We start from the raw sequence: 60,948 nt of genomic DNA, 5'->3' as shown, positions 1-60,948 counted from the left end.
GAACATGAGCCAAGGATTGATTTCACAGGTCCGAAGGTCACTTGGCCGGGATCACACAGGTTGTTCTTTAAATTTTTTAAAAATTTTTATTATTTTTAATTTAATTTAATTTTTTAAAAAAATATTTATTTATTTATTTATTTATTTATTTATTTATTTATTTATTCATTTATTTATTTATGAGAGACACACAGAGAGAGAGGCAGAAACACAGGCAGAGGGAGAAGCAGGCTCCCTGTGGGGATCCCGATGTGGGGCTCGATCCTGGGACTCCAGGATCATGCTCTGGGCTGAAGGCAGATGCTCTACCCCTGAGCCACCCAGGTGTCCCCGCACAAGTTGTTAAACTGCTGAACTGTCACTCAAGGCTCCAAATCTGTGCTCTGTCCAGAGTACCCTGCTTCCTTCATGGTACTTGAGGCTCTAGCCTGCCGCTCCCGAGTCCAGCTTCAGACAGAGTGATAGGAAATGGATCAAAGGATGGAAATAGAGAAGAAGGGCTGACCTGAGGGAACTGAAAGTATTTGCTGCCAAGGGAAAAGCAGAAGAAAAAAAAAAGTCATGGGGCCCCGAGGTATAGCCTCAAAGCAAACGCTTTCTGGGGAAGGTGGGATGCCATGGCCTCTCCCCTCCATGGGGTCATAAGAAGGATCACAGCGGCCTGGTCTTCATGGAGGGTAGCATTGAAGGGTGGGCTGGGGAGGACAGCGAAGATGAGCTTGGTTGCTGTCTCAGTGAGACAAGGCAAGGGAAGGAAGAGAGAACTATTATGGAAAAGTAGAAAAAGAGGAAAGGAGGGGATATAGAAGCACAGATAGGAAAGGAGCCAAAGCAAATCTATATAAAGACATTTCAGTTTGCATGTGGTTAAATCTAGCTATCAACTTGCTGAGCATCCCCCAGTCTTAGATCTTTCTGGTGTCCCCCGCTGCTTTGACACTTCACCCACTTGTTCAGGGCTCCACTTCTCAGCCCACATGTCCCCAACCCCCTCCTCCCACCTTCACGGTGCTCGCTGGAATGGGATAGTCTGGGATAGGGCTGTTTGGCCCCCCTGCCCATTGGCAGCCTTCTCCTTGTTGCCGGTAGGATGGGGAGACCTGGGGCATTTCTTGGTCGTCTGTCCCTTGAACCAGGCAGCCTGCCCGGGGCCGAGCAATGGACAGGATTTCGAAGCTGGTTTTGTGAGTCACTGTGAACTCAGCACCCGCCCACTTGAGGCCCAGTTTGAGTACTGAGCTCGTGCGAGCTGTAGGACCAGGTCCAGGTACTGGGGCTTTCTCCGTGGTCTTGTTCGCTCTCAGCCGTTGAGAACAGCCTTGAGTTGAGGAAATTGTGGCCGGACAAAGAGCGAGGCAGTTCTGCTCCCCGTCGCCTGGCTGGCGGCTGCTAAGCCTGTGCACCTGCAGCGCGTCTGGCGGGAGAGGAGCGCCCGGTCCTCTGGGGATGTTGGGGCAGGCTCTCGCCCTCACCCTCCTCCTGCTCCTCCAGGGGCATCGGGGCCAAGGTAAGGGGCCCCGGCCCAGCATGGGGGGGTGGCAAGGACTTGGGCCATGGAGATCAGAAGCCGGAGCCCCTGGATTGGGCTGCTTACTGGTGGGCTGGCACTGGGCCACTGGGGCCTCGACGGCTGGGGGGGGCAGGTCAGACAGCGGGTTGGAGGCCCCCCGAGGGCATCTGGCTGAGCGTCCGCCACCCGGGCAGCTGGGGCCCGGGCACTGCTTTCCACCGGCTCCGGGGGCCCTGTGGGCGCTGGGGAGACGCCGGCCCCTCTGCTGGCTGTAGGAAGGACGAAGGGAACAGCCTCAACTTGGTACCGCGACCAGAAGAGAGAAGTGGCCCCTGGGCTCGGGTTTCTCTAAGGAAGTTGGTGGTTCTGGAATCGGAGATTGACAGATGGTCGCTGAGGCAGGGAGACAGCGAGGACGAGGCGAGGGTGATGCCGACTGTCCGCATAGCCCCGTCTCTCCTCCATCAGCGACCTCCAGGAGCCCAGAGGCTACAAGAACCTGAAAATTATTAGGGAAATGCTGGCTTGGAGCAGGAGGCGGGGAAGGGGGAATAGGGAGACAATGGCAGGAAGCTCCAGAGCACATGGAAAACTCCGCAGGGACCAGCTCAGCTGGGGGCTGCTCCCCCTTCCTCCAGCCCCGGTGTCGAGGGGGCTCTGAGATGGGAGGCTGCACTCTAGGTCGGCGGCGAGGGGTGAGTGGAGGGCACCCTCAGTGCAAGGGGAGGAAAGGGGGGCACAGGGTGGGGTGTGTCCAGGGCCCGGTACAAACCCGAGGTAGACCCACCGTGGGCAGTCCTGTGTCCTCCAAGACAATCTAGGCTCCAGAGCACTGAGGGGGACCGGCATTTGTAACAAAAGCATTTTTTAAAAAAAATATCTTATTTACTCATGAGAGACACAGACAGAGAGGCAGAGACACAGGCAGAGGGAGAAGCAGGCTCCGTGCAGGGAGCCCGACGTGGGACTCGATCCCAGGTCCCTAGGATCACGGGCTGGGCTGAAGGTGCTGCTAAACTGCCGAGCCACCCAGGCTGCCCAACAAAAGCATTTTTTTTTTAAGGCTTTATTTATTGGGGCAGCCTGGGTGGCTCGGCGGTTTAGCACCTGCCTTTGGCCCAGGGTGTGATCCTGGAGTCCCAGGATCGAGTCCCACGTCGGGCTCCCTGCATGGAACCTGCTTCTCCCTCTGCCTGTGTCTCTGCCTCTCTCTCTGTGTGTCTCTCATGAATAAATAAATAAGTAATATATATTTTTTTTAAATAAAGATTTTATTTATTCATTCATGAGACACAGAGAGAGAGGCAGAGACATGCAGAGGGAGGAGCAGGCTCCCTATGGGGAGCCTGGTGTAGGACTCGATCCCAGGACCCCGTGATCACGACCTGAGCTGAAGGCAGATGCTCAACCACTGAGCCACCCAGGTGCTCCTAATTTTTAAACATTGATTGATTGATTTATAGTAGGCTCCACATGCAACAAGGAGCCCAACATGGGGCTTGAACTTGTGACTCTAAGATTAAGAACTGAGCTAGGAGTCAGATGCTTAACCAACTGAGCCATCCAGGCAACCCTAAATTTTTATTTTTATTTTTCTTTTTTAAAATTTTTAACCCTAAATTTTTAAAATAAAAAGTTTAAAATAATAATTTCAGAGTTCCAGAGAAGTTGCAAGTATAGCACAAAAGAATTCTTATATTTTCTTTGCCTGGATTCATCAGTTGTTAACATTTTATCACATTTGCTTTATTTCTCTTTGTCCTCATATAGGTGTGTGGGTATAAATGTATAAGAAGTATGTTAGCTAACAAAATTTAAATTAAAAAACATAGAAAAAAAGTATAATAATATTAATTTTTGCCGAACCATTTGAGAGTGAGTTGCGGACATCGTGTCCCTTTACTCTTAAATTTTAAAGCCTGAATCTTCTAAGAACATGGGCTTTCCCATATAATAAAATATCATATCAGCACAATTATCAAATTTAGTAAATTTAACATTGATACAATTAGGGCACCTGGGTGGTTCAGTTGGTTAAACATCTGCCTTCGGCTCAGGTCATGATCCCAGGGTCCTGGGTTCGAGTTCTGCATCAGGCTCCCTGCTCTGGGGGGAGCCTGCTTCTCCTCTCTCTCTATCTGCCACTCCCTCTATGTGTGCTCTCTCTCTCTCTGTCAAATAAATAAATAAAATCTTAAAAAAATAACATTGATACGATTAAATACACGGTCTGTATTTAAATATTACCGATTGTCCCAGTAATGTGCTCTATGGCACTCCCCTCCCCAATGCAGAATCTGATCAGGATCATGTATTACTTTCAGTTGTTATGCCTTTTTTTGTTATGTCTTTTATTTTCCTATTAGAAAAAAATTTTTTTAAAGTAGGCTTTCCCATCCACCGTGGAGCTTGAACTCACAACCTCAAAATCAAGAGTCACATGCTCTACTGACCGACCCAGCCAGCCATCCTTTTTGTTGTTATTATGTTTTTTAAAACTACTTCCCAGCCTTTCTTTATCTTTTATGACTTTGACATTTTTTGGAGTACAAGTCAGTTGTTTTGTGGAAGGCTTTTCAATCTGGGTTTGTGTAAGGTTTCCTCGTGTGAGCTGGGCTATGCTTTTTGGGATGCTGTATCTATTTCAGGGCATCCCATCAGGGCATATGACAGCAGTGAAATCTTGTTTTTTTAAACTTGGCTTACTGAAGAATTTAATATACATAATGTATTTGTAAGAAGCTCCTATCACTCTAGAGCTTTGCAGAGCCTTTTCAAAAGGCTTCTGCATGTTGCGTAAAAGCCACACATTTCACAGTGGTCTATGTGATCTGGCCTCCCTGAGCCCTCCTCCCCTTCCTCTCTCCTTTCTTGCATGTCCTGAGTTCAGCATCTCTGACCTGCTGCTCCCGGAGAGCACTGCACTCTATGGTTTGCACCCAGTTTTCTCTACCTGGAATGCCACCTCCCTGCTGGCCACCTGGCCTGCTCCCTCAGCCCCTCATGATTCTGCTCAAATACCACCTTCTTGGTGATGACTTCCACTAAAAATGTCAACCTCGTTATCCTGTAATGCCTTATCCCCCTTCGCTTATTTTTCTCTGTAGTCCTCATCTCCATTGTACATGCTCTATTGTTTCCACCTTTGATTTCTTTTCTGTCTCCCAGGCTCCTCTTTACCTCACTAGAATGTAAGCTCCTCAAGACCAGGGCTTTTGTCTGTTTTGTTCATTGCTGTATCTTCAGCCTCTGGAACAGTATCTTGCACAATTAAAATTCACTAAATACTTATTGAATGAATGGAAGGGTGGATACTTTAATCCATAGAAGAAAGTGAGAGTTTGTCTAATGGCGAGTTTCATTGGTGAGAGAAGCTTGTTCTAGATTTTATTTATTTATTTATTTATTTATTTATTTATTTATTTATATTGTATTTATTTATTCATGAGAGACACAGAGAGAGATAGAGGCAGAGACAGGCAGAGGGAGAAGCAGGCTCCATGCAGGGAGCCTGACGTGGGACTCGATCCTGGGTCTCCAGGATCACACTCTGAGCTGAAGGCGGTGCTAAACCACCGAGCCACCTGGACTGCCCTATTTATTTATTTATTTATTTATTTATTTATTTATTTTTTATTTTTATTATTTATTTTTATTTATTTATGATAGTCACAGAGAGAGAGAGAGAGAGGCAGAGACACAGGCAGAGGGAGAAGCAGGCCCCATGCACCGGGAGCCCGATGTGGGACTCGATCCCGGGTCTCCAGGATCGTGCCCTGGGCCAAAGGCAGGCGCTAAACCACTGCGCCACCCAGGGATCCTATTTATTTTATTTTTTTTTAAAAGCTTTAATTTATTCATTTGACAGAGAGAGAGAGAGAGAGAGAGAGAGAAAGAAAGAGAGAGCACAGCAGGGGGTGAGAAGGCAGAGGGAGAGGGAGAGGGAGAAGCAAGCTCATTGCTCAGCAGGGAGCCCAATGCAGGGCTGGATCCCAGGACCCTGGGATCATTACCTGAGCTGAAGGCAGACACTTAATGGACTGAGCATCCAGGTGCCCTGAAGCTGTTCTAGATTTTATTTTTTAATAAGATTTTATTTATTTATTCATGAGAGACACATAGAAAGAGAGGAGAGACACAGGCAGAGGGGGAAGCAGGCTCCACGCAGGGAGCCTGATGTGGGACTCGATCCCAGGACTCCAGGATCACGCCTTGGGCTGAAGGCGGCACTTAATCGCTGAGCCACCCAGGCATCCTCTGTTCTAGATTTTAAGCCACGTACTCCCTCTGTGGCATTGAAGAAGCTAACTAACCTCTTATTTTTTAGATTTTTCATTCATAAAGTGAAGTCAACAGTGGTGCATGCTCCATAGGAATGTGTGAGCATAGGTGAGGTGTGGTATTATAACATGCTTAGAAAGTTCTTACACTAAGTCCCTCCAAATGATTGCTCATGTTGCTCAGTTCTTTGGAGGTAGGGTCTATGTTTCACTTAGTTTTGTGATCAGAGGCAAGAAGAGTGACTAATTTGTGGGCTAGTCACTTGAGTTGAAAGTGAGTTAGAAAATCCTGCATGAGTTGATGTTTTAAATGGAGACTCTTTTCTGAGGGTTTTCTCATTGTTCCAACTGGGATCTTTGGGAGAATGCAATATTTTTAACTTAAAAGAACACATATTCAAGACACTTAATCCTATTATTACATTGTATAATGTAGAATATTCAAATTGTTTTCACAGGGACATCTCCCTCTTGATTCCCAGTCCTTCCCTGATGCACACCTTTGGGCCAGGCCCTGGGCTAGGTATTGAGAATTCGATGGTGAATCAATACATGGGCCCCTCCTTCACAGAGCTGATATCTACTACAGGACTCAATACATAATTACAGCTACACTGTGCCCACACAGTAGGTACTCGAAATGCTAACTGAGTGAATAAAATGAATTATTTTTAGGCATTCTTAGAAACAGATTGGGGTGATTTTGAAGTCAGATGTATTGGGGAACAGGGACCTTCAAATGGCTGCCCAGGGGTGGGTCTGGGCTCTAAATTCAGGTTTGAGTGTGCATTTTGAGTGAACCCCAAAGGACACACTGGAGACTGTGTACACCCAGGAGCAGTAGACAGCATAAATGGGCAGGGCAGCATCTCATGGATTAGCTCTAAGGCATGCTTGCTGGCTGTTCTTACAGATTGTGTTGAAATTTTCACGTCTCAGGAAGGAGTCTCTGATTCCATCTGCTCTGGCGGGGACCCAGGCAAATCCTAAGAAGACTGTAGTTGTTTTTGTTCATCTCTTCCTCACTGCATCTCCCCTGAAACAAAGTGAATGATGAAGTCACTGGGCACAGGGAACGGACTGGGACTCAGAGAACTCAGGGCTGCAGCACCCTCCTGGAGGGAACTGGTTCCATAGAAGTGACTCTGGGCATTGCTGGACCATTGTCTTCATAAACAGACATCTAAAAGTTTAATTTACTTTTTGTTATTTTAATCTTATTTATTTATTTTTAATTATTTATTTTACTTTTATTTATTTATTTATTTTTAAAATAAATTTTTATTTATTTATGATAGTCACACACACACACACAGAGAGGCAGAGACACAGGCAGAGGGAGAAGCAGGCTCCATGCACCGGGAGCCTGACGTGGGATTCGATCCCGGGTCTTCAGGATCGCGCCCTGGGGCAAAGGCAGGCGCCAAACCGCTGTGCCACCCAGGGATCCCCTATTTATTTATTTTTAAAGATTTTATTTATTTATTTATTTATTTATTTATTTATTTATTTATTTGACACACAGAAAGAGAGGCAGAGACATAGGCGGAGGGAGAAGCAGGCTCCTCACGGGGAGCCCCATGTGGGACTTGATCCCTGAACCAGGGATCATGCCCTGAGCTGAAGGCAGATGCTCAACCACTGAGCTATCCAGGCGTCCCAAATTTTGTTATTTTTAGAGAGAGGGAGAGAGCATAAGCAGGGAAGGGTAGACGGAGAAGGAGAGAGAGGATCTTAAGCAGACTCCACGCTGGGCCTGAAGCCCGTTGGGGGGGCTTGATCTCACAACCCTGAGATCATGACCTAAGTCAAAATCAAGAGTCGGATGCTTCGCTCACTGAGCCACCCCGGCGCCCCAACAGACATTTTTATTAAAGTGTGATGCCTGGGTGGCTGAGTGGTTGAGCGGCTACCTTCAGCTTAGGGCATGATCCCAGGTCCTCGGATCAAGTCCCATATCAGGCTCCTTGTGAGGAGCCTGCTTCTCCATCTGCTTATGTCTCTGCCTCTCTCTGTGTGTCCCTCATGAATAAATAAATAAATAAATAAATAAATAAATAAATAAATAAATAAATAAATAAATCTTTAAAAAAAGTGTGATACATGCAGAGAAAAGCATGCAAAATTAGAAACACACATCTCTATGTGTTACTGTTAAATGGACATGTTTGTGTGTCTACCACACATTCTCTCCATGCATTAGCTTTTCCTTCTTTCAAAAATGCTACCACTATTCTGACTTCTGCCATCACAGGTTAGTTTGGCCTGTATGTAAAGGGTATGTGCCCTGTGTTTGGCTTCTTTTGCTCAACATCTGATGAAATTTATGTTACTACTTACACATGGTCGTTTCATGGCACTTCAGTGTAGGACTGTACAGAGGTTTATTTATCAATTCTGCTATTGATGAATCTTTGGGTTGCCCCCCCTCATTATAATAATGCTGCTAGTAGCCTGTTGTACATGTTTTTCTTTTATGAATGTCTGTTGGGGTTTATCGCTAGGTGTAGAATCATGGGGTTTGTGTGACTTGCAGCAGATGCTGGCCAACTGCTTGCCAAAGTGATTGAACCAACCGGTATATGAGAGCCTCATGATGCTTCAGGGCTGCTGACTTTCCTTTTGAGGCCCTGAAAATGGGAAGTGAAGGTGCAGGAGTGTGGAGTCTGGAAGGCTAAGGCCAAAACCAAGGGAGCCGCATCTCTGCAGCCTCCCTGATATTCTGCACAAAATTCCTGCAGTAGACTAATTTCTAGGAGTTAGCTGAGACACATTCTTGAGTTTAATTAATTAATTAATTAATTAACTTCATTAAGCCTTTACTATGTTCCAAGAACTATGTAAGATTCTGTTGATGAAGCAGAGATGAAACATGTTGATTGTATCCTTAAGAAGCCTTATTTTATTTTTTAAAAGATTTTATTTATTTATTCATGAGAGATACAGAGAGAGGCAGAGACACAGGCAGAGAGAGAAGCAGGCTCCATGCAGGGAGCTCGATGTGGGACTCGATCCCAGGACTCCGGGATCATGCTCTGAGCCAAAGGCAGGCACTCAACCGCTGGGCCACCTGGGTGTCCTTTCTTAAGAATCTTTATTTTATTTTATTTTATTTTTTTTAAAAGATTTTATTTATTTATTCATAGAAACACACAGAGAGAGAGAGAGAGAGGCAGAGGCACATGCAGAGGGAGAAGCAGGCTCCATGCTGGGAGCCTGATGTGGGACTCGATCCAGGGTCCCCAGGATCAAACCCCAGGCTGCAGGCGGCGCTAAACCGCTGCGCCACCGGGGCTGCCCCCTTAAGAATCTTTAAAACAGTTAGAGGAAAATTAGTATGTGAAGCAATAATTATAAAGGAAGTGTCACTGACAGGCAAGATCCATTTAGAGCACAAAGGGAGCTGTGAAAATGGAGATTCCTTCTAGGGGGAGGTGGGATGCTTCTAGGGGGATGCAGAATTGCTCAGGAGAGGGGGTGAGGTAGAAAGATAATGTGAGTAGAGGGAACAGTGGAACGGATGTAGGGAAACCATAGGTTTTGGATGGGAAATGAAAAGGAAGTCCACCTGTTAGCTTGGAGAAAGAGCATAAAGAAGCTGGTTCAGCTAACTGCTACAAGGAGTTGGGAGGGCCATGGGCTGAGTAAGGTCAATAGAGGATAAGGGGTTGCACTGTCTGAGGAGAGGAGTCAATATGGCCAGCGAAACCCCCCAAGTGTGGGGTTAAGTGGAGAAGAAGAGGAGAGATGAAATGGGATGTGGGCCCTGGAGGGTGCTTTATTGGCTTTATGCTTTTGCTTTGACTGAGGCGGGCCCTGCCCCAGCACTTTTGGGATCTCACTGGGTTCTGCTCACATAGTCCCCAGCGGGTGCTCCCTCTATTGCCTTCACCTTACGCCTAGTGGCACAACCCCAAGCTGAGAAAACCTCAACATCCTTTTGTTGGCTGGTGGAAGTATGCTGCTCTGAGACTCTCCTCCGCCCCCTCCCAGGCACTCAGGCCTCACCCCTCCTCCACCAGCAGCGTGGGTCAGAGTCAACAGAGCTGACTGTGGACCCTGCACAGCTTTGGAGGCTGCAGCTCCTGCACCTGAGCTGGGGCTGAGTGGGACTCCCTGCTGGTCAGATCTTCTTGACAGCCCCCCCCCCCCCCATGCTGTCTGCTCTCCCTCTGCAGAGTTACTGTTTTATCCCATTTGTTCTTAACCACCGGAAGAGGGGCCCCAAAGCTGCTGAACAGTAGCAACAGCAGCGGTGGCAGCCCCAGGGCCTCCCCTGACCACCGGAATCTGCTGTGGCTCTCCCCTCCGAACAAGCCAGGACTCTTTGTCAGAGCCTCTCCTACCTCTCACACAGGCTGAGGTAACTTGTATGAAAGTTATTTTCATACCAGTGTTTCTTGTCTCTCCATTTGGTGTATAAGCCCTTTGGGACGGGACTGAGTCCCAGCACCCGGTACATAGTACCTTGCCTGCTTGCTCTTCCACTGTTCCTTCCCTACAACATCTGCCCCCATCCCCTCCCAGCCCTGCCCCACTCTGATCTTTCTCCCCACACCAGGCTGGTGAGGGCTGCGGGAGGAAATTCAGCACCAAAGAGCAACGACCAGTTCAGAGCCTCCATTCTCAGCCAGGCCCTCGGTGTCCTGGGATTCCTTGCTTTTGGCCCTCAGCTCTTCCCATTTCCCAGAGAGATGATTCCAGACCTTCACCATCTTGTTGAGGGCCAGTTCCATGGTCACAGGCTCCATCAACTTATACCCACCTTCTGCAGGAAAGCAGACACCTGGGTTGGATTCCCACCAACCATTCCCCAACGTCAGAAACACCAGTGAGGGGTTCCCCAATGTCAACGACCTCATTTGCTCCCATAAGCAACCCCATTAACCTCTGCTTGGCTCATCCTTTCCTGCATGCTCTGGACATCACTACTTCATCCACGAGGCCAGCCCGGGACTTTTCTGTCCCTGATGATGACTCTGACTTTTCTTCAAACTGCTCCTTTTCTGCTGGCTTTCCACACTTAGTTCACTTCCCTTGCATTTAAAAAACTGTATCGCACTACCTAGTGTTTCCCCTCTTGCCTTCCTTTCCTGTATGACTCCTTTACCACTCACGCGGAACACTTCACTCTGACACCTCTGGCCACCAACAGTGTGTGGGGTTTCTGAAAGCAGTTCTCTGTGACACCAGCTATAATTGTCCTATAATTGTCCTAGTGTCCTATAATTCAACTCAATTCTGACTCTGTGTGTCCAGAGATAGCATCAGATCTCACAAGTTCAGGATTCAGTCCCGCAAGACTGTGTGGCTCCCTGCTTCAGATGCCAGTCACAAGCCCTGGTTGTCATCTGTGCTTCTGACCAACTGGTTATAGGTCAAAAGTTCCAGTGACCACCCCTTCTTCTGGTTCCATTAATTTGTGGAAGCAGCTCACAGAACTCAGGGAGATATTTATGTTTACCAGCTTATTAAGGGATGTGATAAAGGGTACAGATGAAGAGATACATAGGGCAAGGTCTGGGAGTGAGGGTCCTAAATACAAGAGCTTCTGTCCCATGAAATTGGGGTGTGTCGTTCTAGTGGGATGGGTTCACCTACCTGGAAATCCCCAAAACCTATGGTATTGGGATTTTATGGAGGATTCCTCAAGAGTATCCCATGATCCCATAAGCATGATTGGTTAATAACTCTAGCCCTGTCTCCCCTCTGGAAGTTAGGGAGTGGTGCTAATTTGAATTACTACCAACTCTTTCTTCTCCACTTTATGTTGGCACAAATGACGTTTTTATACAATGTGTGCCTATTAGCGTGGATTTATAATTGCTGTTTTAAGCTCTTTTTTCCCCCATATCATAAAAAAGAGTTACAAACCAAAAAGTAATAATGCTGGCTGTGGTAGTTACCTATATAATTCCGTTCAGCACTGTTCTTTATTTCTTCACGTGACTTTGGGTTACTGCCTGGTGCCTTCATCTCTTTAGTCCTGCTTTATAGGGTAGGATAGGCCTGCTTTATAGACCTGTTAGCAACAACTCCCAGCTTTTATTTGTCTGGGAATGTCTTCATTTTTTTTTTTGTGAGATAATTTTGTTGGACATAGAATTCTTGGTTGGTGGCCTCCACAAACTTTCAGCGCTTTACATACATCATCTCACTGCCTTCTAGCCTTACGGTTTCTGAAGAGAAATTGGTTGTTAATCTTACTGGGGATTCCTTGTGCATGACAAGTTGCTTTTCTCTTGTTGCTTTCAAGATTCTCTGTCTTTGATTTTTGACATTTTAGACTATATCTTGGTATTGATCTCTTGTGTCTAACTTATTTGGAATTCATTGAGTTTCTTGGATATGTATATTCATGTATTATTGAATTTGGGAAGTTCTGGGGCATTATTTCTTCAGATATTCTTTCTGCCCCTTTGTCTCTTTCCTTTCTTTCTTGGGCTCCCATTATGCGCATGTTGGTATATTTGCTGGCATCCCGCAGGTCTCTTAGGCTCCTTATTTTTCTTCATTCTTTTCTCTTTCTATTCCTCAACTTGAATAATCTTTTAAAAAATTTTATTTATTTATTAATTCATGAAAGACACAGAGAGAGAGAGGCAGAAGGAGGAGCAGGCTCCATGTCGGGAGCCCGATGTGGGACTCTATCCCAGGTCTCCAGGATCTCGCCCTGGGCCAAAGGCAGGCACTAAACCACTGAGCCACCCAGGGATCCCCCTCAACTTGAATAATTTTAATTGATGTAGTTGTGTTGTTAAATTTCGGACAGCTGATATGAAGTTTTTGACTAGGGGTGCCAGGGTGGCTCAGTTGGTTAAGGGTCTGACTCTTGATATCAGCTCAGGTCTTGATCTCAGGGTTGTGAGTTCAAGTCCTGTGTTGGGCTCCATGGTGGATATGGAGACTACTTAAAAAAAAAAATAGGGAAGCCTGGATGGCTCAGTGGTTTGAGCTTCTGCCTTCAGCTCAAGGCATGATCTCAGGTTCAGGGACCGAGTCCCACATTGGGCTCCCTGTGAGGAGTCTGCTTCTCCCTCTGTCTGTGTCTCTGCCTGTCTCTCTCTGTGTATCTCTCATGAATAAATAAATTTAAAAAGTTTTTGCCTATTAAGTCCAATGTTTACGATTCTTCATGGGCAGTTTCTGTTACTTTCTTTTCCTCCCTTGTAAATAGGCTGCACTTTCTTGTTTCTTTATATATTTTACTCTATTTTGTTTGTACATCTTTTGCTTAGGATTTTTGCACCTATGGTTCTGAGTGAAAGAGCCTTTAATTTTCTTCTCTTGTGACAACCTTGCAGATTTTGGTGTCTACCTAATAACTATGTTAACCTAATAAAACAAGTTCAGAAGTATTATCTACTTCTATCTCTGAAAGCTTTTGTATAAGATTGGAGTTACTTCTTTCTAAATATTTTGTAGAGTTAACCAGTGATGTTTACTTTGAGAGAAAGTTTTTCAATATAGATTCAATTTACTTAATAGAAAATTTCTATTTAATCTCAATTTTAAAATTTATTGATGGAAAGCAGTTTATACGCTCTTATATGCTTGTATCTTAAAATCTTAGTATCTGTAGGATCTGTGGTGATATCTTTAAAAAATTCTGATATTGCTTATTTGTATCTTTTCACATTTCTTTTCATCAATCTATGCATTAACCATACTTCATTTTTTTTATAAAATAAAAAATGGCTTGTTGATCCTCTGTTGTATAATATTTTCCATCTCTGTGTCCTTTCTCTCTCTTTTTAAAAAAAGATTTTATTTATTTATTTGAGAGACAGAAAGAGCATGAATGGGGGGGAGGGGCAGAGGCAGAGAGAGAAGCAGACTCTCCGCTGAGCGTGGAGCCTGAGGTGGGGCTCAATCCCAGGACCCTGAGATCAGAAATTGGGCCAAAGTCAGATGCTTAACTGACTGAGCCACCCAGGCGCCCCTGGCATAATGTCATTTTTGCTGCCCTGTATTAGAAGGCCAGCCCAGTTACAGGAGATGGGGAAGTGAGCCCCATCTCTCGATGATGAGTGGAGCTACAAAGCCACATTGCAAGGGGCATGGCCATTTTTACATTCTATCATATTGATTTTCTGCTGAAATTCTCAAACTTTAAATTTTAATTCCTTGAAACATTAAATAGAATTATACAGTTATCTAGATGCCCTTTAAGCCTATTTCTATTATTTTTTCTTTTTGAGTTTTGTACATGTCTCCTCTCCTTAGGCTTGTTTGTTTTTTATTTCATTTTGGACATTATGTATGAAAATCTTAGGAATAATTTTTTAGAAGATTATTTACTTATTTGAGAGAGAGGGAGAGAGAGTGCACACAAGTGGGGTGGGGGGAGGAACAGAGGGAGAAGCAGCCCTCCTGCTGAGCAGGGAGTCCAATGTGAGGTTTTATACCAGGACCCCGAGATCATGACCTGAGTCGGCAGACAGTTAACTGAGCCACTCGGGCACCCCTCAACATTTTAGAAATAATTTAATGCTTGCGTTGATGTTATTTTCCTCCAGGAATAATTTATATTTGCCTCTAGTAGGCAGCCAAGTTAGAAATACTAGAAATTCTAGATTACTCTAATCCAATTAAGAGTTGGGATGATTCAAAACTAAGCTTCAGTTCCTGTGAGAGTTGGTCTATTTCTTGCTTGCTCTTACCCTCAGTGTGTAGCCCTTTATGATACCAACCCCAAATCTGATGGATTTAGGTATACCCACTTCTTTTCTTTTTAAAGATTTTATTCATTCATTTATTTATTTGAAGGGGAGGAGGGGCAGGAGAGGGAGAGAATCTCAAGCAGACTCCTTGGTGAGCACAGAGCCTGACTCTGGGCTCCATCTCACAACTCTGAGATCATGACCTCAGCAGAAATTAAGAGTGCATCGCTTAACTGGCATATACCCACTTCTTTACACAAGATCCCTGAACTTTGTGTCCTTTTAGTTTCTTGAGTTTATTGCAAACCTCCAGGGAAGAGGAGTCAAAAATGCTGGTCTCACCTCTCTGAATTTCCTTCTTCCAGATCTTGGCCTCATAGTATTTCACTACTTTATTAGCTCCCTGATGCCTTTAGCAACATGCTTTTATATTTTGCCAATTTTTTTTTTTTTTTTTTTGGTTATTCTCCATGGGAGGGTTGGTTAGCATGTCTTAATGTGGTCTTCATTATCATAATTAGAAGTCATTAAATGATTGTTTTTTAAAATGATTGTTTTTAAAATCTTTTAAAAGATTTTATTTATTTGGGAGAGAGAGTAGAGTGAGAGAGAGAGAGAGCACGAATGGGGGTGAGGGGCAGAGGGAGAGAGAGAAGCTGACTCCCCGCTGAGCAGGGAGCCCCATGCGGGGCTCTATCCCAGGACCCTGAAAATCATGGCCTGAGTTGAAGGCAGACCCTTAACCGCTTGAGCCACCCAGGCACCCCTTTAGATGATTATCTATCTCAACTATTAAGTATATATTGTGGAGTAAAAGTGTTTTCTGCTTTTGGATCACAAATTCTCTGGAGTAGGGAACCATGTCTTGTACACAAAGAGGCCACAACTCTTCAGGGCCCTGGTTACACTGGGGATTGTAACCAGTGGGGATTGTTTTCAGGATCTTTGTGTAATGCTTGATTGTGCCTGTTGACCTATTTTCATATATATAGAACTATGGGAGACAAAGACACAGTCTCTGTTTCTGGTTTAGCAAAGGGCAGAGCCAGTTCAAATCATGGAAATATGAATAGGAACCCCATGTGTTTTGTTTTGTTTTAGAATTTATTTATTTATTTGAGAGAGAGAAAGAGAGAGAGAGAGAGAGAGAGGAGACAAGCAGGGGGAGCAGCAGAGGGAGAGGGAGAAGCAGACTCTCCACTGAGCAGGGAGACCGACATGGGGGCTCTATCTCAGGACCCTGGGATCATGACCTGAGCCTAAGGCAGACATTCAACCGACTGAGCTTCCCAGATGCTCTTGTTTGTTTTTTCAAAGATTTTTTTTCTAAGTAATCTCTACACCCGTGTAAGACTTGAACGTACGACCCCAAGATCAAGACTTGCGTGCTCTACTGACTAGCCAGCCAGGTGCCCTGGAACCCTATGTGTTTTATTCTTCAGAGTCAAGATTAAAGAAACACAGTCTATCAACCAAATAATTCTCTTAATTATTTACTCTGGCTTCTGAGGAAATGCCAGGATGAAGGTGTGGTTGGGAGTGAGCGCGTTTATAATGTATGTGAAGATCTAAAAATCCTTCTCTCCATTGCTATCCTCTTAACGTCCTGTCCTCGATTTTAACAGATCTGTTTGTATAACAATCCCCATCTCCCATTCTTCTTCTAAATTCTTTCTGATGCTCCCTGGCAAAACTTTGTATTTCCTGCATCCACTATTGCTTGCTAAAAGTGGCCGCTGAAACCTCCATTTTTCTTTACTGACTGGGCTTTCCTCGGTAAGCAATAACTAGCAGCTCTATATCACACCCTTATTTTTTTAGCACACATCTTGATCTCTAGAGAGGACAAATGCGGGATATATCAAGGCCATGTAGTTTTATTTTTCTCTAATTATTCTTAAGGGAGCAATCCCTGTGGAGACTTTCTAGTGACTCAAAAGCTGGCAAACGTTAATGACTAATGATCACAGTTTGATGTGCTAAGTGCTACAAGAGAGGATTATGAATCTAGTTCTGTGGGAGGACAGAAGAAGGAGCTATGAATTCAGGTTAGAAGGTTCGTTGGCCATTCAGAATTTCCAGCAGTCACCACAGGCCGCTAGTGGTCATCTCAGCACTGCGGGGAGGGAGGAATGTCGGATACCACGTTCAAACCATTGTGGTTAAGAAGTCGTCCTCTACAGCTAAACTGGCCGGATTTCAAGCTCATCTTTCTCACTGTGTAACTTGGGCTAGTTAGTTTCAAGTTCTTTCTACTCATTTTTTTTTTTCCACCTGTAAAATGGGGATAAAACTCTCTTAGGGTCATTTTTTTTTTGTTTTTGTTTTTGTTTTTGTTTTTGTTTTTTTTCCTTAGGGTCATTGTTAAAATACGTAGTTAAACATGGTTAAAACCTAGAAAGTGTTTAAAACCTGCTGCCCCACAGTAAGAGGTCAGGAGATTTTTAGCTATTATTACTGGCTGGTGGGCTCCTTCAGATGAGGGACACAGAGTTTGGGGAGAGAGGAGACAGGAAAGCGAAGTACACCTTCAGGTTCTCTTAGGCTCTGATCTCCCCAAACAGCCCCACCCTCTTGGCTCAAGGGAAGCCACATCCAACTGCCTGCAGTGCTCTGGGCGGATACCCTTCCTGCCACCTCCAGCCTGGGTTCTCTTTTCTGGAATCCTTAGGTTCTGCTGAACGTGTGGTTGGACTCTCAGGACAGCAACTCTTCTTACAGCCCCTCGGGGTGCCGACAAAGCACATAAACTCTGCTCAATGGAAGGTGAAGTGGTACTTAGCTTCGGAATTTTCCGTGATACTGACTTGGAAGAATGGGTCTGATGTCAAATACGTACCGCAGACTAGTAATCATTTCGACAGTAAACTCAGTTTTACAACCGAGAACTTAGCGCTTCTCATCAAGGCAGTTCGGCTGAACCACAGTGGCTGCTACAACCTGGAGGTGACTGATGAGAATGGGAAGGTGGATAATCACTACTTCCAGGTTTCTATATTTGGTGAGTCCCTAGGACAGCTCAGCCTGCCCCCTGCCTCCTGTAGGGTTCTTACTCCAGCACCTTTCTGATCAGAATCTCTGCTTCCAGATCATATAGAGATGCCCCAAATACTGAAGGAGTGGAGGGTCCTGGAAGGAGATACATGTCAACTGTTTCTGTCCTGCTCGGTCTCGAGCAGTGGTAACGTGAGCTATGCTTGGTATAGAGGGAGTGAGCTGATCCAGACAGAAATGAATCTCACCAGATCAGAAGAGCAGGTTGTCAATGACTCATACATATATACCTGCAACGTCAGCAATCCAGTCAGCTCGGCAAACCACACCCTCAGACTCACCCAGGGCTGTCCGACTGCCAGCAAGCGTAAGTGGGACACTGGACTAATAGGGTTGAAGGTGTTGGACCCTTCAGGAGATACTTGGGTATAAGATCTCTCGGCTGCCTCCTCAAGGGCCTTGCCGCCCCTCCCTGGGGTGGTTCTGGTCTCTGGGCACAAGGTTCCCATAAACCAGGCCTGTCTTAGTCTGGGAAGAATTTTATCCCCATCAAGAATCTCCTAGGAGATGCAAGTCTTTCTTCATGGAGGGAAGGCTTAGTTATTTGGTGGGTGGGTCACAGCCCTGCCATGGCTACTGACCATCATCACTTCCTTCCTCTGAGAGACTGCTGGAGACCTGCTTCCTCCTCCTAGAGGGACAACTCCCCCAAGCCACGTAGTTCCCCAAGGGGTAACTATGGTGTACAACAGTGCCCTGGGTCGTGGGAACATCAGGATGATCACAGGGGTTTCTGGAAGACTTCTTGATTTATTGCTTATGCTCATCCTAAGACTTATCTCGCGTTAAGTTTGCACCAATTTTTATGAGATAAATACTTAATGTGTCAGCATAGGCATTACAGGGAAAAACCTACTTGCTGTCCCTGTCTTTAAGGAACTTACAGTTAAATAGGGGTGACAAAACCAGACATTCCTGGGCAAAAGAGAACCAAGCTGAAGTGATTTGGAGGGACAAGGACCGCTGGCTTTTGGGTCATGTCAGCTATGGTTTCGTTATTCACTAGCTCTGCGATCTCAGGCACATTCCTTACCCTCTCTGGGCCTCAATTTTTCTCTTGGGTAAAATGGGAGTGATAATAGGTACCTCCCAGGATTGCTGGTAAGATTAGATGAGGTTCTGTTTGTGAAGAGCCTCAGCTAGCACTTGGAACACGTAATTCCTTTCCCTTCTCCCCGGTCCGTGGGCTCCTACGACCACATGTGTGACACAGATATTAAATGTAGAAGTTCAAATGAGGAAGAGCAGAGGAGTGGCAGGAAGGGGAAAGTGGGGGCTTGCCTGGCACAGAGTGGGGTGCAATAGGTTTTGGTGAGTTAAAAGGATGGACAGTTGTCACATTTGCTGTGCCAGATGCTTTACATATATTAGGTCATACAATCAACCCCCTTGTGCAGATAACATCATCTCCTTTTAGAAGTGAGAAAACGGAGGCTCAGAGAGGTTAAGGAAGTTGCCCAAGGGCACAGAGCCAGGCCTGCCAGATATTAAGATCCGTGCTCTTAGCATCACTCAGGGGAGGTCACTCAACCACAGAGAGAGCTGGCCTGATGAATTCGTGGGGCGTGAGAGGGGAGTGCAGGTTTGCACAGGTGCGAAGCAGGGAGGCGGGCTGACAGCTCGGGCCTTGTGCTTTCCGGTCCCTAGAAGACAACTTCGTGTACTTTCTGGTGATCGTCGGCATTTGTCTACTCATACTGTTCCTGGTCACCCTCACCTGCTTCTGTGTGTGGAGGAGGAAGAAGCGGCAGTCAGGTAAGTGGAGGGTCCCCAGGAGGTGCTGCTGCTGACCTGACGCCCCCGGGGCCGTGAGCCTGAGACCACAGCACCTGCTTTGCCTCTGGAGCGTTGGGACATGGCTGTGCATATTCGGGGACCCGCAGCAGCAGATGCTGGGCCCTGGCTCCCACGTCACACCTTCGGGGCCCTCGGGATGTCCACAGCCTCATGGGCCGGTTTAGCTGCAGGTGCTGGGTTGTGGGGGACCTGCCCGCCCGGTGCAGTAAGTGTGTCGGGTGGTTGCTGCTCCCACGCCCTGTGGGTACCCTGGGGAGAGCGCTAATCTGCCTCCTTTCTAGAACCTTCCTCAAGGTCTCGGCCACCTGGGACGGAGGTGGGACTGGAGGAAGCAGAAGCCTGGATGGGATACCCTCTGGAAGTCTCTCCAGCTCTGTCTTTGCTGCTTTCCTCCCACAGCGGCCTGCCGGGGAGAGCCTCTGACGGTTTATGAAGATGTCAACCACGTGCAGATGGGGAGGAATCAAGTAGGCCGGGGGCTAGGGTCGGTCTCCTAGCCTGGGGGTGCTTCTCGGGCGGCGGGCAGGAACCGGGGGACACCGGGTACCACGCAGGTGGCTTCTCAAAGGGCTCCCCAGCCCCGGCCTGCCCTCCCTATGGCCTCCTGGCTCCGGCGGTGGAGGAGCAGCAGCAAGCGGGAAATTGCTGAGAGGGCGGGAGCCCAGCACCCCCACGGGGCGGCGGGGGCGGGGGGGGGGGGGTTGCTGCTCCCGCTCCCTGCGCAGCCCTCGGGGCACCGTCCCTGCCAGGCTCACCGGCGCACTAGGCCCCCAGTCCGGCTCCCTTGTATCTGGCCACGGCCTCTCGTGTCCTTGCAGGTCCAGGTTCACCTTTAGGGGTCCCTTGCTGGTCGCCCTGGCTGCAGCAGACGGCCGCCTGAGCGGCATGGGGGTGCTGGGGCTCTGGGGGTCCGCGGGGTGCTCCCCCCAGGCCGGGGTCCCCCGGGGTGCTCGAGGCAGCAGGCGGGTCAGCACAAGGCTCCGGCCTCTGCGAGGCCAACTCTTCTGGGGGTGGGGGGTGGCTGCAGGGGTGGCTGCGGGGGGGGGGGCGGGCTGCAGGGGGGCGGCTGCAGGGGCCTGCAGGGGTGGCTGCGAGGGGGCTGCTGGGAGGGTGCGGGGGGGGGGGCTGCAGGGGGGCTGCGGGGTGGGGGCTGCAGGGTGGGGGCTGCGGGGTGGGGGCTGCAGAGTGCCCCCTGCTGCTCTGGCTGAGCAGGACAGGAAGTGGTCCAGGCGTGGGGGGGTGCAGAGCCTAGCTGAACGTGGAGTGGGGGGCGTGGGCCCACGGGCCCCTTCCCACCTCCATTCTGGGTGCTCGACCTGAGGAGGAGAGGCAGGAAGTCACAGGGGCGAGATTTGCCACCTTATCACGTGGGAGGCCTGGTGGAGCGGACAAGCTGCTTCCTCGGGTCTGGTCTCAGGGGGAACCCGGCTGGGGTGGGGGGGTAGGGTGGGGGGGTGGGGGGTGGACTACGGGGGTGACAGGCGAAGGAGACCCTTTCTCCATCACTACCCGATGCGGACAGACTCCTGAGAGCAAGAGCATCCACCTGCAGCGGCGGAAGCCCGAATGCTCCGGATGACTTGCCTCTCCTCCCACACAGGGAGGACGGTTTTAGGTTCAGGAAGTGAAGAGTAGTGGAGGGAGCCAGAGTACAAGGACTCGGGGATGCAGGCCTGTCTCTGCCTCTGACTCCAGCTCCTCCTGCGCGGCCTCATCCCTTGCGGGCTCCTCCCTACCGGCTCCAGGGTTGTCTGAAGGCTTAGATCTCGAGTTCATGTGTTCTTACTGGGGGCTCAGTTCTGACCTCTCTGGAGACACTTCACTCAGGTCTGGGCAGAGAAGCAAAGCAGGAAAATCCTGTTTTTTTTTTTTTTTTTTTCCCCCAGATGTCTATGACTTTCTAGCCTCTAAGGATAGTGAGGTTTTCTCTGCTCCTCTAGCTCCTTCCCTGTCTAATGGACCCTGCTGGCTTCCTCTTGTCCCCTTCGGAGCCCCACCTGGCAATGTGCACTCAGGGCTCCTGTGGTCAGGAGGGGCCAGGACCGGGATGGTCTCCCTGCCTTTGGCTCCAGGTCCAGGGGTTGTTGTGGGGCAGCAGGCCTGAGGCCCAGGGCAAACTGGCCCCCAAGGCCGGGCCTAGAGAAGGGGCTTTAAAACAATGAAAGCTTCTGAATTTCAAGGCGAGGTAAGGCTCAGATCACAGCCCTACTCAGAGCTCGGCCCATTATCAGTGATTAATGAGGCCAATTTGGCTGCGAAGTCAGCAGAGGCAAGTTTCTAAATTACCAAAGTAAAGCAAGTGATAGGATTCCCCTTGGACGGGTCACTCAGTGCATCTCTTCACACCTGGGTGGTTCCTTGGGTGGGACACCAACTACTCCAGGTGGGACACTAACTACTGCAGGTGGGTCATTCCTCCTATGGTCTCTCCCCAGCCTGTGGCAACTAATGACCACCTCCCTTCCAGCTTCCCGGAGCCCCTCTGGTTTGCTCTCTCTCTCCCCACCCCATCCAAATCTGGACAGACGCGGCCCTCCGCTCACGTTACCACGTGGCCCTTTACTATTTCTTGTGCAGGAGCAGAACCAGAATCCGCCCGGGGAAGGGAGCACCATCTACTCTGTGATCCAGTCCCAGGTACCACTCCGTGTCTCGGATCCATCCCATACCTGCCTCCAGGGCTCCCTGAGGCCTTCCGGAAGCTCACACTCCTGAATAGCAGGACTCTGGGGCTCTTAGAGTCTAGAGGACAGCTTGGCCTCAGCTGCATTAAATTGAAAAGATCTGTGTGGCTCTGGAGTCTCTTGGCAGAGCTGAACAGGGCTGGGAAGTCTGACGTAGATAGGCCTTCTCTCTCCCTCCGTGCGTGGCAGCAGGTGTGGCCCAGGTAGTTGGGAGGAGGAGGAAACTTGGCAGGGGACTCAGCTTCTGTTTTTCCCTCCCTGCCACTTCCAATACTTGGGGCCCTTATAGGTTGTCTTTGTTTTTTTGATCTCTGCTCCTCATTATACCTGTTTTCAGGAAAGAGGGTATCTGGGTTGTTCTCTTTTATTTTTCATGACTTAACAATAACATTTATTAGGTACTTACTATGTCTGTTTTCCTAACGAATCTCACATAACAGCCTCACGAAGTAGGTCCAGCACAACCTCCATTTCTCAGATGAGGAGCCAGACACAGGTTAACTAATGTGCTCCAGGCCGCAGAGCCGGGGAGTGGCAAAGCTGAGCTAGAGGGCTTCTGGGCCTCCGCCCCACCTGCCCCCTTCCTCTTTCACTTTCAGGGATTATAGAAATTCACCATAAACTGGAGAAGCATCCTCTAATTTTGACAGCTAAAATAACATTATCGCTAACCCAGACTGGGGCATCTCTCTCGAGGGGAACGCTGCCTCTTGGTGGCCAGTGATGAACAATTTCTGATAAATATAACTTATTTCTTAAAGAATTCAGTCCGGACGCAGTAAACTCTTCAACGTGGTGGCTAAACTGCCCGGCAAAGAAAATTCCTGGGGAAATGGTGATAGGTTTCAGGGAATGATCTAGAGAAGGAGGAAGAGGAGAGGGGGAAGGGAGGGCAATGAAGGGAAGAGGAGCTGAGGAAGAAGGAGCAGAGGAGGGAGGGAGGTGCTCAACCCTCACAGCCACTCAGGAATTCCCAAGTTGGGGACTGACTCCTTCTGCTCCCCGTGATATTGAGATTTACTGATAGTGGGGTCAAAGCTCAAGAGCCTTAGGGAGAGAGCAGGAGTGGCTGATATCCGCCAGTTTTCTAGCTTTAGCCACATTGCATCCCAACAGGAGGAATCTGAATAAATGCAGGGAAGAGCTCATCTCAGCCTGAGATGCTGAGTGATAAGGAGCCTCCTCCTCTGGACCTTCTTAGAAGGAGGGTGGTTACCTGCCTTTGAGGACACCTGGCTCAGGTGCAGAGAAGGAAGGCATGTTGCCAACGGGATGTACTAAGGTGTTGAGGAAACACCTCTGGCGAGTCTGGGGTTTCAATTCTGCTTCTACTGTGACTACACATCTGACTTGGGTTATTTATCCTTTCGGAGCCTCATCTGTGGAGTGGGGCCAAGGATGATCATTCCTCTCGTCGGTGTGTTATCAAGGTTAGAGGAGAATGCGTGTACAGACTAGGTGACATCTTAGCGGACAGGGCCGGACTGGCATTCAGGTGTCTGACCTCCTGAGTCCAGAGTTCCTGTGGCTAATACTTCGGGCTTCTCTTTGGGCAGGGCTGGGGGGAGGGGTGGAAGAAATGGCCTCTGAGGGCCCTAGGATGCTGCTGGGTCTATGTTCCTGAAATACTTTATTTCTCTTCTCTTTAGTCTTCTGCTCCTACATCACAAGAAAACAATACGTTGTATGCATTGGTACAGCCTTCCCGGAAGGTGAGTCTCCTCCTCCAGGGCATGCTGCGAATGCAAATGTGGATTTTGCACGTGCACGGGAGGGCCACATTTGCAGAGTGCGTGGGCAACTTCCGTGAGTTGCCTTCCGTTGTGTATATCTAAGCAGTTTGGGTTAAATGGCTCTATTTAAATGAGGAAGAAATGCCTTTCTGATTGCGTTTGGAGAAAAAGAACAGCTCTGAGACTAAGCCAGCAGTGGATTAAAGGAGTCTCTAGGAGTTTCTGTGGGACAAGAACAATCAGAGATAGAAAAGTGGTGCTTTGTGCAGAGAGGCTAAGCTGTCCTTAGCAGGCCAACTGAGGTGACGGCAAGAGATACTAGAGGGGTTTCCAAGGTGGGGGAATATAGCCCAGAGCCAGAGGAGTAGCCCAGACCTAGAGAGACACAATGTTGACTTTCAGGGAACCAGAGAAAGGTTCTGACCAGTCATCTGCTGGTGGGGGCCTTGGGGCTGAGGCAACCCATCACTGTCCCCTCAAATCCTGCTCTGAGCTGAGCTCACAGGTCTTTTGTGTACCTGGTGCTCATTAGTCATCTTTTCCCCTTGGGTGGGAGAGGGATTGGAAGAATGGTATTACCAAGGCTGGAGTCATAGTATGAAGACCTAGACTTAACATGGTAGTATGAGAAGTTAGGAATATGCCAAACTGTGGAAGTGTTGAGTACATGCAGGTCAGGGTCAAATGTGGGAGAGATTTAAGACAGATTTTTCAGACTTTTTATTCACCCTCCTTTCAATAAGTTATTCAATCGCTCAAGATTCTGCCATGAGAGACATTTATAATTAAGTTACCTGCTGCAATACGTGGCCATAGGGATGGTCACAGGCTTGGTGTTGTTTAGGAGATTCTACATTCTACTGAAAGTGCTTCTGAATTCCAATGTTCCTAGGGTTTCACCGTGGTCAGGGTATGTGGTAGGGTCAGTTCTTATGTGTGTCCAGAACTGCTTACACTAGGGGTGTGTGTGTATGCTCTGTGTTGATGAGATGCATGGTCTGAGCAGTATTTGTATCAGGCCTGTCTGAAGGCGTGTGTGTGAGTATGCTTGTGTGTGTGCTGGGAATGTGTGCATGTGCGGATCTGAGGGGCACGTGGATATGGGAGAGTAACCTCTGACTTTGGTTCAGAAGGTTCATGTCACACACAAGTATGTCTTGTGTCTTCTCTGGAGGTCATAAACTCCATTACTTACTCTTGGGGCAGGAGATTCTATTCTATTCTATTCTAAAATATCCAGAGATTTTTTTGGACCTTGTGTCTCTTCGGGGGCCTCTCACATCAGTTAGGAGTGGGATATTTCCCAACTTGAAGTTAAGCACTCTTTACTGTCTGAATTTGCAGTCTGAATCTAAGAAGAACCAGAGCTCTTCCTTCAGTCATACTATCTATGAAGAGGTAAGATTCTGGAGCTGCCTTCTTTTTTTTTTTAAAGATAATATATTTATTTATTCATTAGAAAGAGAGAGAGAGAGAGCGCGTGCATGAGCAGAAAAACAACAAAATAAATTGTTTTATTTTGGAATAAAAGGAAGCAGGCTCCCTGCTGAGCATGGAGCCCAATGTGAGGCTCAATCCCAGGACCCTGATGAGATCATGACCTGAGCCAAAGGCAGGTTCTTAACTGACTGAGCCACCCAGGCATCCCCGAGGGATCTTCTTACCCACATTTTCATTTTAGAGATAAAGAAACTGAGGTCCAATGAAAGCAAGGGTCTAATTCAAGGTCATATCATGTATTAGGGTTGGACTCTTAATGGGGAACTTGAGTTTTATTTTTTAAATGTATTTTTGTTGTTTTATTATCTCCATTTTAAAGATTTTTATTTATTTATTTGTTATTTAAATTCTATTAATGAACATATAATGTATTGTTAGTTTCAGAGGTAGAGGTCAGTGATTCATTAGTCTTACATTATACCCAGTGGGGAGCTTGTGTTTTAAATTAGGGCTGTCCTCCAGCTAGTCTCCAGTTGTGGGCTGTACACTGGACATCTGTCCCTTCCAAGGGTGTATGGGGCAAGGGTGAAGAGAAGGGAAGGTAAGTAGAGCTAAATGATTTTCTGAAGTTAGCAAGTAATTGGGAACCATTCTAGGGCATAGGTAATCTTGAGCTGCTGCTGGGATAGACACTATAGAGTGACCATTGAGCCTGGTAGCTGAATATATTCCCATCAGGCCATTTAAGTAATGGAAAATAGGGACTCAACAGTTATTAGGGGCGTATTATGTATTTGGCAGCCTGCTAGTGGCTTCATGCGAATTATCTCATTTAATTCTCATAGAGTGCCATGAGGTAGGTATAATACTTCCCACTTTTACCAGAGAAATTAGGGCATGGAGGGCACTCCCACCCACTAGCCTCATGATACACCAGAGTTTCCAAGGCCCAATAAAGAGGCTGCCAGTGGTCACAAGGGACAGGGTGGATGGGTGCTGCTGGGATTCCTGGCACTTCAGCTGTAGCCTCACATTAAAGCCAACCAGACAGACTACGGTTGTAGAGGACACCGCATGGGCCAACGCAATCTAGGCAGGGTCATGTTAAAAAAAAAACACTAGAATTGGAGCCAGAAGACCTGGCTTCAAGCTCCTTCTTTACTTCCTACTAGTCATTGACCCTGTTATTTATTTAACTACTCCAAGCTTCATTTTCTTTATCTGTAAAATAGGGATAATAATTCATACCTCCCAAGGTTGCTATGAAGATCTCCAAGTGGGAGGTTCTGAAGTTCTCCTTTTCTTTCACAGGTTGGAAAGAGACAACTCAACGCCCAGAACCCTGCTCGGTTGAGCCGCAAGGAGCTGGAGAACTTTCGCATATATTCCTAATTGCTGCAGCTGTTCCCTCTCTCACATCCCAGCATTGCTTGGGGGAATCAGCGCAATGGATGATACCACAGGAGTCTACAGAATGGGGCGCAGTCCAGAGAGGATACGGGAGTTTGTTTATAGTCTGTATCTTGTTTTGAAAGTGATTTCTAATAAGAGCAGGACTGTTAAATAATATCTCTCAACTTACAGACTGGACAAGAACGGGTAGACAGGTTGGGTAGTTCTTAAAAGACCGCAAAGCAAATCCAAAGCCGCACAGCAAGTTTATCAAGTGCTATGCAAATGCAGGGTGCTGTTATTATTAGCATCAAGATCCCTTCCCCTGGTTTTCTAACGTGTTACTCATCTTTCCTCCTCTCTAATCTGGAATGACCATATTTCTAGACCCTCCCCTTGCCCAGGCCCATCTTCCAAAGAGGGAGGAAAGATAATGGTGACTCAGAGCAAGAGAAACAGCTCCCCTCTGTGAGGATGGACTAACTAGCTACAAGCTGCTGGCAGTTCTCCATGGAGGAGGCTGGGGTTTTACTCAAATATAGGGGAAAAACTTCCCCCCACATATTAAACCTTTACCTCTGGCCACTTGGTCACAGCGGAGAGTGGGCAGGAGTGAGAGTAGATGGCGCAAAGCAAGCTGACCTCTGAATGGAAAAATCACCCCGAGCCCATGCCGTCCTGATAATGGGACAGTGAGACCAGCTTTGTCTCCGGTATGAGGTTTGATTTACAAGAACTCATCGTTAGAAATCTATTTTAGCTTCTTCGCAAATTCTTCACAATTAGAAACCATATTCTATTTAAGTTCTAAGCCCTGATGAGTGCTCCCCATGGCATATGCTGGAGGAAGGGCTCAGCTGGCTGAGCAGCTGGGAACTAGACAGTCTGCTGGGCTCCCCTGAGTCCTCAGGCCAGACTTCTGCAAGGCTGTGGTGACCGGGGCTGAGACTCTGGCTGGGCCCAGGAAGGCGATGAGTGTGAACTGGAAGAGGTCCTACTCAGAGACCCCGAGCAGTGGCTATTGCATGGAGCCTGCTTCTTCAATTGCCCCACTCTGTATTTAACATAGGAGTTTAATATAAAACTAATATAAAATGGTTATTCAAAGGCAATTGAAATTTCTTTTCTGAGTTAAATTTATGTGCCCCTTCCATATTCTTTACTTTACCTCTCTGTAGTAACCGAAGGGCACTTGTGCCCATCAATAAACCCATGTCTTTAACCTACTGGAGAGAGGTCTGGACTCCTTGTAAACCATCAGTGTCTCCCAGTCTTCTTCACACTGGAGCAGATGATTCCAGATCCCCAGATCCCAGGCCATTCAGTCTCATGGCAGATAGTCACAGCTTGCACTTGCTCATGCCCTGCCTGGTCCCTCTCCCCTGGGGGCTGCTTGGCTATCTCCTGGAGACAAGTGAGGACAGACCACATGAGGAGAGAAGTTCTTTGGGGGTAAATAAGGGAAGCTTATATGGAAGAGGCATTTTAAGCATTTAAAAATACATCAAAAGAGTGATACACATATATGGTTAAAAGCAGAAATGCAGACTACAAAAAAGTATGCAGTAAAAACAACAACCCAGTACAGTCCCTGGAGGCAGCCACTAATACATATTTTGTATTTCCTTTCGGAAATTTTGTATAACTATATAAATATATATATGTATATATATGTATATATATATGTGTATATATATTCACATTTCTTCTTTATTCAACTGGTAGCATGTGATACACACTGCCCTGGAGTTTGTTCTTTCCATTCTTAGAGCTCATTCCATATTAGCAGGTACTCATCTTTCCTGTCTTTACAAAAGCAGCAGGGCTTGCTGTCGCATGGGTACACTATCATGCATTTAGCCGGATTCCTACTAAATGGACTGTTAGGTTATTTCTGTCCTCTTATTTTAAAAGGTATTGCAGTGGACATGATTTTACATAGATCTTTGTGTCCGTGAGTGAGAATGTCTGTTCGATTCGTTTTAGCAGATGTTTAGAAGATGGTGTGAAGGTCTAGGATCCTTGCAACAACACTGGACCAGTCTTGGCAGAGCTCTGAGTGGTGTGTATCTGAATTGGGAAACTGTATGAGCATTCTTGGAGACAGATGGAGCGGGGACGTCTTGAAGGCCGGGGACTCCAAGATGGAACCTGTGTCTGATTTATTAATGGGCTCAGGAAGTCATAGGGGTAGCAGGAAGGGGGTGGGTCAGATCCGGGCATTGTAGAGACACTGAAGGCAATTCTGAAGTGTTTCTGTCTCTAGGAACTCCAGGCCCCATACTGTCCAGCAGCCTCTCCAACTACAGGGGTAGAAGCAGCAGTTGCTTTTCTTTTCAGGTGAAATTTTCATAGGTAGGGATTTCAGGAGATTCAGGATCATTCTGTTGTGGTGGTGGCACCACCTGTGAGCCAAGAGACATAAGAATATGGTTAATAAAGGCTGGGAGGCTCTAGCATCTGGTGAGAGAGGAAGGTCAGCCTGGGCTAAGACTGGTCCACGCTGTAGGAGTCAGGTCATATGGACTGATCTAGGGGTGGGACAATCCATCAAGCTGATGGCAGGCATTTACGGAGAATCTCCTTTTTTTTTTTTTTTTAATAAAGATTTTATTTATTTATTCATGAGAGACACAGAAAGAGAGGCAGAGACACAGGCAGAGGGAGGAGAGGCAGGCTCCATGCAGGGAGCCCAATGCGAGACTTGATCCCGGGAATCCGGGATCAGGCCCTGAGCCAAAGGCAGATGCTCAACCGTTGAGCAACCTGAGCATCCCAGTGGAGAATCTCCTAATGGCTAGGCTCTCTGTAAGGAAGATAGAGGGAGGTTTAGTATAGCAAGTCAAGGGATTACAAAACTGACAATAAAAGGGCTTGCTCTCAAAGCCTTTTATATTACATATAGATCATAAATATATATAAATAAAAAATATATTATATTTATTTATTTGAAAGAGAGCACAAGCAGGGGGAGAGGCAGAGGGGAAACCAGGCTCCCCATTGAGCTGGGAGCTGAATGCGGGGCTCGATCCCAGGACTCCAGAATCATAACCTGAGCCAAAGGCAGAGGCTTAACAGACTGGGCCACCCAGACGTCGAGACAAACATCTATATAAAGATATTTCAGGTGGTAGAAGTTATGTATCCAAGTGATGCATCCAGGCCCAAACCCTTAGGCCCTCGTGTTCCCAGGGTCCTGAGGATTTGCTGTTCAGGGAAGGCCCTGAGGAGCAGCTGAGATGTGAGCTGACGCAGGGAGGAGAGGAGACAGAGTGTCAGTAGTAGCTTGGGAATAGCATAAACCTTTGAGATGTCGTGTGTCAGAAAATAATAGCTAAAGTGGGTGTGTGGATTTCCTGAGCAAGTGGGCAATGATGGCCTTAAGGGATCCAGAATCAGGATTCGTGGTCCTGAAAATTCTGAAGGCAAGGGATACATACTGTCAAGACCTTTGGCTGGGGAAACGCACTGATTTCCACCTAGACTGTGAGTGAGGGTGGTTGCAGGGATCTGGAGTTCCTGGGGTGGTGTGGGAACCGTGCAGGACTAACCAGACCAGAGGTGACTCGAGGCCATTCTGAAACTCGGATGTCCGTGACTCTACGATTGACCAGTATTGGCCCAAACACAAAGAGCCAGGTCAGAGTAGAAAACAGCTTTGGGAATATAGTGAAAAGCGTAGATGTGGTGTCAAGGCCTCAGGTGAAGTACCTTACAGGCTAAGCAGAGGCCACATTCCACAGGACAGGACATGAGGTAGATGATGGTTGAGCTGAGCTGCATATCTGTACAAACATTTCCTGAGCAAATTCTATCCATCTTTTACGGTCCAATCCAAATTATTATTTTTTTTATGAAGCCTTTCCTGTCTACTTCAGTGCAGTGTGCACTGATGTCCCCCTACTTCCAATGTCTGGAAAACCTTTGGGAACGCACACCTAACAAGTAGTATGTAGTATGTGTTTTTATTTCCCTCCCAGGTGATTGAATTGGTTCCACTTTTCCTCCACTGAAAGCCAGATAAGGTAACAGGCCTTCGAGGTTGAGGATGGTGCCTTAAACATATATCTGAATCCCCAAAGCACTCAGCCTTGTTCTGGGCAAACAAAAGGTGTTCAATAAATATCTATTGATTGATTCATTAGTCACAGGGAAGCAGTAGAAATGAACAACTTCGAGAGGTTTTCTTTTTTAAGATCTTGTTTGGGGGCGCCAGGGTGGCTCACTCAGTTGGGCATCTGACTTTTGATTCTGGCTCACGTTAGGATCTTAGGGTCGTGAGATCAAGCCCTGTGTCCAGCTCCACACTCAGAAGGGCGTCTGCTTGAGATTCGCCCTCTCGCTCTGTCCCTCTCCACCTCTAAAATAAGTAAATAAATATTTAAAAAAAATCTTGTTTGAACACCTTAAAACAAGGATGAAAAACAAAGAGGGAATTCTGGGGGAGATTTGAAAATAAAAGTATATATGAGCCCATGTTTTCAGGGAAGTGAAAGAGAACAGGCAGCTAGATTCAGATCAAGGTTAATTATTTAAGATTATTCAGGATCCCGGTGCATGGAGCCTGCTTCTCCCTCTGCCTGTGTCTCTGCCTCTCTCTCTCTCACTGTGTGCCTATCATAAATAAAAAAAAAAAAAAAAAAAAAAAAAAAAAAGATTATTCAGGATTGGGGACGCCTGGGTAGCTCAGCGGTTGACGGTTGAGCATCTGCCTTCAGCTCAGGGCAAGATCCTGGGTCTGGGATCGAGTCCTTCATCGGGGTCCCTGCGTGGAGCCTGCTTCTCCCTCTGCCTGTGTCTCTGCAGAGACATACTCTCTCTCTGTCTCTCATGAATAAATAAATAAAATCTTAAAAAAAAAGATTATTCAGGATTGTTTTAAAAGTCTTTGTGGTATTTATTTTTATTTATTTATTGAAGATTTCATTTATTTATTCATGAGAGACACAGACACAGGCAGAGGGAGAAGCAGGCTACATGCAGGGAGCCCGATGTGGAACTCGATCCCAGGACCCCGGGATCACACCCTGGGCCCAAGGCAGATGCTCAACCACTGAGCCACCCAGGTGCCTTCCTTGTGGTTTTTAATACCGAAAGCCCAACTACTATTTGTGTGACCTTTGGCAAAATTAGCTTCTGCGAATCTTAGCTTCTTTGGCTGGAAAATGTGGGTGACAACACATTTATAGAGGTGTCCTAAGGATCCCATGAGAATATGTTTGTTAATGTTTTATGAACGTGATGTAAAAGTTATTTTTATTATTTAATAGTAAATTCTACCATTAAGGGATCTTTTAACACCAAAATAAAACCAATGTATTGTAGTTAATAGCACATTTTCAAAAAAATCTTGACATTGGACTATTGGCTAATTTCTTTCTTTCTTTCTTTCTTTCTTTCTTTCTTTCTTTCTTTCTTTCTTTCTTTCTTTCTTTCTTTTCTTTCTTTCTTTCTTTCTTTCTTTCTTCTTTCTCTTTCTTTCTTTCTTTCTTTCTTTCTTTCTTTCTTTCTTTCTTTCATCTTTCTTTTTTTTAAAGATTTTATTCATTTATTCATGACAGACAGAGAGAGAGAGAGGCAGAGACACAGGCAGAGGGAGAAGCAGGCAGAGGGAGAAGCAGGCTCCATGCAGGAGTCTGACGTGGGACTTGATCCCGGGTCTCCAGGATCACACCCCAGGCTGAAGGCGGTACTAAACCGCTGGACCACCGGGGCTGCTCTATTAGCTAATTTCTAATTGTTTTGGGAAATTACCATTTTGGTGGATTAAGATTAGGTTTAGAAGTAGATTTAGAAATACACATAAATCATACAGTATTTGTGTTTACAGCTTCTCATTCTGGTCAGTGTTAAGAATAACCAATATAAAACATTATTAAATTAATTCGAAATGTCCAGCCTTTGACCAAACAGATGTGAATCAGAAATATTTGTTCAAGCGTCTCTGTTGGGACGCCTGCGTGACTCAGCAGTTGAGCGTCTGCCTTTGGCTCACAGCGTGACCCTGGGGTCTCGGGATCGAGTTCCTCATAGGGCTCCCCACAGGGAGCCTGCTTCTCCCTCTGCCTGTGTCTCTGCCTCTCTCTCTGTGTCTCTCATGAATAAATAAATAAAATCTTAAAAAAAAAAAAAAAGCATCTCTGTTGACCATGGAGTATGTCAAGGGGGTGCATACTGGATAGAACTTACGCTACTTTGCCATGGGGGTGTAGGACTTTCAATTAAAATGGTCTGCACAATAATTCCTTGTTTTAGGAGCCTTGGGATACAGAGAAAATTGTTCTCACCTTTTGAGGTGTCTGTATAGAGCTGTAGATTGTGGCTGAATTCTCTTTCTGCTGAGGAACCGAGGTCTTTCCCTGTAACAGACCAACATCAGACTACCCATAATCACCATATGAGAAATTTCTGGAGTTTACCCTTCAGCCCTTAAGGAGAGGGGACACTGTACCAGGTTCAGGTCTTAGACGATGGTGGCTGCCTTAGTGCAATGGGGACAGTGCTTCTGTTTGCTGAACACCTCCCTTATTAGTGGCCCAAGATTTGGAGCTGAGGACGAGCTCCTTCACTTCAAGGGACCCCAAGGTTTGGTAAACACGGATAGAGCCACAGTTATCTGCCCATGTGCTGCTGGTCCTGGCCCCCAGTCTGGAGGCACTAGTCATCCAGGATATTGGATGGTTCTAGAAGTGGAGGAGGAGGAGGGAACGTATACTAATCAAAAAAGCTCACCCGAGAGTTGAGGAATACTTGCGTATACAGCGTGCTGTTTTGGGCCACAGACGCAGGCACCATGCGTTCCGGAGTGACGAGATCATACTCTGCTTGCCCCTCAGATGCTGAGTCAAATTCAGTGTCCTCCTGGTTGACCAAGGCATACTTTTGGTGTCTTCCAGCCTTGGGTGTGTCAGTCCTTTCCTGGTCCTCCTCACTTGTTTCACTGCCGTCGGAGGTGGACCTAGTCTGTTGCTTGGCAGGCTGAGGGAGCGTGTCCAACTCCTGATACCCTTGGGAGAGCATATTGCACAATGTGCGGCCAGTGGTGAGTTTCAAACGCATTGTGCAGGCTGGGTAAAAAGTGTGGCAGCCCCCACCTCTTTCTTGTTTTGTGCAAGGATCCAAGCTGCACTGACTTCTACCCCAGGTGAAGCCTAAGGAACTGGAGGAGAGGTTGTTCTGTCTCCCCACAGGGGATTCTATTCCACTCTTTCCTCCTTTTTTAAAAAGATTTTATTTATTTATTCATGAGAGAGAGAGAGAGAGGCAGAGACACAGGCCGAGGGAGAAGCAGGCTCCCTGTGGGGAGCCAGGTGTGGGACTTGTTCCCAGAACCCCGGGATCACAACCTGAGCCAAAGGCAGATGCTCAACCCCTGAGCCACCCAGGTGCCCCCCTTCCTCCTTTGAAGCATTCACTCATTTTCACTTGGTAAACATGCATGGGGTATGGCACGGGATGAACCCAGCAACTCTCTGTGAGCCCAACTGGCTCTGTTGGATAAGCCATCCTAAGTGCTGTGATGTGTACTCTGGGAAAGCACAAACGTCATTAGACCTGCTCTTGAAGGAGGATGCTGTCCTGCTGGGGGTCAGATCCATACAGAAATCAATGAATGCAAGCCCAGCTCTGGTAAGGGTGCATGAAAAGAGTGAGGAAAATGTGAGGACACGGGCTCTGGTTAGGAAGCAGAGAAGAACTGATGAAGGTGGTGGGATAGAGATGGGCCTTGATGGAGGGGCAAGATTTTGATGAGGGACGGATTATTCTTGGTTGAAGAAGCACCACGATTAAGGGCAGGTGTGAAACCCTCTCTTTTGGGAAAAGATGGCATTCAAGATATTTAACAACTGCAATGGCTGGGTGTAGGACAATCAGAAGTGAGTGTCGGTTTTGAACAACTGGTTGGCACACTAGGTGCATGTCTACCTGCCTACACTCTATTTCTGAGTGTAGAAATAATGGTTCACATTTACCAAGTGCCTAGTATGTGTCAGACACCATTCTAAACACTTTTCATTAATAAGCTTTTTCAATCTGGATGAAACCCTGTAAAACAAAAACTATATTTTTTGCAGATGAGGAAACTGTAGCACATAAGGTTTAAATATTTGCCCGAGTAAGTGGTAGGGTCAGGATTTGAATGCTCGGGAAACTTCGCACTGATTTTTTTTTCCCCTGATGTTCTTAACTACTCCTCCTAATAGCTCCCTACGGGCTTTGTGTAGGAAAAAAGTAGGTAAAGGGTGGTCTGACTAAATCCTGAGTGATAATATAACAGTAATTACCACCTATTGAGTGCACACTGTTGTCGCTGACCCACTCAGTACTCACAGCAACCCTAAGAAGTGGGTGCACTTATTTTGCAAGGTAGGGAAACTGATGCGTCGAGACTGAATTGCCCAAGATCACTAATGAGCAGAATCAGGATTCGAACACAAGACTGTCTGATCTCAGAACACATACACCCGGCCCTTAGGTTTTATTGCTTTTTGAGTAACAGACAAAGTCCACAAGGAGCTATTGGTGGTTTTAGAGCAGTCAGAGTTGAGCTTTGCAAAGTGATGAGCAGAAGGGATAGAAAAGAGAAACTCTGGAGAAGGAATGGCCAGTTAGAAACTATTATACTATTTTAGGGAGGAAGTAACAAGGAATGAGAGTGTCTGGTAATGAGGACTGGTTAAATAAATTAAGGCACATCTGTAGGATGGAATAAATGGGAGTCAGTCTTACATATATTAATATTACTAGGATATTCTGTTAAGGTAAAAAAGCAAGGTTCAGAAAAATGCTATAGATCGTTCCCATATGTGTAATTAAAAGAACGTCACCTACACACACACACACACACACACACACACACACACACACATTACACATTCACAAATATATCTAATGCCTATCAATGCATTAAAGACCCCAAAAGGATTTAGAAACACATTTTTTAAAAAAAGATCTTACTTATTTATTCATGAGAGACACACACACACACACACAGAGAGAGAGAGAGAGAGAGAGAGACAAGCAGAGGGAGAAGCAGGCTCCATGCAGGGAGCCTGACGGGGGACTCAATCCCAGGACCCCGGGATCAGGCCCTGGACTGAAGGCGGCACTAAACCGCTGAGCCACCCGGGCTGCCCTGAAAGGAGACTTAATTGTATACCATGTGAATATATGACTTTTCAATTAAAAAAAAAACTATTCAATAAACAAAAATTTTGTGACACAATGAACCTCGGTAGTGAAAGAAGATCTAGAGAAGAGGAGACTATGGGACGCCTGGGTGGCTCAGCGGGTCAGCATTGCCTTTGGCTCAGGTCATGGTCCTGGAGACCTGGGATCGAGTCCCATGTGGGGTTCCCTGTAGGGAGCCTGCTTCTCCCTCTGCCTGTGTCTCTGCCTCTCTGTTTCTCATGAATAAATAAATAAAATCTTAGAAAAAATAAATAGAGAAGAGGAGACTAGGAGGTTAAGGAGGCAGACCTTCGGAGCCGAGGAAAGGCACCGGGAGGGAGGAAGAGCAGGGGTGACAGTGGTGTCTCAGCACTTCTTTACCCCTCCTTCTGTGCCCAGGGCACCAAGGAGCAAGAGTGTGGGCTGGGGGAGGCCAGGGTCTGCCCTGCCAGCTGTGAGGAGGGAGCTGGTGGGAAGCTCCCCACTTAGCCTCATTCTCACTTTTTGATTCCTTTCTCCTGGCTACACTTTCCCATCGGAAAAGCCTACACTGTTGGATTAGTTGAGCTGCTGGCCTCCCACCCAGGCCCTCCTCCTGTTCCATCTCCTTGGGGTATCTCCTCCGTGAGAGGTTACATGGGTGTTTTTAAAGCAGAGTCTGTCCGAATGGGTGGAATTTGGGGATTCCTTAGAACTTCAGAGCTTAGAGTTCAGGGTGGCAACTGAGGACATTGAGTGATGGGAAGGGGAGGTGGTTAAGATGCAGGCAGCTCCGCTCACCACTCCAACACCCATCAAGATAGCTCCACTTCTATACACTTTGTGCTATTGGGGTGTTGCACAGTATTTTGTTTGAAGAAAGCATTCCTTAGGTTTTTCAAAAATTGGAAAATCAGGGCACCCTGGTGGCTCAGGGGTTGAGTGTGTCTGCCTTTGGCAAAGGTCATGACCCCGGGGTCCCGGGATCGAGTCCCACATCAGGCTCCCTACAGCCAGCCTCCTTCTCCCTCTGCCTGTGTCTCTGCCTTTCTCTCTGTGCCTCTCATGAATAAATAAGCAAAACCTTAAAAAAAAAAAAAAAAAAAAACAACTGGAAAATCACTCCCTCAGTGATGTTCTTGGGTAAAAGACGTCCTAGATAGTCTCATGGGTCTTAATTCTAATTAGGTTTTAGTTTTGTTCCTGCCACAGATTTTACCATTCTATCTGGCCTTTATTTCTCCCTTCTCAGAGTAAGGCAACTATCTCCGTCTTCATCAGAGGCCACATTCAAGGGATCATGATCAGTACTGGGGGAACCCTAAAGACCCCAGAGGACAGCTGCCTCCCTGGCTCTGGTTACCATCTTTCCAGGGTTCATCCTGGTTGTGGTTTCTGTTCCCCAAACCACGTTCCTTCTCTAAACCACATTGATAATCAAACTTTAACAGGCATGTGATTTACCTTGAGATGCAGACTAGAGCTCATTATGTGGGGAGGTGCCCACGATTTGCATTTCTAACAAGCTCCTGGGGGATGCTCCGGTTGCTGGTTGGTAGACCACACTGAACAAATAGCCAGGCTTTGGAGCTTCCATCTGGCCCAGAGACCCCACAGCCTGTGTCACTGTGATTTTACCTGGTTCCTCCACTGGGGTTTCAGCTTGGCTGGGGCAGGAGGTTGGGGCTGAACCTGACAAACCTAAGAAGAGAAGGTTTATCAATAGGGCTGTGAGGAGAGAGGCGGCGGATTCTGAGTGTCAAACAGACAAAGCCAAGGAAAAGGCTTTAGGGAGGAGGTGAACCCTGGAGTGAGTAGGTGCGCACAGGAAAGGGTGAACAGAATCCTAAGGTCATCTTCAGCTGAGGAGCCTCCTGTCGGCCGTCTGCACCCCCGTGGTAGCCACCCATCAGATTGGTTTGCTGGCTTGCAGCGATTGTTCAGGGATCCCATGCGGCCTTACCAATATCTACTTCCTGGGAACTATTTCAATTCCACTGAGATATGAAATTCTGAGGGAGCTGCCAATCATAATAGCTAACCCTTTTGGGTTAGACAGTGATTGGGCCAATCAATGGTCACATGACCCAAGACTGTGCCAATCAGAAATCTTTCGGGTTGCAGTTGGAGGGATGCATCTTTTTTCTCTTCCTGGTGGCTTACCTATTAGTAGGTGGGAGTCTGCAGCTACCAAAGGCTGTGTTGTGGCACACGCCACCCCCACCCCTGCCCCTCAGCTCAAAGCGGAAAGTAAGGGTGAGAGATGGAGAGCTCTGGTGATTTTTGAGTCTCTGGTAACCTTTGTTTTTAAGGCCAGCTCCTTCCCTGTCTTCCCCACGGATTGATTATGTGAGTTCCAAAATAATAAATCACACCTCGGGCACCTTTTAAAAGTAGTTTGAAAAAAAAAAAAAAAGAAAAAAAAAGTTGTTTGAGTTGGGTTTCAATGATTTGTACCTAAATTTAGAGTCCCAACTAACAGCCCTCCCCTCATCACTCTGAGAAGAAATGAGGTTTTGGGAAAGAAGGGGTAGGAGGGGATCGTGACAGGGCAGACAAGCCTTCAAAGGTCATAGGAATATGGTCTAATGCTGGCAGGTGTCCATGATCTCAGAAACCCACACGGTCTTTTTCGCTTCCAAATGCACCAGGTGGTCACAAAGCACAGAACGATGACAGCCATCACCGTGAAGATCACAATGTAAAACTTCATGCTTCTCTTAGGCCCTTTGAAGAGAAAAAGAAGGATGTATTAATATAAATAATAACAAGGAGATTGGAACAATGGACCAAGCATTATGGCCATCCTACCTGGCTCGTAAAAATCTTGTGCTATTGCAGAAAATATTCCTTTTCATTCATTCATTCTACCACTATTTATCGAGCAGGCATTGTTCTGGGATGGAAGCTATAACAGTATTTAAGGCAGACACTGTTCCTAGGTAGAGAGATCTACGCCTTACCCAGCGTCACAGAGTTTTAAATACCTGAACAGGATTTGAATGCAGGCTGCCTGTCCTGACACATCCTTCTCCATCACACTCCACTGCTTCTCTCTCTAAACGGTGTAAGGGTAGCTCTAGGCTCAAGATAGAGCCAAGATTTCCACTTAACAGGGCTCTAAATCCATCCTCCAGCCTGATCTAGCATTGTCACAGCCTAGGCAAGCCTTCCTTTTTTTCTACTTCCTTCTAGAGCAGAGAGAGCACAGAACTCAGGGTTCTAATCATACTTTTGCTGTGTGACCTTGGGCACATCCCTTACCCTTTCTGAGTCTCAGTCTTTATGTAATGGAGAATAGTAACAGTATCTGCTACGTAGGATTATTGTGAAGTTAATTGGGCTAAAATGACCTAGAATAGTGCCTGGCATCTAGTAAGAGACACTAGGACTTCCTTAGAAAGGAACTAGAAGTTTCCACTCACAGTCTGTGTTTCTTTGTGGTCTGCATTCCTTCACCTATCAATTTATTTTCCTTTCCTTTTCTTTTTTTTTTTAAATAAAGATTTTATTTGTTTATTTGAGAGAGAGAGAGAGAGAGAAAGAGAGAGAGCACAAGCAGAGGGATCAGCAGGCAGGAGAGGGAGAAGCAGGCTTCTTGCCGAGGAGGGAGCCTGATGCAGGACTCAGTCCCAGGACCCCGGGATCATGACCTGAGCCAAAGGCAGAAGCTTAACCAACTGAGCCACCTGGGTGCCCTTCACCTATCAATTTCTATCAACTCATCTCCACTAACCTCTGACACTGTACTGTCCAAGTGTGGTAGCCACAGGCCGTGGTATGAGCCCTTGGAATGTGGCTGGTATGACTGGAGAATTAAATTGCTTATTTAATTTAATTTTTAAAAAATCGAAATTGAAATATGGTATTCAATTTCTTCTTGAAAAATCGATAAGTAGGTTTGGAACAGCTTGGATATGTAAAATGTACCTTTTCAACTGTAACTTTTATGAAATCTGAATACAGATCAAGTACTTTCCATCTGAATTGGGATGAGCTATTGGTGTAAAAGACATGCTGGATTTGAAAAACTTAGTAGAACATGAAATATAAATTATTTCAAGTATAATTGTATTGAATACAATCTAAAATGGTGATATTTTGGATTTGGTGGGTTAAGTAGAATACATTTATTAAAGTTAGTTTTACTTGTTTCTTTTCGCTTTACCGAATGTGGCTGTTAGAAAATACAAATTACATGTGTGATTCCTATTCTATTTCTATTGGAATGCGCTGCTCTAAAGTACCCTCACCAAAAAAATAAAAAATAAAAAAAAAATAAAGTTCCCTAGCCCATACTCCCTCACTGTATTCCTAAAAAGCTGCTCAGAATGCAAATACTTGGATCCAAGCATCCAAGGCCCTGAGGTCTGGCTGAGCAGAGGTAAAGGATGACCTGGACAGATGTTGCCGGAAAGAAACTGCTGGGAGCTGCTGCTGACAGGGTTGCTGGCGATGCACGTGAAGTTGGGATGATTTTCACCACTTGTCCAAAAGACATTGAGGTGAGGTCCTCTTTGGGACTCGATAGTTCCTTTTGGTAGGGGAGTCCATCTGTATGTCACGTTGTGTCCACTGTCCTCCACTGAACATGTCAGACTGACCCTGCAGATGTCATTCTCAGCAAGCTCAAGGCTCCAGGTAATCTTTGGCTTCTTCAACCTCCCTGTGTAAGGAGAAAGACAGACCTAATGCAGAGTCAGGCCTGCCCGCTGGGCAGTCACCACATCTTCACTCATTTAGAATATTCTCATGAAGTTGTGAGCTGGCACTGCCTTAAGGCTGGGAAAGTGCCTCCAGGAGCCACAGGCATTCTGAGCGCACCTGGCCTTTCCCTTGGTAGCCAGGAAATCTCAGACATATCATTTCACCTCTTTGGTCCTTTGATGCCTAGATGCTAAAAGAAGGAATTAAAGAAGAGTGGAAAAAGAAAGATACCGCATCATCCTACACAATCCCTGTGTAGAACTAGCGGCACAGGTAAGCACAATGTTCCATGTGCTTTGAAGATTCTTCAAGGCTTCCATGTGGAGGCTCCATCATCTAAGTTTTTTACTCAAGAGATAAAGTGTAAAGAGGTGAGAGCAACAATGGCACAGAGTTAGTGCTCAATGAATGTTAGCAGCTTTGTTTTTTAAAAGATTTTATTTATATGTGATAGAGAGTGTGTGTGTGTGAGACAGAGCATGAGCAGGGCTGACGAGCAGGAAGCCTGACATGAGGCTTGCTCCCAGATTTCTGGGGTCATGACTTGAGCCGGAGGCAGATGCTCAATCTACTGAGCTACCTAGGGGCCCCAATTTAGTAATTTAAAAGAAATATGATTTGCACCAGTTGTACCCACTTTATTATTATTATTATTATTATTTAATCTTCTTGCCTCTTAAAAAATATTTGAGTCACAATGTGCTATAAATGTGGACTAGCTGACCTCCAGCATATTTTAACAGGGCCATGGATGGTGACTCTTCACAGATGCTTAGACACCAACAAACCCAAGCGGGGGATGTGATGACCATGTCTGGATGGTACAGGTGAAGGAGCTGGCAAATGTAAACCCAACTGTAAAGTCAAGAACCTGAGAGGCTCAAGCCTGAAGAGGAAGACTGCAAGTTCTGTCCCTCATGCTTGGGAGAGCTAAGCAGCCTTCCTGCGTGGAGGTCATGGGGTCTTTGGACACTAAAAGCTTTCTCCTGAGTCTTCTCTGATTTCACTCCAGCCAGCTGTGCCCTTATTCATACGTGATAATATTCTTTAAAAAAATTTTTTTTTACATGATAATATTCTATAAAAATACAGGTTGAAGAGTTCCCAGACCCATTTGACAAGCAATACAGGAGAACGGGGCAAGTACTGAAGGTCAGATGGTGCAGACCTAACTGAAAGCCCAGCAGAAGGGGGACCTTGGCAGGTAGATGTTGCCCTATTGTTGACCCGTCTGGACTCGATAGCTATCCTAGTGATCTGAGGCACTTTGGTACGAAGAGAGGTTCGGGGGTGGGGGAAGGAAGCAGGAAAAGCAGCAAAGAGGAGAAACATCTCAGGGAAGGAATTTAATGGTGAGCACTCAGCTCAGAAACTCACCATAGACAAGCAGGGTGATGTGTTTTGTTTTGATGACTCTGGAGGCCTCTGAGCACACATAGGCAGAGTAGTGCCCTGCGTTCTCCATCTTTACCTGGTCAATCTTCAGGGAGAAGTCTTGGCTAGAGTTCTTGTTTGGATCCTTGAACTTAATGGGTGGATCGGCTGTTGCCATTTCTTTCTGTTCTTTGCTGATAATAGATGTGTTAAGCATCCAAATGACGTTCTCTATGTGGTGACTGGCCGAGAATGTTAGGGGCAGGGTGACCGACTCCCCCAGGACTCCCACCACCGTCTCCCCCATTGGTTCTCCTTTGGAGGCTCCTGGAGCTGCAGTCAGAGATGAGACATTGTGGCTTCAGTCATTGGCTCTCTTCCCTGAAGCCTCAGCCTGTCTGAAGGAGGTTGAAGCCTAATAGGCTCTCTTGCCCGCACCCCTTCTCCCTTCCTCTGATGAGCATCCCCTCTGAGCTCTTGTCATGGACAGATATGCACCTGGCTCTGCCTTCTGCATACTCAGGCCTTTCTTGCCCTCCCTGGCCTTCTGAGGAGACCTCAGGGGACACTTCCACCCAAACAAAGAACAAACTGGACCTCTTCATCCATATTCTCTTCCCTTCCCTTGCTCTACCCTTAGAGCTTCACAGTTCCCTGGGAGTTCCCAAGAGCCTTGACAGTCTCTCTCAGGCCCCGGAGGGTAGAGAATAAAGGGTCTCCAAGCCTGTCTTCCTCCTGTGGGATATAAAGTTCCCGGAGGGTAGAGAATAAAAGGTCTCCAAGCCTGACTCCACCTGTGTCCTGCCCAAACCCTGGTGGTTTAGACTCCATATCTGCTCAGACCTTTTCTGGAATCCCCTGGAGGACCTACATGGAGCCCATACCTGTACAGAACTGCTGGACGCGGACAGGGCTGGAAGTATTCTGGCTGACTGGGTTCCTGGCCGTGCAGGTGTATGGCAGGTCTGGGTGACACAGCGTCCATTGGATGGTGAGAGTAGAGCCCTCATGGGATTCAGAAGCATTGGCATCCCTCCCGGTCCAGCTGTACAGAACACTTGTCCTTGCCTTCTCCACAAAGCAAATCAAGGTAATGTTACAGGAGCCACTATCAGATTTGTTCACAGACTTTATGATGACTTGAGGCTCCTGCACCTGCTCTGTAGGGACAACAGCAATGAGGAGATTGCTCAGATCCCTCCCTTCTGCAACAGGAAAGAATAAGGTGATGATGATAGAAGACCTAGGGACAGAAGGAAGAAGCCAGAATCGTGTTCTAGGGAAGTTTTCTCTTCATTTTCCACCGCATACTAGACCTCAGTGCCTCTCTCTTATGCTTCTGCAAAACCTGAATGGGTGTTATCTCCACGAGTCAACATGACAATAGTCTAGTTACTCCTCTGTTCCCCATCAGTATATGAATTACTTAAGGACAGGACCAAGGCCTGTGCCTGAACATTTAACACCTTACTGGCTCATGAAAGTCACTCTGCAATGTTTGGTAAATAAATGGACAAATGAGTCAGCCCCAAACACTGCGGAGCAGGGAGCTCTGCCTCTAGAATTTGAGTTGCTTTTGCCTTTTGGTCTAAATTTATGACCATTGTGCTTCCAGACCTTCTTCCTGGTCCTTTCTTTCCCTTTTGTTCCATTTTTTCCTCTATTCACAGTGTGTAGGTGTTTAAGTTTGATTTTTTGGGGAACTGGTAATACATAAAATTGAAAAGATACAAAAAGGTGTACATAATTTAAACAGCAAGCTTTCTTGTCCCCAACCACCCATTTCCTCTCTCTAGGAATTACTATTATGAATTTCTTGTTGGTATTTCTAGAAATATTCTAGGTATAGATACATACATGGCAGCATACTATATATACAGTCCTGAATCCTTTAAAAAAAATAATAAAAATTAGATTTTTTGGGGAAAATGGCAGAGAAGGACCTTAAGCACACCTTGCCTCATGGATACAACTAGGTAACACCACACCAATGTAAATAGCCCAGAAAATGACCTGAAGATTGGCAGAACAAATTCTCCACAGCTAAATGTATAGAAGAGGTCACATCAAAGAGGGTGGGAAGGGCAGAGATGCAGTTGGAAATTGACAGACCCACAGGACTATCCGTGGGAGGAAGGGATGGTGTGGGTACAGAGCAGGGACAGAAACAGATTCTCACACGGGGAGGACAAATCCCTGTAACATTTGCTTTTGAAAATCAGAGGCACCTGATTTCATGAGTTCTTACAATCAGCTGGGCTTCACATCTGGAACTTTTTTTTTTTTTAATTTTTTTTTTTTAATTTATTTATGATAGTCACAGAGAGAGAGAGAGAGAGGCAGAGACACAGGCAGAGGGAGAAGCAGGCTCCATGCACCGGGAGCCCGATGTGGGATTCGATCCCGGGTCTCCAGGATCGCGCCCTGGGCCAAAGACAGGCGCCAAACCGCTGCGCCACCCAGGGATCCCCTCACATCTGGAACTTTAAAAATCAGCTGGCTCAGCTCTGGGAAGAAGAGAAGAAATAGTCCCTGCCCTTAAAGAGGCAGCACAACAAACAGCCCCGCAGAAACAGCATAGAAGCAGCAGTTTGAACAACACCTGGAATACATGGGAGAGAGATTTGTTTACTAATCTCAGAGCATGTGCTGGAGGGGCAGAGATCGTTGGGAGATTTCTCCAAGAACAAAGGAGCTGGTGGGTATCATATCCCTCCCCCGCCACTCAGCCTAGACATACGGACACCTGTGGGAACCAGTGCAGTGCCAACACTCAATACCTAACTTGCTAACAGCACACTCGCCCCCGCATTCTCCTGTAGACATGCCTCTTCCCATGCCTCCATTCCAGGTCCCCTCCCACAGCAGACCTACGCAAACCTTGCTAACACCAGATACCTCTCCCCAACCTCCACTTCTGCAGATTTCCCCCCCTCCAACCCAGCTTGCTTGGGTCCCATTTGCTACAGGTCCCTCCCTGCAGCCAACTGGTGCAGACCTTGATGACACTGCTCAGCTTGCCCCTGAGTTCTCCTGTGGTTTTGCCCCTCCAATGTGATCTTGACCAAAGCCCATCCAAAGTGGTGCCACAAGCCTGGCAGTGTGTAAGCAGCACCATTCCAAAGTGACTCCTGACCCAGGGAGAAGGGAAGGTAACCACACACACACACACATACACACACACACATGAGTTCAACTGTGGCCCCACCAATGGGCTAGGGGCAAACATCTGGTCTGAGTGCAGGCCATGCCCACCAAAGAAAAGCTTCCCAGGGAACCAAACAAGGAAAGCACCCTGTGGTTCACTGCTATTGCATCTCTGGCAAATGCCTAGTCTGACTCAACTCAAGCCCAGGCAGCCCCAGATTGGCCCACTAACAACAACATGAGGATCAAACCCTGCCCACAACAAGCAAGGACAATCATTGCAGATGACTGGACTGAAGACAAAAGAGGTCAGTCACAACAGCAATGCATACACAGCACATATAGTAGACACCCCTGAAGCTCCAAGTTCTGGTAATGGGACAATGCACTTCAGGGCACTCCTGGACCTCTTCTACATAAGGCCACTACTTTCAATAGCAGGAGGCACAACTGACTTTCCTACCACATATAAGCAGACACAGAGAATTAGATAAAAGAAGGAGACAGAAGAATATGTCCCAAATGAAAGAATAGGACAAACTCATGGCAATAGAGATAAAAGAAATGGAGATAAGTAATATGCCCGGAGAATTTATTTTATTAAAACATTTTTGTTTATTTATTTGAGAGAGAGATAGAGAGAGAGAGAGAGAGAGAAAGAGAGAAAATGAGCATGAATGGGGGCAGGGGAGAGGCAGAGGGAGAAACAGACTCCCTGCTGAGCAGGGAGCTTAACACAGGGCTTGATCCCAGGACCCCGAGATCATGACTTGAGCTGAAGGCAGATGCTTAACCAACTGAGCCATCTAGGTGCCTCTGGTGGAGAATTTAAAGTAATGGTCATAAAGACATTCACTGGACTTGAGAAGAGTGGAGGACCTCAGTGAGACCTTTAAGAAAGAGATAAAAAACATTAAAAAAAAAAAAAAAACCAAGCAGAGAAGACGAACTCAGTAACTGAAATTAAAAATACTCAGATGGAGGGACACCTGTGTGGCATAGTCAGTTAATTGTCTAACTCTTGGTTTCAGCTTAGGTCATGACCTCAGGGTCATGAGACCAGGCCTGGCTTTGGGCTCCATGCTCAGTGCAGAGACTGCTTGAGAGTCTCTTCCTCTCCCTCTGACCCTCTCACTCATGCTTGCTTTCTTTCTTTCTTTCTTTCTTTCTTTCTTTCTTTCTTTCTTTCTTCTTTCTTTCTAAAATAAATAAACAAATCTTAAAAAAAATACATGGATGGAATATAAAATAGACTAGAGGAATCAGGAGAATGAATAAGTGACCTGGAGGACAGAATAATGGAAAGCAATCAAGCTGAACAAGAGAGAAGAAAAAAGTAATAAAAGTTGAAAGTAGACTTAGAGAATTCAATGACACCATCAGGTGTAATAACATTCACATTATAGGGATTACAGAAGGAGAAGAGAGATAAAGGGAGCAAAAAATTCATTTGAATAAATAATAATTGAAGACTTACTAAATCTGAGGAAGGAAATAGAAATCCAGATCCAGGAGGCACAGAAAGCCCTCAAAAGTCAAACCAAGGAGGTCTACACTAAAACACGTAGTAATTAAAATGGCAAAAAATAGTGATAAAGAGAGAATTTTAAAAACAGCAAGAGGGGCAGCCCTGGTGGCTCAGCAGTTTAGCGCCGTCTGCAGCCCAGGGTGTGATCCTGGAGACCCTGGATAGAGTCCCACGTCAGGCTCTCTGCATGGATCCTGCTTCTCCCTCTGCCTGTGTCTCTGCCTCTCTCTCTCTCTCTCTGTCTCTATGAATAAATAAATAAAATATTTAAAAAAAAACAGCAAGAGAAAACAGTTACATACAAGGGAGATCCCATAAGGCTATGAGCTAATTTTTCAGGCTAGAAGGGAGTGTCATGGTATATTCAAAGTGCTGAAAGGAAAAAACCTGCAACCTAGAATATTCTATCCAGCAAGGCTATCATTTAGAATAGAGGGAAGGACAAGAGTTTCTCAGATAAAAGTTAAAGGAATTCATGATTACTAAGCCAGCCCCACAAGAAATGTTAAAGGGGACTCTTTGAGTGGAAAGGAAAGATCATAAGTAGGAGTAAGAAAAGTAGGAAGCCCAAAAGCAGTAAAAATAAGTTTGTCTATATAAATCAGTCAAAGGATTCACAAAATAAAAGTATGTAAAGTATGACACTATATACCTAAACTGTGGGAGGGAAAGGAGTAAAAAAGTGGGTTCAAATTTAAGTGACCATCAACTCAATATAGCCTGCTATATGAAGAAGATGTTATATACAAACCTAATGGTAACCACAAATGAAAAACTAGTAATAGATACACAAAAAACAAACAGAAAAGAATCTAACACTAAGGAAAGCCAACAAACCATGATAGACAAGAGTAAGAAAAGAAACAGAGAACTACAAAAACAACAATATAACAAGTAGCAAAATGTCAGTAAGTACATTGCAATAATTATTTTGAATGTAAATGGACTGAAAGCTCCAATCAAAAGACAAAGGGTGATAGAATGGATCTTGCTTTTTTGCAAGACCTACACCAATAAAAAATAAATTTATCAAAAAAAAAAAAAAAGCAAGATCTATCTATGTGCGCCTACAAGAGACTAAGGCCTAAAGACACATGTAGATTGAAAGTGAAGGGATGGAAAAGCATTTATCATGCTAGTGGAAAGGAAAAGAAAGCTGGGGAAGCAATGCTTATATCAGACAAAATAAACCCTAAAACACATGTAACAAGAGACAAAGAAGGACACTATATAATCATAAAGGGAACAATCCAACAATAGGATATGACAATTGTTATTTATGTAGCCAACATGGGAGTACCCAAATACATAGAGCAGCTAATAAAAAAACATAAAGGAAGTTATTGATAGTAATACAACAATAGTAGGGGAGTTTAACACTCCACTTACATCAATGGTAGATCATCCAAAAAGAAAAGCAACAAGGAAACTGTGGCTTTGAATGACACACTGGACCAGATAGATTCAGAACATTCCATCTTAAAACAGCAGAGTACACATTATTTTCAAGTGTACATAGAACATTCTTCAGAATAGATCACATACTAGGCCACCAAACAAGTCTCAACAAGTTCAAAAAGGTCAAAGTCATATTGTACATCTTTTCTGACCACAACACTATGAAACTAGGAATAAATTACAAGAAAAATTTGGAAAGAACAGAAGTACATAGAAGTTAAATAACATGCTACTAAACAATGAATGGATCAGCCAAGAAGTCAAAGAGAGAATAAAAAAATACATGGAGACAAATGAAAATGAAAACACAACAGTCTAAAATATTTGGGATGAAGGAGAAGATGTTGTAAGAAGGAAGTTTATAGCAGTATAGACCTACCTCAAGAAGCAAGAAATCTCAAATAAACAACCTAACTTTATATGTAAAAGAGCTAGGAAAAGAACAACAACAGCAACAAAAACCCAAAGCCAGTAAGAGAAAGCAAATAATTGATATTACAGCAAAAATAAATGAAATAGGAACTTAAAAAAATAGAACAGATCAATGAAATCAGGAGCTGATTCTTTGAAAAGATCAAGAAAATTAATAAACCTTAGCCAGTCTCCAGGGGTGGGAGAGGGGAGGTAGGAGGAGGAGGAGGAGGAGGGAGAGAAAACTCAAATAAATAAAATCAGAAATGAAAGAGGAGAAATAACAACTGACACCACAGAAATATAAAGGATTATAAAAGAATGTTATGAAAAAATATATGCCAACAGTTGGACAATCTAGAAGAAATGGGCAAATTCCTAGAAACATATAACCTCCCAAAACTGAATCAGGAAGAAATAGAAAATTTGAACAGTCTGATTACCAACAATGAAGTAGAGTCAATAATATGAAAACTTCCCCAAAATAAAAGTCCAGGACCAGACAGCTTCACAGATCAATTCTACCAAACATTTATTTTATTTTATTTTATTTTATTTTTTTAAATTTTTATTTATTTATGATAGTCACACAGAGAGAGAGAGAGAGGCAGAGACACAGGGAGAGGGAGAAGCAGGCTCCATGCACCGGGAGCCCGATGTGGGATTCCATCCCGGGTCTCCAGGATCGCGCCCTGGGCCAAAGGTAGGCGCTAAACCGCTGCGCCACCCAGGGATCCCTCTACCAAACATTTAAAGAATAAAAGCCATTTGATAATTCCAGTAGGTACAGAAAAGCATTTGACAAACTACAGCATCCATTCATGATAAAAATCCTTAGCAAAGTAAGTTTAGAGGGACTATACCTCAACATAATAAAGGCCATATAGAAAAAACCCACAGCTAACATTTTACTCAATAGGGAAAAACTGAGAGCTTTCCCTCTAAGGTTAGATAAACATCCTTATCCACTCTCACCACTTTTATTCAACATAGTTCTGGGTGTCCTAGCCACAGCAATCAGACAACAAAAAGAGGGCGCCTGGGTGGCTCAGTCAGTTAAGTGTCTGCCTATGGCACATGTCATGATCCCAGGGTCCTGGGCTCAAGCCCTGCTTCAGGCTCTCTGCTCAGCAGGGAGCCTGCTTCTCCCTCTCCCTCTGCCTACTGCTCCCTCTGCTTGTGCTCTCTGTCAAGTAATAAACAAACAAACAAACAAACAAATAAATAAATAGATTTAAAAAAAAGACAACAAAAAGGGATAAAAGGCATCCAAATTGGTAACAAAGAAGTAAAACTTTCACTATTTATGAATATTATGTATAGAAAACCCTAAGGATTCTACCAAGAAAACTACTACAACTGATAATGAATTCAGTAAAGTTGCAGGATTCAAAATCAACATACAGAAAACCATTGTACTTCTATACACTAATAATGGGGCAGCAGAGAGAAATTAAGAAAATAATCTCTTTTGCAATTGCACCAAAAATAATAAAATACTCAGCAACAAACTTAACCAACGAGGTGAAAGACTTGTACTCTGAAAACTATAAAACACTGATGAAAGAAATTGAATATGGCACAAAGAAATGGAAAGATATTCTACGCTCATGGATTGGAAGAGCAAATATTATTAAAATGTCCATATAATCCAAAGCAATCTATCTACAGGTGTAGTACAATCCCTATCAAAATACCAACTAGAAAAAACAATCTAGTTGTTTTTTCACAGAACTAGAAAAAACAATCCCAAAATTTGTATGGAGCCACACAAGAACTGAATAGTCAAAACAATCTTGAAAAAGAAGAACAAAACTGGAGGTATCCTGATTCCAGATTTCAAGATATATGACAAAGCTATAGAAATCAAAGCAGTATGGTCCTGGCACAAAAATGGACAAATAGATCAATGGAACAGAATTGTTCCCAGGAATAAACCCATGATTATATGGTGATTGATCTTTGACAAAGGAGACAAAAATATGCAATAGGAAAAAGACAGTCTCTTCAACAAATAGTGTTAAGAAAACTGGAAGGGGACATGCAAAAGAAACTGAACCACTTTCTTACACTACACACAAAAACAAATTAGGATTAAGGACCTAAATGTGAGACTAGAAACCATAAAAATCCTAGAAAAGAGCAAAGACAGTGATTTCTGTAACATTGGCCACAGCAACATTTTTATAGATATGTCTCCAGAGGCAAGGAAAACAAAAGCAAAAATAAACTACTGGGACTACATCAAAATAAAAAACCTGCACATCAAAAGTAACAATCAATAAAACTAAAAAACAACCTATTGAATGGGAGACGATATTTGCAAATGACATATTGGATAAAGGGTTAGTGCCCAAATTATATAAAGAACTTACACAACTCAACACCCCAAAAACAAATAACCCAATTAAAAAATGGGCGGAAGACATGAACAGACATTTCTCCAAAGAAGATATCCAGATGGCCGACAGACGCATGAAAAGATGCTCATAATCACTCATCATCAGGAAATGCAAATCAAAACCACAATGAGATATCATCTCATACCTGTCAGATGGTTAAAATAAAAACACAAGAAACAAGTATTAGCAAGGCTGTGGAGAAAAAGGAACCCTCATGCACTGCTGGTGGGAAAGCAAACTGGTATAGCCACTGTGGAAAACAGTACGGTTCCTCAAAAAAATTAAAAAATAGAATGAATATATGATCCCGTAATTCCAGTACTGGGTATTTACCCGAAGAATATGAAAACACTAATTTGAAAAGATATACGCACCCTTGTGTTTATAACAGCATTATTTACAATAGCCAAATTATGAAAGCAGCCCAAGTGTCTATCAATAGATGAATGGATAAAGAAGATATGGTATCTAATACATGTATATTCATTCATACATATATGAATATTAGGCAGATATAAAAATGAATGAAACCTTGTCATCTGTAACAACATGGATGTGGTTCTAGAGAGTATGATGCTAAGTGAAATAAGTTAGTCAGAGAAAGACAAATACCATATGATTTCACTCTTATGTGGAATTTAAGAAATAAAATGAACAAAGAATAAAAAAGCCAAACCAAAAAACAGAATTTTTTTTTTTTTTTCAAAAAACAGATTCTTAACTACAGAGCACACACTGATGGTTGCCTGAGGGTGGGTAGGGGATGGGTGAACTAAGTGAAGGGGATTAAGAGTACACTCATTATGACGAGCACCGGGTGCTGTATGAAAGTACTGAATCACCATATTGCACACCTGAAATTAATAGAACATTGTATGTTAACTACGCTGGAATTTAAAAAAGTTAACAGTATATCTTGGAAATTGTTGTATGTCAGTACACACTGAGTTCATTCACTTTACTTCTATTCACTGCATAGAATTCCATTTTTTTTAACACATGCAGAGCACTCGACAAATCAATAAAAGAAGGTCAAACTACTTGATAGAAAGATGGTGCCATAGGCTGAATGGTGTCTTCCCCAAGTTCATATCTTGAAGCCCTAACTTCTAGCACCCCAGGATATGATTTTATTTGGATATAGGACTGTATTTGGAGACAGGAGTTGTTTTTTTTTTTTAAGCACATATCTTTTATTTTTTAAAAGATTTTATTTATTTATTGATGAGAGACAGAGACAGAGAGAGAGAGAGAGAGAGAGGCAGAGACACAGGCAAAGGACTCGATCCCAGGACCCTGGGATCACGACCTGAGCAGAGGGCAGATGCTCAACCATTGAGCCACTGAGGTGCCCCAGAAATATGGATTTTAAAAGTGATTCTGGTGAGGCCTCAGAAAGAAAAGAGGAGAGCCTTAGAGAAAGCTTCTACTATCCTAGAGTTATATATGTATTATCATGAACAGAATATTGGTAGAAATATGAACATTACAGGTGTTTCTGGTGAGTGGTGAGGAATCAGGTGAAACTAAGGATGTGTTATTGAAAACTGGAGAAAGTGTGACACTTGTGCTCGAGTGGTGAAGAACTTAGGCAAATTGTGCTTTAGTGTTTTGTAGAAAGTAGAACATTTAAGTGGTAAACGAGTATTTGGCCAAGGAGATTTCTAAGCAAAGCATTGAGGGCACCGTGTGGTTTTTCCTTTCTGCTTGTAGTAAAATTTTGGAGAAGAGGCACACACTGCAGAAGGAAGTGCTGAGCAAGACAGAACCACCAGAACTTGAAAATTCGGGAAATCCTCAGGCTATCCGTATTACAGAAACTAAGAAAGTGTGTCTGGGGAGAACACTAAGGATGTGGCGAGGCAACATTTGCTAGAGAGATTACAACGTGACTCATGGGTTAAGTCAGCCATCCCAGCAGAAATGCCGCCAGCGTGGACCAGAGGAACAGAGATGGGACAAAAAGAGGAAAGGCTGTCAGACTTGTGGGATTCTCCAGGATGGACCAATAGAGCTATTCAGCTGAGATCATGCCTTCTCCTTCAAGAAATGGGAAGAAGAGCCCTCAAGAACAGTTCGGAGTTTGATAGGGCTGCCACGGCCTTTGCCACCATAGGCTCAGAGGGGACAGACCCAGGGGAGTTGGTGGGGTGATGTCCTCCTGGGCAGGGTTCCTGCCCAGGGCCAAGGAGGTGGGGCTGCCACCCCAAGGGGGCCGAGAGGATAGAGCATAGAGCCAAGGACTGTTCTTGAAAACTAAAGTTTAATGGAACTTGACCTGCTAGGTTTCAGACTTGCCCTAGCAAGGCCCATGACTCCTTTCTTCTTTTCCATTGCTCCCTTTTGGAATATGAATGTCTATCCTATGCCTGTCCTGTCATTATAAATTGTTATTGAGGGATCCCTGGGTGGCGCAGCGGTTTGGCGCCTGCCTTTGGCCCAGGGCGCGATCCTGGAGACCCGGGATCGAATCCCACGTCGGGCTCCCGGTGCATGGAGCCTGCTTCTCCCTCTGCCTATGTCTCTGCCTCTCTCTCTCTCTCTCTCTCTGACTATCATAAATAAATAAAAAAAAAAATAAAAAAAAATAAATTGTTATTGAAAATAGATAACTTGTCGGGTTTCAAAGGTTCACAGCTGAGGAGGAATCTTGCCACAGGATGAATTATACCTCAGGTCTCACCCATAAAATCTTTAGGGGATGGTTAGATAAGACTTTGGACTCCACTAAGATGGTGGAATGGGTTAGCACTAATGGGATGGCACTAAGATGTGGGGATGTTGAGATGGAGTGAAAGTATTTTGCATGTGAGAAGGAAATAAGTTTTGGGGGGTCAGAGGGCAGACTATTATGTCTCATCATGTCCCCTCAAAATGCCTATGTTGAAGTCCTAATCCCTGGTACCTCAGGATGTGACTGTATTTGGAGACAGAGCCTTTATTTATTTATTTTTTAAAGATTTTATTTATTTATTCATGAGAGACACAGGCAGAGGGAGAAGCAGGGTCCTTGCAAGGAGCCTGATGTGGGACTCGATCCCGGGACCCAGGGATCATGACCTAAGCCAAAGGCAGAGGATCAACCACTGAGCCACCCAGGGGCTCCTGCAGACAGAACCTTTAAAGAGATAATTAAGTTAAAATGGAGTCATTAGGAACCAAGAAACAGACTCTTAAGTATAGAGAACCCACTGATGATCACCAGCAGGATAGTGGGTGGAATGATGGGAGAAATAGGTGATGGGGATTAAGATTACCCATATCATGATGAGCACTGAGTCATCTACAGAAGTGTTGAGTCACTATATTGTACCCCTGAAACTAATATAACACTGTATGTTAACTAACCAGAATTAAAAAAAAAACTTAAAAAGAAGAATGACTTATATGGATTGTATATTAACCAGTAAACTATTTATTTATTTATTTATTCATTCATTCGTTCATTTATAAAAACTATTTAAAAGAGCACTTTTAAACTTCTCATTTCTTTTTTTTTAACGATTTTAATTTTTATTTATTTATGATAGTCATACAGAGAGAGAGAGAGAGAGAGGTAGAGACACAGGCAGAGGGAGAAGCAGGCTCCATGCACCGGGAGCCCGACGTGGGATTCGATCCCGGGTCTCCAGGATCGTGCCCTGGGCCAAAGGCAGGCGCCAAACCACTGCGCCACCCAAGGATCCCCTAAATTTCTCATTTCTTTTTAAAATTCTCTTCTACAAAAGTTTATCCCCAAGTATAAAGACTTTTTAAGTATCCTTAAAAAAATGGGGTTGTTAGGGTGGACCTAATCCAGCATGACGGGAGATTAGAACACAGACAGGACAAACAGAGGGATGACCATATGAGGACATATCAAAACGCTGGTGGGGCACCTGGGTGGCTCAGTGGTTGAGCATCTGCCTTTGGCTTAGGGCATGACCCCGGGGTCATGGGATCCCTACAGGGAGCCTGTTTCTCCCTCTGCTTGTGTCTCTGCCTCTCTCTCTGTGTCTCTCACGAATAAATACCGCCCACCCCCCCCACCCCCCCCGCCTTAAAGGTGACTATCTGCAAACCTAGGAGCAAGAAAAAAACCAACCTGCTGACACCTTGATCTCGGAGTTCTACCCTCCAGAACTGAGAAAATAAGTTTCCGTTGTTTAAACCACCCGGTCTGTGGTATTTTGCTATGGCAACCCTAGCAAGCTAGTATAGGTGGGTAAAGGGTACTAACAGAGTTGTAGAAAAGATAGTACAAATGCTTCCTAAACATATTTTGGTTGTGTTTTCACTCTGCAGCTATATTCATAGAACTGGGTGTAAAGGACCAACATGGTAGTCCTATTTGTCCCAGAGGGGTAAACACCTGGGGTGGGGGGGAAATCTGCTTCTAAAAATTGGGGCACCTGAGTGGCTCAGTCGGTTAAGCAACTGTCTTCAGCTCAGATCATGATCCTGGGGTCTTGGGATGGAGCCCAAAGTCAGGCTCCCTCCTCAGAAGGGAGCCTGCTTCTCCCTTTCCCAGCCTCTCCCCTGTTTATGCTCACTCACTCTCTCCCTCAAATAAATAAATAAAGTTTTTTTAAAAAGTAAATAAAAGATCAGGGATGCCTGGATGGCCCAGCCGATTGAGCATCTGCCTTTGGCTCAGGTCATGATCTCAGAGTCCTGGGATCAAGCATGTCTAGCTCTGTGCTTAGCGGGGAGTCTGCTTCCCCCTCTCCTTCTATGCCTCCCCCCACTCGTGATCTCTCTCTCTCTGTCAAATAAATAAATAAATCTTTAAAAAAATGAGGGGTGCCTGGGTGGGTCAGTTGGTTCAGCATCTGGCTCGTGATTTCAGCTCAGGTCATGATGTAGGGTCATAAGATTGAGCCCCAAGTGGAGTCTGCTTCAGATTCTCTCTCTCCCCCTGCCCACTCCCATCTCAAAATAACTTTTAAAATTCTTCAATAAATGATAAAAACCCACAGAAGTCTCTGGAACTCACCATAGAGATGCAGGAAAAACTCCTTGTCAGTGGTGACTTTAGCATTCTTATAATTTATCTGGGCTTTGTAGGGTCCTGCATCTTCCAAAGTCAGATTGTTGAGAGATAAGGAGTAACTGTTGAAGCTGATGTTTAGTCGGTCCTGGTAGCTTTTGTCCATAATGATAATATCTTTTTTTGCACTTGCAAAAGCAAGAGCTTTTTGGGGACGACTCCAGGTGACGTGCTCCAACTCTTTGTCTATTGAAATGTTCAGGAAGAAAGTCACCGAACCCTCTAGAATCCCTGGCACCTCCATTTGGGCTGAGTCCTTTCCAGAGGCTCCTGGCCCTGCAGAGACAGAAGAGGGACTTGGTGGAGGTGCTGGACTCCTCAAGGCAGCCTTCATTCACTCATTCAATAAAGACGCACTAGTAAGAAATGTCAGATGTGGAGAAATGAAATGAAATTCCTGCCCTCCTCCCTCTAGGCTTGTTGCCTAAACAGAATCATTCATTCATTCCCTCACTTAAGAAACACTCTGTCCCACAAACGCATGTACAATAATCAGTAAAATAGACTTTCTAGATTTCTGTCCCAGAAAGGGAATTAGCTTTGTGACTTTGGGTGAATTTTTGCATTTCTCTGAGAATCAGTTTACTCATCCATAAGACAGAAACGTTCACACCTATACTATCTTTCCTTAGGGATATAGTAGAGACGGAATAAAAACAGAGTGCTGTAAATCATAAAGAACAAAAAAAGTTAAAGAGGAGTGTCTTTTAAAAAATAAGATAGGTTGATGTATGGCTAGCAGGGTGGGTAGATGGACAGGGGCATGAGAAGGCAAGCGAAACGACACTAATGGTAGAACTGGCGTGCAAAGCACATGAGTGTTCAGTGCAAAATTCTTTCAAGTGTTCTCTGTGTTCAAGAATTTTCATAATGAAATGTTGGCAACAAAAAGAACACTTCTCATCTCTGTCTCACCCTTCTTTTACTTCATTGTTCAGGGGATCTCAGACTGGCTTTGCCTTGGCCAGGGAAATCTGGTCTGTCCTTAGGAACAAGGTTCGGGGTTGGGAATAGTTAAGTAGCATTGATTCTGCTCCTGATTTCATCTTGGGAAAGACCAAGATCCCCGATAAACATTGTTACCACAGCTTCCACAGGCCCGGCATCTGTCCAAGGCAGCTCATTTCCTTGTAGGGGCCCTGGGAGTGTCTGCTGGGTGACCCCAGTCTGGATTCCCAGATTCAAGGGCTTCTGAGGCTCTGGAGAGTCCTCTGAAAATTCCAGATCAAATCAGATGGGTTCAGGACCCAGATTACTCCAGGGATCTGGGTGGGAAAAATATATAGAAAATGTTAGAGAGACAGGAAAAGCAAAGTACAGCCTAGAGGGGTGGAAAGAGGCTGAGGTGTGCTCTGAAGGCCCAGAGGGTATAGGGTTCTGCAGACACATAGAAGAGACACCAGATTGGTGCAGATTGGTGCAGGGCTAGGGGGCGGGAAGGTGGTTCTCTACCGGTATCGGTCAAGCACTCGAACTTTGTAGAGAGGTGGCTAGGGAGGACCAAGCTCGGGACCTAGGAAAAGCTAGGCTAGGTCAGTTGAGGTGGATTCTGAGGGGAGTCCGAAGGCACAAGCTGGGTTGGTGCAATGCTCGTTTGAAGTTACCTGAAAGAGAGTTCTTCCCTTCTGGAAGACACTGCTTATGATTGCTACGGCATGTTAACACTGTAGAAATCACCTCATTCGATCCTCAAAATTATCTGAAAATTAGCCCCTTTCTACAGACAAGGAGCTAACATTTCGAAAGTTTTCGCCACTTGCCCGAGATTACAGAGTTGGTCAGCTACAGAGCCCAGATTCCATTAACAAGATGCCCCAGAATGTGGTGGCCCAGAGCGCTGCCCACCCCCATCCTAGGAGGCCAGAAGGTCCTGAGTCGTGGCTGGGCACGTGTGACTGCACCCGTTTCTCCTCACATCAAAGTTAAGCAAAGGTTCACAGACTTGATAGGAGTGGGATGTGGTTCCTATAGGTCCAATCCTGTTACGGTCACGGGGAACAACGCTATAGGACTCTCAGTACAGTGACAGGAGTCCCAGTATTGGCCATCTTATTTTGAACTATGCCATTTGGCAAATAATAAAAGGGTATTTATTCAATGATCTCAGTAACCGAATTTGGCTTCCCCACCTTTAATAGTTTCCAAATCATGCACTTAGTGATTATTATAACAATCCGTTTCCACCAACTATGTGCCAAGCGCTTGCTTACATATATCATTTTTAATCATTTTTAATCTCGAAGAGAGTCTTGCATGATACGTCTTACTAATCACCTTCTACATTTAAGAAACAGAGGCTCACACGGCTAGGAAATAATGGAGCAAAGATCTGATTTCAAATGTTTCCGATACTAGGCCCACCACTTTGGAGCATGGACTATTCTGAGCTGAGGGCGATCAAGACCCTGTGGGCTCAAGAGATACTTTTGCCCCTCCCTTAACCACACAGAAGAATCTAAATTCGGGGTCTTTCCCAGATAAGGGTTATTAGCAGAGATAAATTTTATCTGAGTGACCCATCTGTATGGTGGGGCAAATATCTAATTACCAACATCTGCTCTTCTCCACCCTATAAACTACATTCCTTTGCTCTGAAGTCCCAGACCCCTGCCCCCTTCTCCTTAGTTTGGGATGACATATATACCACATTTTGCCCCAACAGTCTTTGGAATTTCCATGTCTGTGTGGTTTCCCATGTGCTATTAAATTTGATTGTGTTGGGGATCCCTGGGTGGCTCAGCGGTTGAGCGCCTGCCTTTGACCCAGGGTGTGATCCTGGAGTTCCGGGATCAAGTCCCACATCGGGCTCCCTGCATTGAGCCTGCTTCTCCCTCTGCCTGTGTCTCTGCCTCTCTCTCTGTGTGTCTCTCATGAATAATAAAAAAAATTTTTTGATTGTGTTCTGTTAATTTGTTTCATGTCAATTTGATTCTTATTCTGGCTAGAAGGACCTTGAAAGGGACAGGAATTCTTGCTCCCCTAAAAGGGGATGGGATATTCTTTCTCCTTGACATACTAAAGTGGAAAGATTTTTCACCCTTCTGCCTCCTAAGTTCCTGAAACCATTCCTTGGAGACACAAGACATCAAAGAAACTCCCTGCTAGACCAAAACAGTGAAGCTTGAGGATACCCCAACCAGTGGAGCTAGTCAGAGGGAAGTGCCTCTTTGACTTGAAATTTGCTTGTTGGTCAGCTGAGGCTTGGGTGACAGTAGATTGGGTAACTTCAGGTTTATCCAACGCAACCAAGTAGCACCCCAAGAGCTGGGTGTAGATATAAACAGCTGTGATAATTGTGATGTTTTTGTGGGAACAAAGTTAAGATGGAAAATGAAAAGAGGTCATACTGGAACCCAGGCCTGGAGTCTAGGCCCTGCCCCATATATCATCTGGGAGTCCTTCTAGAACTCCCCTCACTGCCCACCTCTCCAACTCCCACTGTTCTCAGGCCCCTATGCTACCTGTGCTAACCTCCAAGGTCCTGGGGGAAACAGGAGTCCAGAGGGACAGTAGATGTCATTGTACCAGATAGCTGAGACCCTCCCTGGGGTACTGGGTCAGCTCTGCCCATTGGCCATCGGCCATGCTGCTGAGAGATGTTTCTCAAAAACTTGTAGGACTTGGGCCTTGATGGAGAGGTAGGATGAGGGGAGAAAAGGACATTCAGAGAGAAGCCACTTAGCCCAGGGCCATGAGACCATCTCCAGATCCCGCAGGGAAGCCTGAAGTTTGGAATGTGTGATAAACATGGCAGGACGTAGAAAGAAGCTCCAACAGTTCTATGTGTCCCTGGGAAAGAGGGGGTGGCCTGTCATCAGGATTCCCCTCTATCTCTCTGTGGATTTTATCCACATTATCCAGAGAACAAATTCATCACTCAGCATTTCTTAGTAGGAAAGTGTGAGGGTGAGAGGAACTAGTCTGGGGATAAAGGTGAAACATCTGGGAATAAAGTGAAACCCAAGGGGAATTACCACGGGAGAGGAGTTTCCTGATCTTACCAATAAGAACGTGACCAGCCCAGAGAGATGGTGGCCGTAGCGGGGACTTACCCAAGAACAGGAAGAGGAGAGAGTTCCACAGAAAAGAAGAGAATGCATGAGGCTGGCTCTTCCATGGTTTACTGGAGAAGGGCCGTGGAGCCCCGCCACCCGGATGTCTCTTTGGGCCCGCCATGATGATGTGCTCTCAGCTCTCGGGCTGAAAGAGGAAGCTCTTACCACAGCACCCCTGTGTGTGTCAGTGTGTGAGCGTGTGAGCATGCGTGCGTGCGTGCGTGTGCGTGTGTGTGTGATGGGGAGGGTTGTTTGCATCTGGCACCACAGACTCCTCCCCTTGCTCAGGCTGGTGTAGGGGTCCCAAGATCAAGAGTCGCATGCTGGGCGCCCGGGTGCCTCAGTGGCTGAGCCTCTGCCTTCGGCTCAGGGTGTGACCCCGGGGTCCTGGGATCGAGTCCCACATCAGGGCCCCCTGCATGGAGCCTGCTTCTCCCTCTGCCTGTGTCTCTGTCTCTGTCTCTCTCTCTGTGTCTCTCATGAATCGATAAATAAAATCTTAAAAAAGAATCTTAAAAAATAAAAAAATCTTAAACAAAAAGAGTGCCATGCTTTACTGACTGAGCCAAACAGGCGTCCCTGTAGTCAACTGTAGTCACCTGTTCTTGAGAGTGGGATGGGTGCAGTGGCTTGATTCTACTGAGTAGAATGTGGCAGCAGGTGTGGCTAAGGTGTCACTTCTGAGATTAGGTTGCGCAAGATCGTGTCTTCCATCTTGGTGTGTGTGCGCGTCTCTCTCTGTTTCTCTCTCTCCCAACCCCGCTCCCTTTGCTGGGACCCAGTATTGTGTTGTGAGCTAAAGGCTTCAAGACAAGGAGCCAGGGAGCCTGCCAGCAAAAACCCACCAAGGAACTGATGTCTGCCAACACTTGATGAGGACTTGAGGCTGCCAAGAGCCGTGGGGGCGAGGCTGGCAGCGGCTACCCTGACGTGACGAGGACTTTGTGAGAGACCAGCTGTGCCGTGCCTGGATTGCTGATCCACAGAAACTGTGAGATAACAAATGCTTATTTTAAGCTCTCAGATTCTGTAATCTGTTGCATAGTAATCGATAACAAATATGGTCCGATGACGTCACTCTTTTGCTTAAGCCCTGACATGAAGCCACTTTGCGTTGGCTTCACGTCATGTACA

At 45.5% G+C, this 60,948-nt stretch overlaps 2 protein-coding genes across 6 annotated transcripts; one reads left to right on the top strand and one right to left on the bottom strand.

Annotated features, from left to right (window-relative positions):
• Positions 1 to 1,038: 1,038 nt before the first annotated feature.
• On the top strand, positions 1,039 to 27,779 carry CD244 (CD244 molecule). Its single transcript, XM_072815004.1, has 9 exons — positions 1,039 to 1,507; positions 17,125 to 17,454; positions 17,542 to 17,814; positions 19,155 to 19,262; positions 19,704 to 19,771; positions 21,882 to 21,941; positions 23,638 to 23,700; positions 25,066 to 25,119; positions 26,473 to 27,779. Exons 1-9 carry the CDS (start codon positions 1,447 to 1,449, stop codon positions 26,551 to 26,553), a joined length of 1,098 nt encoding a protein of 365 aa, XP_072671105.1. The 5' UTR covers positions 1,039 to 1,446; the 3' UTR covers positions 26,554 to 27,779.
• Positions 27,780 to 28,243: 464 nt separating this feature from the next.
• LY9 (lymphocyte antigen 9) lies at positions 28,244 to 60,016 on the bottom strand. 5 transcript variants are annotated; one of them, XM_072815000.1, is made up of 11 exons: positions 59,812 to 59,968; positions 56,843 to 57,024; positions 55,706 to 56,035; positions 42,669 to 42,989; positions 41,788 to 42,117; positions 40,100 to 40,369; positions 38,326 to 38,430; positions 37,342 to 37,404; positions 33,286 to 33,560; positions 32,841 to 32,912; positions 28,244 to 28,958 (listed from the first exon to the last, which is right to left on the bottom strand). In XM_072815000.1, exons 3-11 carry the CDS (start codon positions 56,001 to 56,003, stop codon positions 28,890 to 28,892), a joined length of 1,803 nt encoding a protein of 600 aa, XP_072671101.1. In that variant the 5' UTR covers positions 56,004 to 56,035; positions 56,843 to 57,024; positions 59,812 to 59,968; the 3' UTR covers positions 28,244 to 28,889. The 5 variants fall into 5 exon arrangements, with proteins under 5 accessions (XP_072671101.1, XP_072671099.1, XP_072671100.1 ...); XM_072814998.1 differs by lacking the exon at positions 56,843 to 57,024 and having other exon boundaries at positions 59,812 to 60,016; XM_072814999.1 differs by lacking the exon at positions 56,843 to 57,024 and having other exon boundaries at positions 42,669 to 42,944; positions 59,812 to 60,016.
• Between the last annotated feature and the right edge of the window lie 932 nt (positions 60,017 to 60,948).

This window comes from Canis lupus, chromosome 38 (genome assembly GCF_048164855.1).
Source record: "Canis lupus baileyi chromosome 38, mCanLup2.hap1, whole genome shotgun sequence".
In the NCBI taxonomy this organism is placed as follows: Eukaryota; Metazoa; Chordata; class Mammalia; order Carnivora; family Canidae; genus Canis; species Canis lupus.
The sequence above is the reverse complement of the archived record's forward strand: the minus strand, read 5'-3'. Positions and strand labels throughout refer to the sequence as shown.

What these genes read in the sequence shown, in the direction of transcription:
- LY9 (XM_072814998.1), bottom strand. Translation starts at nt 59,935, where the DNA reads ATGGCGGGCCCAAAGAGACATCCGGGTGGCGGGGCTCCACGGCCCTTC. An exon ending in TTCCGGCAACATCTGTCCAG is followed by an intron (nt 38,431 to 40,099) that starts GTCATCCTTTAC and finishes TTCTCTTCAAAG; the next exon opens with GGCCTAAGAGAAGCATGAAG. An exon ending in CTATACAGACACCTCAAAAG is followed by an intron (nt 28,959 to 32,840) that starts GTGAGAACAATT and finishes CTTGGCTCACAG; the next exon opens with GTGGTGCCACCACCACAACA.
- CD244 (XM_072815004.1), top strand. Translation starts at nt 1,447, where the DNA reads ATGTTGGGGCAGGCTCTCGCCCTCACCCTCCTCCTGCTCCTCCAGGGG. An exon ending in CCAGGGGCATCGGGGCCAAG is followed by an intron (nt 1,508 to 17,124) that starts GTAAGGGGCCCC and finishes TGGAATCCTTAG; the next exon opens with GTTCTGCTGAACGTGTGGTT. An exon ending in CTGTCCGACTGCCAGCAAGC is followed by an intron (nt 17,815 to 19,154) that starts GTAAGTGGGACA and finishes TCCGGTCCCTAG; the next exon opens with AAGACAACTTCGTGTACTTT.